This window comes from Miscanthus floridulus, chromosome 14 (assembly GCF_019320115.1).
Source record: "Miscanthus floridulus cultivar M001 chromosome 14, ASM1932011v1, whole genome shotgun sequence".
NCBI classification, from domain to species: domain Eukaryota; kingdom Viridiplantae; phylum Streptophyta; class Magnoliopsida; order Poales; family Poaceae; genus Miscanthus; species Miscanthus floridulus.
This window is the reverse complement of record NC_089593.1, coordinates 96588772-96658955: the sequence shown is the minus strand read 5'-3', so window position 1 is coordinate 96658955 and position 70184 is coordinate 96588772. Positions and strand designations below refer to the sequence as shown.

General features: G+C 49.7%; 4 protein-coding genes and 1 long non-coding RNA gene across 8 annotated transcripts; 2 read left to right on the top strand and 3 right to left on the bottom strand.

Annotated features, from left to right (window-relative positions):
* Positions 1–17852: 17852 nt before the first annotated feature.
* Positions 17853–22027, bottom strand: LOC136505461 (protein AMEIOTIC 1 homolog). 3 transcript variants are annotated; one of them, XM_066500613.1, is made up of 6 exons: positions 20510–22027; positions 20290–20353; positions 19465–19527; positions 19257–19340; positions 18555–19085; positions 17853–18397 (listed from the first exon to the last, which is right to left on the bottom strand). In XM_066500613.1, exons 1-6 carry the CDS (start codon positions 21910–21912, stop codon positions 18284–18286), a joined length of 2259 nt encoding a protein of 752 aa, XP_066356710.1. In that variant the 5' UTR covers positions 21913–22027; the 3' UTR covers positions 17853–18283. The 3 variants fall into 3 exon arrangements, with proteins under 3 accessions (XP_066356710.1, XP_066356711.1, XP_066356712.1); XM_066500614.1 differs by having other exon boundaries at positions 19465–19524; XM_066500615.1 differs by having other exon boundaries at positions 19465–19521.
* A 3867-nt stretch (positions 22028–25894) lies between these two features.
* LOC136504066 (uncharacterized) lies at positions 25895–26503 on the top strand. Its single transcript, XM_066498943.1, has 2 exons — positions 25895–26073; positions 26119–26503. The coding sequence occupies exons 1-2, from the start codon at positions 25895–25897 to the stop codon at positions 26501–26503; spliced, it is 564 nt and encodes a 187-aa protein (XP_066355040.1).
* Positions 26504–32314: 5811 nt separating this feature from the next.
* Positions 32315–34663, bottom strand: LOC136504065 (protein CROWDED NUCLEI 2-like). Its single transcript, XM_066498942.1, has 4 exons — positions 34556–34663; positions 34146–34405; positions 33711–33768; positions 32315–32734 (listed from the first exon to the last, which is right to left on the bottom strand). Exons 1-4 carry the CDS (start codon positions 34661–34663, stop codon positions 32315–32317), a joined length of 846 nt encoding a protein of 281 aa, XP_066355039.1.
* A 3078-nt stretch (positions 34664–37741) lies between these two features.
* Positions 37742–45267, bottom strand: LOC136505479 (uncharacterized). The gene is made up of 15 exons (XM_066500639.1): positions 45027–45267; positions 44446–44617; positions 43472–43545; positions 43275–43392; positions 43078–43160; positions 42838–42997; positions 42563–42762; positions 42140–42351; positions 41971–42066; positions 41459–41577; positions 39320–39421; positions 39120–39229; positions 38948–39035; positions 38402–38601; positions 37742–38311 (listed from the first exon to the last, which is right to left on the bottom strand). The coding sequence occupies exons 2-15, from the start codon at positions 44545–44547 to the stop codon at positions 38089–38091; spliced, it is 1887 nt and encodes a 628-aa protein (XP_066356736.1). The 5' UTR covers positions 44548–44617; positions 45027–45267; the 3' UTR covers positions 37742–38088.
* Positions 45268–53909: 8642 nt separating this feature from the next.
* On the top strand, positions 53910–64105 carry LOC136504203 (uncharacterized). Of its 2 annotated transcripts, none has more exons than XR_010770809.1 (3): positions 53910–53939; positions 54037–54417; positions 63981–64105. It is a non-coding gene; the product is annotated as an uncharacterized lncRNA (long non-coding RNA). The 2 variants fall into 2 exon arrangements; XR_010770810.1 differs by lacking the exon at positions 63981–64105 and adding an exon at positions 56846–57002.
* Positions 64106–70184: the final 6079 nt, after the last annotated feature.

Below are 70184 nucleotides of genomic sequence, written 5' to 3'. Positions count from 1 at the left end.
CCGGCCAGGTGCTGCTGACACAAGCTGAGTGGGAGGCTCGACAAAAGAAGTCCACTGGAGAGGGATCTGGTGGTGGAAGGAGTCATGGCAGTGGCCGTGGATGGGGTCATGGCCGTGGCGGTGGAAGCAGTGGGCACGGCAGTCATGGCGATGGTGGCAGAGATGGCGCGGGGAAGCGTGACAAAAGCCACATCAAGTGTTTTAAGTGCCACACCTATGGACACTATGCCAACAGGTGTCCAGGAGGTGGTGAGAAGAAGAAAGAAGAGGAGGCACATCATGTCAAGAAGGTGGAGTATGAGCCTACAGTTTTGCTTGCTGAAACGGAGGAACCAGGACAGCTCAAGCATCTGTTGTCGGAAAACAGTCAGCCTCAGGGAGTGTGTTGTCTGAATGACGGTGAACAGTGTATGCAGGAGGAACTGTGTCTGAATGAGATTCATCTCTATTTAGAGTTGCTGTTTGCAGGTGCTGACAAGTCATGTGGTGATCTCTGGTACCTTGATAATGGTGCTAGCAACCATATGACAGGGGATCGTCAGAAATTCGGGAACATTGACACCACCATCGGTGGCAAGGTACGTTTTGGTGATGGCTCAGCAGTTGAGATACATGGTAGAGGTTCCATTTTATTTCAAGGCAATGCTGGTGATCAATGGTTACTTAGTGATGTATACTTCATTCCTAAACTCAAAAGTAATCTCATTAGTTTGGGTCAGTTAACTGAAATTGGCTATAGAATAGAGATGGATGAGAATTTGATAGAAGTAACAGAGAAGAGTACCATGAGAACCATAATGAGAGGGCAGAGGTCTGGGAATAGGCTGTACAAAATTGAACTAAAGACTATGGAACCAGTGTCCTTTCTAGCTAAAGTAGATGATCAATCTTGGTTTTGGCATGGTAGATTGGGCCATGTAAACTTTGAGTCCATTAAGATGTTGGTTCAAAAAGAGATGGCAGGGGGTTTACCTTTGATCAAGCATCCAGATCAAGTTTGCCATTCTTGTTTAGCTGCAAAACAGACTAGAACATCATTTCCAAAATGCTCAAGATGGAGATCAGATGAACCATTAGAACTGATTCATGTTGATTTGTGTGGTCCTATTACTCCTGAAACTATTGGTGATAATAAGTATTTCATGCTGTTAGTAGATGATTGTAATAGATGGATGTTAGTCTCAATTCTGAAATCTAAGGATCAAGCCTGTTCTGCATTTGTCAAGTTTAAGGCAGAAGCAGAAAATTCTTTGGGTTACAAAATTAAAATGGTGAGATCTGATAGAGGTGGTGAGTTTTTAGCAACAGCTTTTAGGGATGTTTGTGAAGCTGCTGGAATCAAAAGGCAATTCATAGCACCCTACTTACCACAGCAGAATGGTGTGGTTGAGAGAAGAAACAGGACTGTCATGGAGATGGCTAGGTCTATACTGAAGGGCATGAGTGTACCAGGGTGTTTTTGGGGAGAAGTTGTAAGGCACTCTGTGCATTTACTTAACAGGTTGCCAACAAAGGTTATGGGGTATAGAACACCATTTGAGGGATGGTGTGGGAGGAAACCACAACTTGGGCATATGAGAGTGTTTGGGTGCAGAGCTAATGTGAGGCCAGCAGTGCCTCATCTGAAGAAATTGGATGACATGAGTGTTGGCATGGTTTATTTTGGTGTGGAGGAGGGCAGTAAAGCACATAGACTGTATAATCCCCAAACCAAGAAAATAGTAGTCAGCAGGGATGTCATCTTTGAAGAAGCAGTAGCTTGGAATTGGAATTCAGAGTTTGGTGAAAACTTAGAATTTATTGTTGAAGAAAATGATGAAAACATGTTTCAACCATGGACTAGAGGACAGTTTGGTGGTGGTCATGTTGATGGAGATAATCACAGTGATCATCATTCAGGGGGAGTTGATGATGGTCACCAGTTTGATGCACCTAGTGGAAACAACTTTGATGGTGCAACTAAAAATTCAAGTGGAGTGGGAGAGAACTCACATTTAGGTTCTGTTCACAGTCAGGCAACAGGAGCAACAGCATCAGAAAGTGCAGAGACAGGCGATGTACCTACTGAGATGGATGTTGATGGCATTGTGGATATTGATGATGGACCTATGAGATTTAGAAACTTGAATGAAGTATATCAGGATTCAGTGGAAGTAGAACTGAATTATGACAGTGAAGTAGAAGCACTGATGGCAGTCATGGAGGAACCAACTTGCTACTAGGAGGCAGCTGGTGATGGGAACTGGATAGAGGCCATGGAGAGTGAGATTCAGTCCATCAATAAGAACAAAACAAGGGAGTTGGTGAAATTACCAGCTGGTCACAAACCTATAGGCTTGAAATGGGTGTTTAAATTGAAAAGAACTGCAGAAGGAGAGGTGGTGAAGTACAAAGCCAGGCTTGTTGCTAAGGGCTATGTTCAGAACAAGGGAATAGACTATGAAGAAGTCTTTGCACCTGTTGCAAGGCTAGAAACAGTCAGACTGATATTGGCTATGGCAGCAAACAAAGGGTGGGAAGTACATCACCTTGATGTGAAAACTCCATTCTTGAATGGTGAGCTCATAGAAGATGTGTATGTAACACAACCTGAAGGTTTTGTGAAGGAGGGGCAAGAGCAGATGGTGTTTAAGCTGAGAAAAGCTTTATATGGTTTGAAACAAGCTCCTAGAGCTTGGAATGTAAAGTTGGATAGCAGCTTGAAGAAGCTTGGGTTCTAGAAGTGTGTGACAGAGCCAGCAGTGTATACTAGAGGCAAGGGACTGTCCAAAGTAATTCTTGGTGTGTATGTAGATGACCTTATTGTAACTGGTGGTGATCCAAGAGAGATTGGAGTCTTTAAACAGCAAATGACTTCTGAGTTTGAGATGAGTGACTTGGGGATGCTGTCATTCTATCTTGGAATAGAGGTTGAGCAGAGAAAAGACTACATCACCATAAAACAGATAGGTTATGCCAAGAAGGTGCTTGATCAGTTTAGAATGGCTTATTGTAATGCAGCAAAGTTCCCTATGGATCCTGGTGTAAAGCTAGATGCAGATAAGCAAGGGGAGAGGACAGATGCAACTAGATACAGGAGAATCATTGGATGGCTGAGATATCTGTTGCACTCTAGGCCTGACCTATCTTTCTCTGTTGGTGTGGCAAGTAGGTTTATGGAAAAACCTACTGTCAAGCATTTCAATGCAGTGAAGCAAATCCTGAGGTACTTGAAGGGGACACTAAACTTTGGTTTGGTGTACACTCAGGAGATGAAGCAGGAGGTGTTGGTGGGTTACACTAACAGTGATAGTGGAGGAGATGTTGTGGGGAGGAGAAGTACAGGTGGCATGGCTTTCTATCTCAATGATGCATTGATCACTTGGAATTCCCACAAGGAGAAGACAGTAGCACTGTCATCCTGTGAAGCTGAATTCATGGCAACAACTATAGCTGCCAAGCAAGCTTTGTGGCTTAGAAATCTGTTGGGAGAAATCATAGTAACAGAACCAAGGGCAGTGACTTTGTTTTTGGATAACAACTCAGCCATTGCATTGATGAAGAACCCTGTGTTTCATGGCCGCAGCAAACACATAGATGTTAAGTTTCACTTCATCAGAGAATGTGTAGAGCATGGTCAAATCAATGTGAAGAAGGTGAACACTCTTGATCAGAAAGCAGATGCATTGACAAAGTCTATGTCTGCAATCAAAATATCTGTGATGAGACACTTGCTTAGTGTCCGAGAAATTGAGGATCAGCAGACTTAAGGGGGAGATTGTTGGTGTAAGCCTGCTGATGGATGATGTGGAGCAGCGTGGACGCAACCATGATGCAGCAAGGTATTTAAATTTGATTTCAGCCTGGAGCGGGAACGGTTGACACAGCAAGGTGGTGACCGCACCCACGGAGTCAGTTTCAGCAGGAGCGTGTGTTTGTGGTGAGTTTGTATCCTGTGTTTAAAGTTTATAAGGGTGTTATCATCTTTATTAGCTTGTGGTATAAATAGCTGGTTGTAAGAGGAGCGGGTTAGCGCCTCTGTTGAGTTGTAACTCGTGTTGTACTCGAACTTGTGTTGAGTGAAAAGGGGCACTGTCATCCCTGTTGACAGTTGCCAGTTCAGGGGTGCGTTCATGTGTGTTCTTGCTTGTTTGCGTGCGCGATCTTGATCTAGGCATAGCCACCATGTAAATTTGTGTGTGATTGATTGATCCTGGCCATCAGTCCTGCACTACATTGGTTGCAGCGGGCGTGGACGAAATCCTGTGCCGTAGGAGAGGTAGGTAGGATCTCCACTAGTGGCTTTGCTGGTCCTACGTCGACAGCGGTAGGCGGCCGCCCATGCATGGAGATGCTGCAGTGGCAAAGATGGGGGCCACCTAATCTACTGCTACCTTGGGTAAACACAACAAGGGAAGCCGGCGCCGAACTGGCCCCCTGTTGTGATACTGTAGCCATTGCAGGTGCAGGCACCGCACGGCTCACCTACAGCACTGTAGAAAAATGCAGTGGCCAGCGTAGAGTCAGCCATGTTAGGGTTATCTAGTTACTGTTATAGCATATGCGCTGTACTAGGACTAGATGGATATAGTTGTATAAATAGACATACACGGCAACTCAGTAAAGGGAGTTCAGATTTGCCATCTCACACACAAGGCTTCAGCCAACGCTGGTGTCTTATATTGTGCGTACTTGCTCTGTTCTCCCTTCTTCTTCTAGCTCCAGCCATAGTGTGTGGGGATGGACAACGCCTATCCGTGGTCGGCACGGCTAGTGGGTGCTCGGCAACACTAGCGGGTGCTTGACAAGACTGGTGAGTGGTTCACTCACCTGAGCTGATGATCCTATGGACCAACAAGTGGTATCAGAGCTGTACAAGCATCGTCGCCAGACTAACCGCTGGTGATGACGGGCAGTTCTGAGATGGGCGACAGCAGTGGCACTATTGTGGCTGCCCAGCCACGACCGGAGGTCGTTGTTCGCACGGTGCAGGAGGTCTGCGGCACCAATTGGCCGACACTGACTCGCACCAACTATGGAGAGTGGTCGGTGACCATGCAGGTCAAGCTCAGAGCCCGACGGCTCTAGAATGCTGTTAACAAGGGCACCGACATTGAAGAAGACGACATGTCAATGTTGGAGGCTATTCTCGCTGCTATACCGGCAGAGTACAAGGAGCCATTGGGGGCGAAGATCTCGGCTAAGGAGGCGTGGGAGGCTATTGTGGCGATGCGCATCGGTTCCGACCGCGCAAAGAAGGCGATGGCCCAGCTTCTGAAGCAGGAGTACACCAACCTCAAGTTCAAGGATGGTGAAACGGTGGAGGACTTCTCCCTCCGCCTCCATATGCTCATCAGCAAGCTGAATAGCCACGGCGTCACCATCGACGAAGAGGAGGCAGTCTCCAAGTACCTCCACTCCGTGCCGGCAAAGTACATCCAGATCGTTCTCTCCATAGAGATGATGCTGGACTTGTCCACCCTCTCCCTTGAGGATGTGACAGGCCATCTGTGGGCGGTAGACGAGTGCCTGGAGCAGGCGACAGCAACAAAGGACGGCGAGAAACTCCTGCTGACGGAAGAGGAGTGGGCTGCTCAGAGGAACTCCGGGAAGGCAGCCTCCTCCAGCCGCGGTGGCGATGGCAAGCACCGTGGCAAGGCTTCTTCAGAGAAGAAGCAGGTCGACCCCAACGCCTACTGGCGTTGCGGGAAGATGGGCCATTGGGCACGGGAGTGCGCAAAACCGCAAGTAGGAAAAGAAGGCTCAGGCTCATCTAGTGCAAGCCGATGATGAGGATGAGGCCACTATCCTGATGGCGACGTTCTGTGCACTACACGATGTCGAGGTCGAGGAGAGGAAAGAGGCGACAACGGTGGAAGGACCTGCAAAGGCCCTGAAGACCGTCAACCTCAACGAACCACACGCCCAAGTCCACCTCGGGCGTGTGGGCGCCGACCAGGAGCAGCGGTGGTATCTGGACTCCAGTGCCAGCAACCACATGACGGGCTCCAAGGCATCATTCTCCGAGCTCGATGGCGATGTTACCGGTACGGTGAAGTTTGCTGATGGCTCAAGGGTGGCTATCCAAGGGCGGGGCACCATCATCTTCAGGTGCTAGAACGGGGAGCACCGCGCGCTAATGGATGTATATTACATCCTGCAGCTGCGTTCTAGCATCATCAACATTGGTCAGCTGGATGAGCACGGTAGCGAGGTACTGATCAAGGATGGAGTCCTTAGGATCAGGGACCGAGAGTAGCGACTTCTTGCCAAGGTGAAGAGGTCCCTGAACTGGTTGTACCTGCTCGACCTGAAGGTAGAGCAGTCAGTGTGTCTGGCGGCAAGGCACTCTGAGGAACCGTGGATGTGGCATGCCCGGTTCGGACATCTCAGCTTCGACGCGCTTGGTCGGTTGGAGAAGATGGTCTGAGGGCTACCCCACATCAAGCATGGAGGCGAGCTATGTGACAGCTGCCTGGTCGGGAAGCAGAGGAGGCTACCTTTCCCAAAGGCGGCCAAGTATCGCGTGGAGGAAGCTCTTGAGCTCGTCCACGGCGACCTCCGTGGGCCGATCATGCCTGCTACATGCGGTGGTCGGTGGTACTTCCTCCTACTCGTGGATGATTGCAGTCGCTACATGTGACTACAACTCCTAACAAGCAAGGACGAAGCGGCGGCGGTGATCAAGAAGTTCAAGACACGCATGGAGGCCGAGAGCGGCAAGAAGCCCCTCGTGCTGAGGATTGATCGCGGTGGTGAATTCACTTCGGTGCAGTTCGTTGCGTACTGCGCGGATCAGGGTGTGGAGCAACACCACACTGCGCCATACTCGCCACAATAGAATGGTGTGGTGGAGCGACGAAACCAGACGGTGGTCAACATGGCCCGATCCATGATCAAGGCCAAAGGCATGCCGGCAAGGTTCTAGGGGGAGGCGGTGACCACTGCGGTGTTCATCCTCAACCATGCTCTGACCAAGGCCCTAATGGGCAAGACGCCGTTCGAAGCTTGGTATGGGTGCAAGCCGAGCGTGTCCTTCCTCCGGACATTCGGTTGCATCGGCCACGTCAGGAAGACGAAGTTGAACCTCACCAAGCTGGAGGACAGGAGCACACCAATGGTGTTCCTGGGCTACGCGGAGGGTACCAAGGCATATCGGCTCTACGACCCACGCAGAGACAAGGTGCTTGTCTCGCACGACGTCATGTTCAACGAGAAGACGGCTTAGGACTAGAGCAGTCCAAGCACGGGGGAAGCTGGTGGCTTCACCAGCACCTTCGTCGTTGAGCACTTGGTCATCCACAATGCTGGAGACACTGAGGAACAGGTACCGAGCACTCTAGGAGGAGCGCCGAGCACTCCGGTGGTAGAGTCGAGCACTCCTAGGGCAGGTGTCGAGCACTTCTGGAGGGATGCCGAGCACTCCGGGAGGAGTGTCATGCACTCCTAGAGGGATGCCAAGCACGCCAGGAGTGGTGCCGGGAGGTTCTGCAATGGTGGCGACCACTCCAGGATGGGTGCCGAGCACTCCCATGGCGGAGCCAAGACGTCTTGCAGTGGTGCCAACCGCTCCAAGACTGAGGCTGGGCACTCCTACAGTGCGGCCGAACACTGTAGGAGTTATGACAAGCTGTCCAAAAGTAGTGCAGAGCACTCCAGGTGCTATGCCGAGCACTCTGGCGGAACAGGGAACTCCATCAACGCCGATCGAGTTCGCCTCACCTCCAAGTGACATCACTGAGTTCATGGACGCCTACCATGAAGGTGAGGAGGTGCGGTTCCACAGGCTAGACAACATCGTCGGTGGCATAGGTCCCTTAGGTCTGGCAGGCAGGCTGCTCAATGACGCAGAGCTGCTACTCATCAGTGTAGAGGAACCACCCACATTCGTGCTAGCCGAGTGCGATGGAAACTAGCGATAGGCGATGCTGGAGGAGATGAAGGCGATCGAGGAAAACGAGACTTGGCAGCTCATTGATCCACCTCTAGGATGCCGTCCGATCAGCCTGAAGTGGGTGTACAAGGTTAAAAGGGACGAGTTCGGTGCCATTGTCAAGCACAAGGCGCGCCTCATCGCCCGAGGCTTTGTTCAGCGCGAGGGCATCGACTTCGAGGAGGTCTTTGCACCAGTAGCGCGCATGGAGTCAGTTCATTTGCTACTAGCTTTGGCAGCAGCAAAGGACTGGTGCGTCCATCACTTGGATGTTAAATCGGCCTTCCTCAGCAGCGAACTAGTGGAAACGGTCTTCGTCAGGCAACCTCCGGGTTTCGCCTTTAAGAGAGAGGAGCACAGGGTTCTCCGACTATGCAAGGTGCTCTACAGTCTACGGCAGGCCCCTCGAGCATGGAACGCCAAGCTTGACGCCATGCTGAGCAAGCTTGGGTTTCAAAGGTGCGCAACCGAGCACGCGCTCTACACGCAACGACATGGGAAGGACGAGCTCGTGGTCGCCATGTATGTGGATGACTTAATCATCACCGACGCGCGCATGGAGGACATCAACAGCTCGTTTTCGAATGAGCGATCTCAGCGCACTCTCCTACTACCTCGGCATCGAGGTGAGACAGGGGAAGGAGGAACTCACGCTCGGTCAGAGCGCGTATGCCTCCAAGCTATTGGAGAGGAGCGGCATGGTGGAGTGCAAGCCATGCGTGACTCCGATGGAGGAGTGGCTGAAGCTAACGAAGGCCAGCACCGCGGTGAAGGTGGATGCAACACTCTACCGGAGCATCATCGGTGGTCTACGCTACCTAGTCCACACGAGGCTGGACATTGCGTTCATCGTGGGCTACGCCAGTCGCTTCATGGTGGATCCCAGAGAGGATCACTAGGCTACGGTGAAGTGGCTACTATGCTACGTCAAGAGGACGGTGAATCATGGGATCATCTTCCCAAAGATCGGTGGGAGTAGGCTGCAGCTCACTGTGTTCAGCGATGCATACATGGCGGGGGACATCGACGGACGACGGAGCACCTCTGGCGTGCTCGTCTTCCTCGGGTCGGCCCCAATTTCATGGCTGTTGCTAAAACAGAATGTGGTGGCGCTATCTACGTGCGAGGCAGAGTACGTAGCGACGGCCACAGCGGCGTGCCAAGTTGTGTGGCTACGCCGGCTGCTGGGTGAGCTAACCGGTGTGGAAGCTCACCCACCAGCACTGACGGTGGACAACCAGCCCGTCATCGCCCTCGCGAAGAATTCGGTTCTGCACGACCAGAGTAAACACATCGACGTGAAGTTCCACTTCCTTAGGGACTATGTCGATGGAGGGCAGATCATCATCGAGTTCGTCAAAACTAGTCGGCAACTCACGGACGTCCTCACCAAGCCGCTCGGACGACTTTGACTCATGGAGCTGAAGGAGATGATCGGCATGCAGGGAGTACAAGGGTTAGCAGTAGGATTAGTGGAAGATTGTTAGCTAATCTACTACTACCTTATGTGAACACAGCAAGGGAAGGCGGCGCCAAATTGGCCCCCTGCTGTGATACTGTAACTGCTGCAGGTGCAGGCACCGCACGGCTCACCTACAGCATTGTAGGAACATGCAGTGGCCGGCGCAGAGTCAGCCCTGTCAGTGTTATCAAGTTACTGTTACAGCATGTGCGCTGTACTAGGGCTAGATGGATAGAGTTATATAAATAGACATACACTGCAACTCAGTAAAGGGAGTTCAGATTTGTTATCTCACAAACAGGGCTTCGGCCAATGCTGGTGTCTTGTATTGTGCGTACTTGCTCTGTTCTCCCTTCTTCTTCTAGCTCTAGCCATAGTGTGTGGGGACGGACAACGCCTGTTCGTGGTCGGCATGGCTAGTGGTTGCTCGACAAGACTGGTGAGTGGTTCACTCACCTGAGCCGGTGATTTGTGGGCCAACAGCCACGATCGCCACTACAAGAATAGGTGGAACTGCAGGCATCTTTGGAATTGGAACTACACCCATATTCTAAGCTAGGTCACTTCTCTTGTGTCTCAGGTACGTCTAGTTTGGCCCCAACATCTATATATATGGACTAACCAGAGCTACTGCTATTACTATATATAGAACTGATAATGCACTATGGGAAACAGGGCCTTTACCAAGTGCAACTTTCTTTGCCGAGGGCTAAAAGTCGGGCACTCGGCAAAGAGCTATTTTGTCGAGTGCCGCACTCGGCAACGATATACACTCGGTAAAGAAGGCTTTGCCGAGTGTCAGGCACTCGGCAAAGGCCCGCACTCGGCAACGATATACACTCGGCAAAGAAGGCTTTGCCGAGTGTCAGGCACTCGGCAAAGCCAGACACTCGGCAAATGCCCTTTTTGCTGAGTGTCAGGCACTTGGCAAACCCTGGCTCTTGGCAAAAAGCGGCGTCAGGTAATGGCCGCCGCCTGCCGTCCAGGTTTGTCGAGTGCCAGCGGGTAGGCACTCGGCAAACCACTTCTTTGTCGAGTGGGCAAACTATTTTTTTCCCCACTTTTAAACTCCAAAATTTTTTTCGAGTCCTCCTACAGTACATGAGACTCCATGTTAAAATTTGGTACATTTTTATGGCTTTTTGCTATATTTAGTTAATTTATTTCATTTAATTGAATTTTTTTGGAAATGCAAATTTGGACTGCACGTGCATCGAATAATGGAATTTAATGATTCAAAAAATGATATCACATGTGGAGATGTCCTGGTTTGTAAGCATCGTATGTGATAACGTGCACCAAACCTTTTCAAATTTTTATCACATCCTCCACATACGATATCATGACATCTCGATAAGTTTTATAATTTTCGGACTTCATTTGCATTTTATAGAATTTAAAAACAATTCGTCAGCAAGTTCGTGGTCATGTTTCGTGAACAAGATGTTCGAAATTTTGGGTCTGTTCCTGGATATGACCTCACACTACACTCAATACCATGAATATCATTTTTTGAATCATTAAATTCCATTATTCGATACACGTGCAGTTCAAATTTGCATTTTTCAAAAAAAAATCAATTAAATGAAATAAATTAACTAAATATAGCAAACAGTTCGAGAAATGTACCAAATTTCGACATGGAGTACCAAGTACTGTAAGAGTACTACAGAAAAAGTTTGGAGGTCAAAATACAAAAAAAAATTGGTTTGCCGAGTGTCATCTTTTGACACTCGGCAAACATGCTCTTTGCCGAGTGCCAGCTGCCAGGCACTCGGCAAAGTGTTCCCTTTGGCAAAGAGCGTGCCAATTTTTTTTAAAATGTTTGATGAGTGCCTCTCCGCCCGGCACTCGGCAAAGTGGTATTTTTTTAAAAAAGATATGATGCAGTGCGGTTTAGGGTTTAGATTTCAAAAAAAAGGAAAACACGTTTGCCGAGTGCCTCGATCTGGCACTCAGCAAACCGGCAGCCCTAGTCCTTTGTCGAGTGCCAGATCGGGGCACTCGGCAAACGGCCCATCCACACTTAGACAAACCGGCCACCCAACCGTTACCTCCCTCCCTCCCACACAAGCACACACGCGCGCCGCCGTCCCGCCCCGGCCGCTCACCCGACGGCACGCCCCCGCCGCTCCGCCGCCCGCGCACGGCGGCGCGCCCCTACCGGCGTGCCTCCATCGCCTTTGCCCGCCCCGCACCACCAACACGCCCCCGCCCGCCCCACCCCGCCGCTCCGCCGCCCGCGCACGGCGGCACGCCCCCGCCGGCGTGCCCCCACCGCCTTCGCCCGCCGGCCCGCCCACACCGGCGCGCCTCCGCCGGCCGCCCCGGACACCGCGGCCCACCGACGCTCGCCGCCCCACGCCCGCCGCTCCAACCCCGCGGCCCGTGCCCCGGCCCACGGCAGCGCCGCCCCGGCCCTCTAGGCGTGACCCCGACCGTCCTCGACGCGCCCTCGACCGCCGCGGCCATCCTCTCCCCATCCCCGGCGCGCCTCGGCCGACCCCGACGCCCTGATGACTTCCCAACCCCCGACACCATAGGTGAGTAGTAGTGTAGCAGTGGTAGTATGTTTTAGTAGAAGTAGAGTTCGGAGGTGGTTGTGGTGGTGATAGTAGTAGTACAGTAGGTGGTTGTGGTGGTAGTAGTCGTAATAGGTGGTGGTGGTGGTGATGGTATTAGTAGTAGAAGAGTAGAGTGGCGGTGGTGGTGGTGGTTGTAGTAGTAGAAGAGTAGAGTGGCGGCGGCGGCGGTGGTGGTGGTGGATGAATGTGACTTGGCAATGATATGTTGAATTGAATGCATATGTATATGTGGTTGTCGGTCATCGTGCCGTATGTTTTTTTTGCAGGTTTTGGATACCTCACCGTGCAGGGGAGGTTCTGCCGAAATTTTGAACTGAGATAGTATTTTGTTCTTTTTTTGCAGAGAAGAGTCGTCGTAGCCGAGCCGGAGTATCTCGGCGACCCCGATCGTCTTCCTCGCCGCTGCGGGTCTGCCTGCACCGCGTCGCCTCGCCACTGCACCGACCCGCCATGGCCCCGCTAGACTGATCCAGCTTTTCCTTCACCAGGCACTCAGTTTCCACCTTGGTGATGAGTAGCATTAGTTGTATTTGCATTTGTTGTTCACTTGGTGATGGATTTCTGATATACTTGTCATGCACTAGTGGTATATTTGGATAACTGTGATATATGTGATAGATGTTTGGATTGATGTATGTGATATATGCGATGGATGTGATAAATATGTGATGTATGTTTGGATGGATGTGAGATATATGTGATAATTTGTGTTTGTCGTGATGGAATGTAAAAAATGAATAAAAAAACTGGTTTTGGTCAGTTTGCCGAGTGCAATGGTCACTGCACTCGGCAAAGCTGGAAAAAGGGGCGCCAACCCATTTCCCAGCTTTGCCGAGTGCCATGACCATGGCACTCGGCAAAGAATTGTTTTAAAAAAATAAAAAAAAAACTTTGCCAAGTGCCACCCATCCGGCACTCGGCACTCGGCAAAGATTTTTTTAAAAAAAAAACTTTGCCGAGAGCCACCCGTCCAGCGCTCGGCAAAGAAAATTTTTTTAAAAAAATAAAAACCTTTGCCGAGTGCCATCCCGGGCGACGCTCGGCAAAGAATTTAAAAAAAAAACTTTGCCGAGTGCCAGCCCGGGCGGCGCTCGGCAAAGAATTTTTAAAAAAAATGAAAAACTTTGCCGAGTGTCGTCCGGGTTGGCACTCGGCAAAACCACCGTCACCGTTTCCTGCACCGTGACGGCTCGTTTTCTTTGCCGAGTGCTGTCTCGGCACTCGGCAAAGCCCGACAAATGGCTCTCGGCAAAGGCTGCTTTGCCGGCCATTTTTTTCCCGAGTGGCCTTTGCCGAGTGCGGCACTCGGCAAAGCCTGAATCCAGTAGTGATGTCTATTTAATTTTAGCCCCCACATTAATAGGAAGGAGTAGCATGCATGCATTCACGGTCCCTGCTTGGGCGGCGAGTTTTTATACACCAGAAGAAGAAAGCGCTTCGCGGCTCTCCACCAATGCAGTGCACAGTAATTCAGATTGTAAAACAATTATATATATATGGTCATCTATGGATAGATAGTGTCGATAACATGCACTAAATGCGCACTCTGCGGCCCATGGAGTTCTGCCCATCCCTATATTATTACATGCCAAGACCAGAATTCATTACTACCAACTGTACGTACGTACGCATTTTCCAAAAGTTTAGAACAAGGGTAAAAATTTCTATCGAAAGAACTTCCAAAAATACTAATAAAAACGAGGTAGTATATATAGTTTGCAGGCATATCAGACGCACCTAGCATCATCAGGTTGACTAAATAGTTATTGGCGCAGAAGACAGCCACACATCAAAGTTCTAGAACGCACGGGTCACAGACTGACGAGCTATCTATCGGCACAAATAGGAGCGCCGGCAGACAGTCCGGCGCTACAGGCATGCACTGGACAATCCTCACTGAAGCACTGAAACTCGCCTGACTATGGATTGATGAAAAAAGCTTGCACCGGACGGTCTGTCTGCTGTGAAAACGTAAACGCAAACACCGATTATAGATGGGAAATTAAAAGCTTGCACCGGACCGTCTATCGGTCGTGAAAAACTTGCATCAAGGTTTACTTGTTAGTCATGGATTGACTATGTGACTCAAACCATAGGTCAAGGTTATGATGGGCCGGGGCTAGCAATATGAAAGGAGATATTAATTAAAGGGATAAAAACATTGGTCATGCAAGAATCACATGTATTATATTCATTGCTTTGCACATCAACTCCAACTAGTATAGTTCTCTTGTTGCTATTGTCAAGGGAAATATTGATTGTAAGAGCTTTTCTCATCAGGTATCTATCTTGTTTAATATTGTTGGAGTTTCTTGCAAGCGTCATTCTATGCTTCGAAATGCTAGGCTTGAGAATATCAATAAAGTACTTGAGTTGTGTGAGCTTGAATTGTGGACTAAAGATATGGGTTTGCCTAGGCCTGGTGAGACTCGGTGGGGCTCTCATTACAAAACTATATGCATCATCATCACTATGTATTCCTCAATATCCATGATGTGAACATTGATCTTGGTGATGATATTTCACATAGGATGATTGGACAAAGATACATTTTGTGCTTGGAGCATTTGAAACCTTTGAGTTTGTTTTCTTTGCGCACTTGATGTATGTTATGTTATTAATTCTTGGATACACAAATGAGTTATCCGAGTGTTTGCAGACAAGGGATCAAGATATTCTTAATGCAATCTCACTTGTTAATGTGGCAAAAAATCAGAATACAACAATTGAGGTTCGATGGTTGGGATCAATTTCTTGAGAGGAGGGTCACTTCTTTTTGCATTAATCATAATGTTCCTGCTCTGGATGGTGATTATGTTCCTTATGAAAAATCGGCAGGGTATGCCCGTGCCCTAAACCAAACAAATGATGATCATTTCAAAAGAGAAGTATATATCGGTGTCATTGATCAAATTAGTCAAGAGCATCATAATCGGTTTGATGAAATCAATATGGGGGTACTCTCTTGTATGTTAGCCTTTAGTCCTTCCAACTCATTTGATTCTTTTGATGCACTTAGATTGGCGGAATTCTACCCTAAGGAGTTCTCCAACCATGATTTTCTAAAACTTGAATTGCAACTTTGTATTGACGTCACGTGACGAGATGATAGCTTCAAAGGTCTACACAAAATTGTTGACCTCTCAGTTAAGCTTGTTGAAACACAAAGGCACAAAGTGTATGATATGGTTTACTGGCTCCTCAAATTGATATTGCTTTTACGATGGCAACGGCGAGTGTTGAAAGGGTATTTTCTACATTGATTATAGTGAAAACAAAGTAAAGGTATAATTAGCTAAGCTTCGGATGATTGTCTAGTCAAAATCATTGAGCCGGATATTTTCTTCTAAGTGGATGAGAATGATATAATCGAGACATTTATGTCATTCATAAAGCGGTAGATAAACAAGTCGGACAAGTAGTATTATAAGTCTCTTTTACCGCTATATTTTGAACTATTTATATCATAAGTTGTCCAAGTTTCTAGCTAGCTTAATTTTTGAATTTAAGGCTTATCATGTTATTTCATAATCCTACGTCCACCACTGCTTCCATCCCGGATCGTTTTGGAGGAAATTTTGATGCACACCCAATTGATTAATTTCCAGTTTAGTTTTCACATCAACTAGGAATAGGATTATCCATGTCCACCTTGTCGTCTCCAAAGGGCTACGGCATCCAAGCTGCTGAGCTTTGCCAATGGCTGCTTGGCCCCGCTAGCTGATCGCTTTGTTGACCACCTAGATGCACTCGCCTAGCTAGCTAGCTTGTACTCCGGATTACATGTACAATAGAAGATTAGTGGCCAATGTACAACAGAAGAACACCCATTTGCCGATGTGGGCGCCACGTGAGCGATCAACAGGGCGCCAGGTACGGTTTGACTGGACTGGAGCGCCTTGAACTCCTGTTTTCTATGGCAGCGCGGCAGTTGGGATCCCGCAACGTGGCTCATGCTGATGTTGGCACTAGAGAGAGGGGCGCTACGGCGAGGAGAGCTTGAGTGAATGGCAACCGCAAATAGATAGAGTAATGGAGAAACCAAATGGATCAAACTCGATAGAAACATTATTGTCGCGAGTCAGAGCACGGATAGAGATTAGGTTCTTAATCAGACCACGAGAAATTAAATGTCGAAATGAGAACATCCTGTAGATGAAGGGGACTGGTTTGGGTGGGAATGGCAACCGTGGAGAAGTAGGCCTGGTGAGGCGATGTGCCAGACCGACCCGCCAAGAACACCAGCGCCAGGGAGCCGACGGAAAGGCATGGGCCAAGACTGGGGCCCATGGCGTTGTAGGAGGATGTGGCGCAAACCCATGTCCGAATCGAAGCCTAGGGAAGGAGGGTTCTGTGGTGATGCCGTCGGTCGAAAAGGTTCCAAGGCCGCAGCTACGACGCTTCTTATTGAGGTAGTCAGTGCTGGACCAGGACCCGAGGGCTTTGACGCCGGAGCCACTGCCGGAGGACCGGAGCCACTGCTGTCGATGGTGGCAAGGGCCTGATGGGACTCCTTCACATGTTCCCTGTCGTAAAGATCCTCAAGAAGAATATAGGAGGAGCCCCGTTGAGAGGTGCTTGGCGGTGTATGACGGAGATGGCATGGCGATACTTGGAGTTGAGGCCCCACATGCAACATATTGAGCACCTGAGACTGAGTGGTGAGGGAAGGCACGCGCGCATGGAACAAAAAAGGTAATTCTTTTACGCGACACTTCACGCGACGCGTCGAGCGCACGACGCGCGCCCGCGCCGGAGAGGAAGAAGGCAGCTATAGTGTTCTAGCGAGGAGCTCACCGGTGTCAAAGACGAGAAGCTCGCTGGTGTTAGTTTCGATATCCTCATTGGCAGGCTTAGAAGTGGGGTTTTGGGGGAGGCGGGCGAGACGATGGCGGGGCGGGGCTGGCAGTGGGGGTGTCACGGCAGGAGCTTGCCATCGTCCTGCCCTGGGATTAGGGTCGAGTGATGGGCCAGGGCGAGGGCGTGATGGGGCAGGGCGAGGGTGTCGCGACGGAGCTTTAGGGGAGGGCAGGAGGTGGGTGGCGCGGTGAGGCGGCGGGAGCCGCCGGCCGCCAGTGGTGGAGGTTGGGGGAGGGGGCGACGGAGGAAGGGTGGCAGGGAGAGGCAACGCGAGGAGGAAGATGGGTCGTGCGCTACCGGAGCGTGCAACCAGTCACAAAATATGTGCCTCCAAAACAAAAAGCGCTGTCCGCTCCGCACGCAGAGATGGGCCTGTTTGAATGGTAGCAGAAGAATCTTGCCTGGCCCAGGCAGCCACACCAAGCTTCCGATTTTGTGTGCCTATGGCCAGGATCCTTTGCCTGGCAGGCAACTGCCTGGGAGGCTGCCATGCAAACAGGCCCTCTGGAATACATGACCAGCGGCATGTATGTGTGCAGTGACCTGCGTATCCAACATTGTGCTGTGTGCTACAGACAGGATTCACCTGTGTATCCCACACTAGGCACAGAATAAAACCCGACTTCAAACCTCTGCAAAACAAGAGGCCAGTGCCAAAACTATAGTCCAACCCACGAGCAGAGGCGTGGTTGCACTACCGCTGCTCTGCTCTGCTAATCTGCTTTCTCTTCCCAAACAAGCTTGTACAATTCCATCCCTCGCCGTCCGCCTCGTATTTGCGAGGAGACAGAAGCTCCTCCGTGCCGCGCTGTCCTGGAGGTTGCCTCAGGGCAAGGGCTCGCTCACCGTCATGCGTCATGCATGCTCGACGAGTACGGCAAGCCTCACCACGCCGAGCGCGTGCAGTACAAGAAAGCTGCTCGATTCGATGGACATGGACCGCTGGGTGATGTTATCGTGTCAAATGTAATTAAACAGTAACAAATAGCATTCGAAAAAAAAAACACTCCTGAATACGCTAATCTATAAGCAGTCTGTGCAATTCATCACGAGATCAAAACATCCTTGTCTCTGATGTATGCTCCTGGTGAGCATTTGACTTCAACAGAGCGGCAGACCATTTCTCCAACCATAAGTACAAACTACTGTGGGAATTAAGCAGCAGCAGCATGGTGCTCAGCTGTAAGTAAAACCCACCTGCAACTAAGTTCCAACTGAAACTAGTGACAACTACTGACTGACAATTAAAGGAGAAGAATCAGCATAATGCATGGCCTAGTTCAGCAAAGGAAAAGAAGGGGTAGGTAATCTATCTTCTCGTCTCGGGTGTTCTTCTGTCTTTCTGCAGCTATCCTGTCCTGTCCTGTGTGCTATGTTCTGAGATGTGAGATGGGTTAATATAATGGCGGCGAGGCAAAACTTCAGTGGTCATCTGTCCATTCATCAGAGCTCGTCAGCGTCGGATCAGTAGGTGGGAGTCGCCAGGACCAGATCGGTGCCAACCTCGCCACCTCCAGCTCCGGCGTCGAGCTTCAGCGCCTTGGCACCGCATGGTCCTGATGACGACGACGACGTGTCCTGTGGCAGCAACAATGGTCAGGCAGAGGTCAGTCATCTTCACCATCATGTGCGTGCACTGTTCATTGGTGGCACGAGCTAGCGATGTCAATTGTCAAGACATAATTTTCTTTGGAGAACAGGAAGCAGGGCACTAAGGAGGACTAGACTAGCTCACCGTGTGCCGGAGCTGCAGGTTGAGGTCGCCCATGACCATGGTTGTTGATGGCAGAGGCTGGACCTGGATTGGCGAGGCTGGTGAGGGGAGGAGCTGGAGATTGGGAGAGGCGTTGGTGGACGAGGCGGACGTCGGCGTGGGGAGACCATCGGCCAGCAGGTACTCCTCCATGGACGGTGGCGCGAGGCTATTGATCATGGTGTCGAAGTCGGCGATGACCAGATCCGCGCCGGGAGTCAGCGGCTCTGGCAGGTCCCCAGGGCTGCCGGCCGTGCCACCGGAAGCAGCAGACCTAGGCCACTGGCATGCTCCCTCCCGCATGCAGATACGCTTCCTCAGCGCCATCTTCTTGTCACCACAGGCACTGTGATTGCTGCTGAAGCTGCCATCGACGGCATCAGCATGGGTCAGCTGGTTGCCTGCACACACCAAAGCATTGTTCGCACCGGCTTCTTGCTTGTCACCTTCCCAAGGCTCTTGCGCTAGCATCAGAAGAGGTTGTTCTTCAATTCTCTGCAGGAGCAACTCTTCCTGCACATACAGTCCAATGCACAAGCAATGTTCTATCAGTACACTGATGGTTGCTACTGCTAAATACACAATGAGGCACGTCTCAAAGTGAGGCAAAACAAAGAAATTACAGAGCAGCAGTCCGCCAAATATCTGTGCAGTTCAATTGCATTAAATAAATAGTGAGTCTACCTTCATGGACTGGAAAGAAGTGGACAGAGCAACCATCTGGCTGTCCAGTTTCTCATTCTTCTCAAGCACAGTATCATACTTATCCTGCAAAACAGATCCAGAGTTTCAGATCAATACTTCATCATACAAAGTTACCACATGTTACCAGGAAGATACGTCACTTTGGTGAGGTGCAAATTGTGAAGATTGATTGAATGTAGTGATGTACCTTCAGTAACAGCAGCAGCTCTTTCAGCTCTCCATTCACCTGTGCCGCATTCTCATACTTCTCCTGAAAATGAGAACCCACAATAAGTCATGGCCATCACCGAATTAAGCTAGCAAATAATTAATGGATTCAACAACAACAAACCTCTTACTACCAAGCAAGTTTGGGTACACTGAATAAGTGGGATCAGAAATACAAATCTTGCATCAAATTAGATTAGCAACTTAGGATTTAGGAAGCGGTAAGGGTGAAGCATACCTCCAAGGACGTACAGCACCTATTTTTCCAACATATTTACACCAATGAGGGTAGCTACCTATCTAGATTAAAATGCTACAATGAACAAAAACTATGACTTTTGATTCTTCATCAAGTTCTTTAAGTACAAATGGAAACAGACATGCAGTTTAACATTATATTGGCATGAGTGTAGTTCTAGTGTGTACAGAATTGCATATTAAAAAATCGACTTTAAGCACGATGAAGCAATGTGACAAGTAAAGCACATAAATGACAGTTTCACAACTTCAGAGAGGTGACAGTAACAACTGGAGCAAAGCTAAGCAAAATATGCTGCTGTTCTTCCAATGTTTATGCACAGTACAAATGTAGCTAACAAAATGTGAAGTCAAACACCAACATTCAACCAGAACTAGACATGTGTACAACATTACAATTTACAAGTGCAGAGCACAGGCACAACTATGTGTGAGAGTGTCACACATGGATACCCTATTTTCAGTTCTGCACTAGAAGTTTACCGAAAATATGAACAGTGAATGACAGGAATGAGATTCATATCAACAAGGTATGATGTATCATCACCTTCCATGAGATGTAGGCTTCCTTGCTCACTTGCACCAGATTGGAGTCGAGCTGCTTCATTTGCCTTCAGTTCATGGAAATCACGAGTCAATTTCAGCAAAATAACAAGTATCAGTACTTCTGCGTTCAAGAATCTAATCAGAGTATCATCGACATTCATCATAGCTGCAAGAAGAAGCTGCAATCCATGAGACTACAAGTAGAAGACGAGAAAGGAGACCTCTTTAAGACGGCAAGCTCGCCGGTGAGCTCCTCCACCTGCTTCTGCACCTCGAGCGTGCGGGCCTCGGGCGACACGGGGTCTCCGGGCTTCCACCCGGGCGGCGGCACCCAGTATGGGTCATCGACGCCAGCCTCCCGCCGCACGGCCGCCAGTCCGGCGGGCTCGAGCCAGTACTCCAGGCCGCCGGCCGGGTTATACCGGCGGCGGACCCGGTCGGCGCTGCCGGCGGGGACCTTGTCGGCGACGTGGCGGAGGAGGTGGTCGAGGAGGCCGGTGTCGCCGATGTGGCGGCGCGCCCGCGCCCGCAGGTCGGCGCGCGGCACGGGCTTGCCGGCGGTGGCGCCGCGCTCGCGCAGGATGTCGACGAGCGTCGCCTCGCCCGCCGCGTACCGCCACGCCGACCACCGGTCCACCTTGCCGCGCGGCGAGGCGGGGTCGGGAGTGGCGATGGCGGGCTTGCTCTCCGCCGCCGCCGCTGCCACCTCCCCCTTCTTCTCCTCCTGCTTCGCAGGGGTCGTCCTCTTGGCGCGCTTGGCGGCGTCGGGGGCACGTGCACTCGTCGTGGCCGCCGCCCTCTTCCCCTCCCTCGGCTCCTCCTCCGCCTTCACGGCGACCGCGGGCTTGACGTCCTCGTCCGCCGCCTCGCCTGACGTCTCCTGCTCCTCCTTGACGACCCGGGGGGCCTTCTTGGCGCGCCTGGCGTCGCCGCGGCGCCGGAGCGGCAGGCCGCTCCACCTCGCCCTCTTCCAGCTCCTGGCCTTCCTCGCCTTGTCCACCACGGGCTTGTCCTCCTCCTCATCATCATCATCACGGCCGCTCTCTTGATCTTGACCAACCGCCGCCGGCGCCACCTCCTCCTCCTGCTTCTCGTTCTTGCCCACCACCACCCCGAGGCACTTGCTCCTCCTCTTGACGGCGCCGCTGGTGCTCTCCTCGTCCTCGTCCACGCACCGAGCCGCCGCCAGCTGGTGCACGCGCATCCCGAGTCCAGAAGCGGTGGGGGAACCCGGGCGGTGCTGCTGCCGACTGGGGTACTCGGCGCGCCTCGTGACGCCCCACCCCACGCAGGTGCGGTGAAGGGCGGAGAGCAGGCAGGTCGTCGTCGTCCCGCCCGACGCTGGCGAGCGCCGCGGGGCCGGAGGCGGCGACGGGGACCGCTCCACGTGCCGCTTCCGGGCGAGCAGGCACGGGCTGCTCGGCTCCGGCGAGGGAGATCGCCGCGCGGGCCGCTGCTGGGAGAAGTCGTAGAGGCGGGGCGCGGCGGTCCAGAAGGCGTCGGCGTCGGCGTCGCCGGCCGCGTCCCCGCCCAGGTCCCGCACGGCGGCGCGGCGGCGCAGGAAGCTCGACGAGGGGATGATGGCCCCGCCGCCGCCGCCGCCGGCGCTGCCGCAGGCGCTCATGGGCGGTCGTGCGCAACGCGAAAAGTGGTGGGGAGGGCCGGAGGAACGAACGGGAAGCGAGCGAGCGAGAGGAAAGGACGAAGCTTTTTGCGAGCAGCAGCAGCAGCCGAGCGTCGAGGAGTAGAAGAAGAAGAAAGGAAGCGGGCAGGGGCAGGGGCAGGTGGCAGCTGCTTTTGCCAATCTGCCGTTTCGCCCATTTGTCGCGTTGCGGGGGAGCTGAGCGAGCGGCAGCCGGGAGAGACCTTGCTGCCTCGGGCCCGCCCGCCCGTAGAAGAACTTGCTGCCTCGGGCCTCGCGCTAATCTCCAGTCTCGGGATCATGCGACAGGCACTCGCGTTGATGGTTAATTGGTGGACCACCTGGTCCTGGTTCTAGCCTCCTGGAATGGGACCGGGAGACTCTTCTTCATCCGGTTTCGTTTTATTTTCCCTGCCCTGCCCTGCCCTGTGATTTTGTATTATTATTACGAGTGTAATATAATAACATTTCCCATCCATTTTTGTGGCGATGAGAAACCGCGGGAAAACAAATTCGACCGGAAGTTTTGGGAGCACGAGCTTCGGCTGTCTCTGCCGTTCCGTTCGTCAACTGTGGTTGGACGGTTGGTCCTGGCTCAGGTTGCTGGACTGGACAGGTGGATTCTGTATGTCCACTACACTGTCCAGCAAGTAAAGTGGGCAGCAGCCGGCAAGTGCTTAGCCCTTGAAATTCAAACAGCGTAAAGAAGAAACCGTCCGCTGTCCATCGCAGAACGAACGTTGCCATGGAAACTCAAACAGCAGGCTTGCTTAGCCGGTCACCTCCCTGTTAGCAGTCAAGGGCTAAGCACTTGCCCGCTGCCAACAGGGAGGGCGCTAAGGAGGGCTAAGCACTTGCCCGTCATGATCATGGGTTATATCGTGCCTGAGGATTCACATCAGGAACAGCGGCGGGCGTATCGGTGCTGTTCTGTCTAACCCTCGTACGGGCACTGACAGACGCGTCAATTCACCACGACCGGGAGACGACGCCTGCGCATGGCGCCAGTGATGGACAGGGCCACGACGTGGGGGTGTCCCTGTTGACGTCTATAGGGTCGGCGGGACCCGCATGAAGGAAAAGAAGGACCCGACGATCCTGGTGGACTTCTTCTCCTTCTCATTCTCCTCTTTTTCTTCCACTGTAATCCGTGCTTTCCCTTTGCCTATAAAAGAGAAAGCAGGGCTTCCCAAGAGGGAGACTCGACTCGGTCGAATCGAAACACATCACATCGATTCGGATTCGAACCCCGAACCGATTAGAACACACAAGCATACAGCCGAGAAGCGACCGAGCCCTCGGCACCGGTTCACTCCTCTCACCAGAGATTTGGGACATGTCCCTCTCTCGACCGTTTGTAACCTCTACTACGACCACTACGAACTTTTAGTGCTAGTAACACGAGCAGCAGCAACGAACTAGACGTAGGGACATTCTACCCGAACCAGTATAAACCTCGTATTATCTTAGCACACCATCCGGCCCAGACGCACAATATTAGATATTTACTAGCCAGTGGCAACTCGAAACACCGACAGTTGGAGCGTCAGGTAGGGGCCTTTTGCGCGTCTCGATATCCACACCAGGCCTCGGATGGCTAGTCACAACCTCAGCTGGGTCCCGGGCGCGCACGTGCGCTTCAGGGGCCTAGACTTTATCGTCACAACGGAGGGAGAGTTGGCGATGGCTCCGGCCGCCATCTAACCCCTCCTCTCCGCTGGCCTTGACGCAATCGCCGAGGCGCTTGAGGAGCTGCAGCTGCACGCACCAGAGGCCCGCGCCCCCGGGAGCAACCAGCTCCTCGACTTCGACTACGGGAGGTTAAAGCGCCAGCTCGGCGCCTTCCTGGGACTCCGACCATCCCGGGAAGACCTGTGCCACCTCACCTTCTCGTTCGCCAATGTCATGGTGCAGCTTGTCGGAGGGGAGCCGCTCTCTCCAGAATACCTCATCCGGAGCATCCCGATAGCGCTCCCGTTCGGTCTCTGCAACGCCGCAGAGATCGATGGCCACCTTGTGGCACAACGCACGCCTCTGTCCCTAGCGAACGATGAGTTTTTGGGGATGACCTAATATGTCGCGGAGCCTTTCCACGACCTCCTCGTGGGAGAATCAGAGTTGCCCTCTAGCTCTGACTCTAGCAGGGGTAGCCATCACCCCTCTCGTGAGTGTTTCATGGCGGGTACCCCCGAGGGACACGTCGAAAACATCCATGAAGAGGAGGCTACCTCGATGAACGACCTCGACGACGAGGTCGAGGGGGAGACAGGAGCCCCACCCTGCCTACGGGTGGAGCAGCTGAAGGCCCAGCACCTAGAGCTTGAAGAAGCACGACTCCAGCTCGAGCAGAAACGCGCAGAGCTCGATCAGGAGATTGAGCGCCACCGAGACGGTGGGCGCGCGCCATGGCCTGTGACATGAACTGGAGGATCATCGCGGACGATGAAGCCCTCCCACACTTTGCCCGAGCAAGCCAGAACATCGCTGCTGCGGTGGCCTTGCTCCGTGGGCTTCCGGGGCCCGTGCTGCTCGAGGATCGTTAGGCCCACCGTGAGATTCGCACGCTGCTCAAGCCAGCGGCAGCGCAGCAGGCCGAGAGCTCACTATCTCGACGATGTGAGCTCGACGCTAGCCAGCGCACGCCCTCAGAGCGACCAGACAAGGACGCATCAGTCCACCAGGCGCCATAAGGCGGCAGGCAGCGCACCGTGGTCCCGGTGCATGAGCGTCTCGGCCGCAACCGTGACGCACGCGACACCCTCGATGCTCGCAGACGTACCCATGACGATCCAAGAGAGGGAGCTAGTCACAGCTATCACCCTCGTCGTGGCGGACGCTACGACAACAGCGAGGACCGAAGCCCGAGCCTTGGCCTATCGGGGCCTCAGGCCTTCGGACGACACATCCTCGACGTTGCCTTCCCACCAAGGTACCGACCGCCAACCAACATCCCAAAATACTATGGGGAAATGAACCCCGGACTATGGCTCGAGGATTATTGGCTTGCCTACTAAGCCGGTGGAGCGGATAATGACGATTTCATTCTCCGCAACCTTCCATTGTTCCTGGCCGATTCGGCGCGAACATGGTTGGAACACCTTCCACCCAACAAAATCCAAAGTTTAGTAGACCTGAAAGAAATCTTTGTGGGAAACTTTCAGGGCATGTACAAGTGCCCTGGGAACCCATGGGATCTCAAGAACTACTGACAGAAGGCCGGAGAAACCCTTCATGGGTACATCCTCTGTGCTTCTCCCGATAGTGCAACGAGCGACCTAACGTTGTCGACGCCGATGTTATAGGAGCTTTCCTGTTTGGGACCACCTACGAGTCCCTGGTTCACAAGTTAGGACATAAGGGCCTACAAACCACTAAGGAGCTCCTCGACATCACCACCAGCCACGCCTTAGGCGAGGAGGCAGTCAGAGCGATCTTCGACCACCTAAAAGGCAAGGCAAAGCGTAACGAGGATGTTGGCAAAGGCGCCTCCAACCATCCCATTAACAAGAAGAACAAGCAACGGTGCAAGGGCTCGCTCGTGACCGCCATCGACCGCAAGGGGGGCCAAAAGCCCGCGGAGGGTACTTTGGACCACTTTGAGAAGCTGCTTGAAGGGCCATGCCCGAACCATTCCTTCCCCATCAAGCATCTATACAAGGACTGCGGCCTCAAAAAGCGGTTCTTATCCGGAGGCTTCAATAGGGGGGAGCATGGGAAGGATCCCAAGCCGACCACAGACAACACCGAGGGGATGGACGGTGGCTTTTCGACATCGGATGGCTGCCTTATGATCTTCGGAGGGTCGGCGGCCTACGACTCCAAGTGTCACCAGAAGCTCGCACGCCACAAGGTCTATACTACCGAGCCGGCCGAGCCTACCTTCCTCGGGTGGTCAGAGTCCGCCATAACCTTTGATTAGACCGACCACCCGAAAAGCGTCCCGCGACCGGGGAGGTATCCGTTCATGGTCGACCCGATCATCGGCACAAAGCGGCTCTCCAAGGTACTGATGGATGGAGGCAGCGGCCTTAACATCATGTACGCCAAGATGCTCGACGCCAAGGGCATCAGCCGATCCCGCATCCGATCGACTAGAGCGCCTTTTCATGGCATCATGCCTGGAAAGCAGGCCGTGCCACTTGGGTAGATCGATCTGCCCATTACCTTAAGGGATCTATCCAATTATAGGACAGAGACCCTCACCTTCGAGGTGGTTGGGTTCCATGGAACCTACCACGCCATCCTACGACGTCCATGCTTCGTGAAGTTCATGGGCGTCCCCAACTACACCTACCTGAAGTTGAAGATGTTGGGCCCAGGTAGGGTCATCACCGCCGGCACCTCATTTCAGCGTGCCTACGAGTGTGAGGTCGAATGCTACGATCATGCTGCGGCAATCATTGCCTCCAAGGAGCTTGCAGCCATCAGGAAGGAGGTCATCGAAGAAACACCCGACCACCACTGGTCGGCTGGGTCTTTCAAGCCGATGGAGGGCGCTAAGGAGGTCCTCATAGACCCCAGCAGCTCCAAAAGCAAAGTGGTGCACATTGGCACCGTGCTTTCCTCTAAATAGGAAAGCGCACTCGTCAACTTTCTCCGCGCCAACAAAGACATCTTTGTGTGGAAACCCTCGGACATGCCAGGCATTTCGAGATAAGTTGTCGAGCATACCTTGAAGATCAAGCCAGGCTCCAAGCTGGTGAAGCAGCGCCTAGGTCACTTCAACACGAGGAAACGTAGAGCCATCGGCAAGGAGATCGTGAAACTTTTGGTGGCTGGGTTCATTAAGGAAGTGTGGCACCCCGAGTGGTTAGCCAATCCCATTCTTGTATGAAAGAAGAGTGGGAAATAGAGAATGTGTGTTGACTACATAGATCTCAAAAAAGCATGCCTGAAGGATCCGCTTCCTTTGCCATGCATAGACCAAGTAGTCGGCTCTACCTCAGGGTGTGAAACCCTTTGCTTCCTTGATGCATACTCCAGGTACCATCAAATCATGATGAAAGAGTTTGACCAGCTCACGACATCTTTCATCACCCCCTTCAGATCATTCTACTACGTCACAATGCCATTCAGTCTGAAGAACGCTGGGGCTACGTACCAGCATTGTATGCTCAAGTGTTTCGGAGACCTCATCGAGCGAACCATTGAGGCCTACATGGACAACATCATGGTCAAGTCCAAACGAACTGACCAAGTCATAGACAACCTTGAGCAGACCTTTACAAAACTCTGAGCAAACGACATTAAGCTCAACCCCGAGAAGTGTGTTTTCAGGGTCTCGAGGGGTATGCTGCTTGGTTTCATTATCTCCGAGCATGGCATCGAAGCCAACCCAGAGAAGATCTCGGCCATCACAAGGATGAGCCTGATTCAGAACATAAAGGGGGTACAGCGAGTTATAGGATGCCTCATCGCTCTCAACCGCTTCATCTCATGCCACGGCGAACAAGGTCTCCCCCTATATCGGCTTCTGAAGAAGTCCGACCATTTCGAATGGACGCCCGAGGCCCAGGAGGCGCTTAACATGGTCAAGCAGCTCCTGACGAAGGCTTCGATCCTAGTCCCTTCGACCAACGAAGAACTGCTTCTGCTCTACATTGCGGCCACCACACAAGTGGTCAGCGCTGCCCTGGTGGTGGAGCTAGAAGAAGAGGGACACGCCCTCAAAGTACAACGCCCTGTGTACTTCATTAATGATGTCATGTCCGATTCCAGGACTCGCTGCCCACAAATCTAGAAGCTCCTGTACGCCATCCTCATCGCCAAGAGAAAGCTACACCACTACTTCGAGTCACATCCGGTGACGGTCGTGACGTCCTTCCCCCTAGGTGAGGTCGTCCAAAACCTGGATGCCACGGGAAGAATCATGAAATGGGCACTTGAGCTGATGGGGCTTCAAGTCCCAAGTGCTGGATGATTTTGTTGCGGAGTGGACCGAGGTCCAAATGCCACCAGCAGTCATCGACTAGGAGTACTATACGATGTACTTTGATGGATAGCTGATGAAGAAAGGCGCCGGCGCAGTGCTATTCTTTGTTTCGCCCCTTAGGGTACGCATGAGGTACATGGTTCGCATCCATTTCACCTCCTCCAACAATGTGGCCGAATATGAGGCACTCATCAACGGCCTACGCATCGCCATCGAGTTGGGTATCCGATGCCTCGATGTCCGGGGCAACTTCCAGCTGGTCATCGACCAAGTCATGAAGGAGTCGAGCTGCCACGACACCAAGATGGCTGCATACTACCGAGAAGTCTGCCAGCTGGAGGACAAGTTCAACGGCCTCGAGCTCAATCACATCCCGAGGCGTCTCAATGAGGCGGCCGACGTGCTGGCGAAAGCGACGTCCGGGCGAGAGCCAGTGCCGATAGGCATCTTCGCCAGCGATCAGCACAAGCCCTCAGTTCGCAACAAGGAGCTAGAACAAGCCAATGATGAGCCACCTGCCCTAGGCTTAGGGGCTAACCAGTCGTCGGCTCCATCCGACCCCGAGGTCATGGAGCTTGATGAGGATCCAGCGATAGAGCCTGACCCTCTGGCTGACTGGAGGACGCCTTACCACGACTATCGTCTCCATGAGGCGCTGCCAACGAACAAAGATGGAGGCTCGGTGGCTCGCACATTGCGCCAAGTTTTTGTCCTTGTTGAGAGCAAACTCTACAAGTGAAGCCACACCGGGATCCTACAGCGCTGCATCCCCATCGAACAAGGGAAGCGGTTGTTGAGCGACATCCACGGTGGGATCTACGATCACAATGCCACACTGAGAACCCTCCTCAAAAATGCATTCCGACAAGGCTTCTACTGGACGACCATAGTAGCCAACGCCGAACAGATTGTGTGCACCTGCGAAGGGTGTCAGTACTATGCTCGGCAGACCCACCTGTCGACACAAGCCCTCCAGACGATCCCCATCACATGGCCATTCGTGATCTGGGGGCTCGATCTGGTCAGGGCTCTCAAAAGAGCACCCGAGGGCTATACCCACTTGCTTATCACCGTAAACAAGTTTACAAAGTGGATAAAGGCTCGACCGATCTTCGCGATCAAGTCTGAGCAAGCCATGTTGTTCTTCCTCGATATCATCCATCACTTTGGAGTACCAAACTCCATTATCACGAACAATGGCACGCAGTTCACCGAGAAGAAGTTCCTCCAATTCTGTGATGAATATCACATCCGCATCGACTGGGCCGCCGTAGCGCACCCCCGTTTGAATGGGCAGGTCGAGAACGCAAATGGCATGGTCCTACAAGGCCTCAAGCCTAGGATCTTCAACCGGTTGAACAAGTTTGGCGGACGATGGGTCGCAGAGCTTCCCACGGTGCTCTAGAGCATGAGGATGACCCCCAGCCGGGCCACCGGCTACACACCATTCTTCATGGTCTATGGTTTCAAGGCTATCCTCCCGACCGACCTCGACTATGGAGCGCCAAGGGTCAGGGCATACGATGAATGGGGAGCCGAGGCATCCCTTGAGGATGCCATGGACCAGCTAGATGAAGCGCGTGATGTTGTCCTCCTCCGCTCGGCCAAGTACCAGCAAGCATTGCGATGGTACCATAGTCGTCGAGTGCGGGGTTGGGCCTTCAACATCGGAGACCTAGTCCTCTGCCTTGTCCAGAGCAGCAAGGACCACCACAAGCTCTCTCCACCGTGGGAGGGATCGTACATCATCGCGGAGGTGCTCCAACCGGGCGCCTACAAGCTCAAGACCATCGATGGTGGAGTCTTCGCCAATGCCTAGAACATCGAGCAGCTATGTCGCTTTTACCCTTAACAAACGCACACTTTCTCTTATCAGTTTTGCTATCAAACTCCCCGACCTTTAGTGACACCCGACCCTAGCAATGGCTGGGGGTCGAGCCTCTCTCGGGGGCTAATAAGAGTGTACCTATCCGGTAGACACTCTCTATGCCCAACCCTCTCTCATGTTAAGGCCTAGAAGCAAGGTTTGTGGAAACGAACGCTGAGTAAAACTGGTCGGACTGCGAGAGACCTACGCCTCGGTGGCTATGGCGTCTTTGCTCACCAACGTGATCAGAGTTTTTTCCACACCCCGAGCTTTTTTGGCCTTAGTCACGAGAAGTGTTGGTGCCCGTCTAAGAGTTTGTCCACCTGGCCTACTTTCTCTGTGCCTGACCCCTTATCACATTAATACCTAGGAGCTAGGGTTGCGGGAACAAGCTCTGGGTATAGCTGGTTGAACTGCAAGAGACCTACGCCTCGGCGGCTATGGTGCCTTTGCTCACCAGTATGATCAGAATTTGCTCACCCGCCTCTCGAGCTTTACGACCTTAATGACAGGAAGGGTCAAAATGCACTAACCTTTTTATACAAAAAGGGGAGAAGGGCTAAAAAAGTTGTTTGGCTATAACGAAATTTAAGAGCTTGACCAAGGTTCGATGGCCGACCCGCGAAGGGCTCGAGGCCACCTCGCATCAAATAGAGCTAGGGGAGAAAAACTTAGATGAGCCCCAGTGGCCTTGCCTGACCCCGCTCAGAAGTGGACAGGGACATCTAGACCTTTCTCGTTCGATCCTACCCACGAGCCAAGCCCATGGAATCTCCATCGAGGAGAGACCAGTGGGCCACCTAAGTCGCTCTCTGAAGTGACATGGGCATCTGCTGGGAGGCAGGTTAAGGAGCAGTGGAATGCCACATGAGGGCAATGCCGACCCCATCAGTGGATGATGGACCTAGATTCCACTCGGACATGCCCATTAGCGAGCTCGCTGAGGGCGACACTCGAGCCATTGAGGAAAGTGTCATTAGCTCAGCACATCCGGTTGTGAAAACCATAGATGGGGTGATGCATGAAACATGGCCGACCCCCACCGAGCCCCACGGGGCTTGGGGGCTCGAGCCGCCCAACCCAAACTCGGGAATCCACCTGACCAAGGTTCGAAGGCTAACCCGCGAAGGGCCCGAGGCCACCTCGCGTCGAACAGAGCCAGGGGAGAAAACACAGATGAGCCCCAGCAGCCTTTGCCTAGCCCGCTCAGAAGCAGACAGGGTCATATCGACCTTTTCGTTCAATCCTAACCTAGAGCCAAGTCCATAGAATCTCCATCAAGGAGAGGTTAGCGGGCCACCTGAGTCGCTCTCTTGAGCGACACAGGCATCTACTGGGAGGCGAGTTAAGGAGTAGTGGAACGCCACATGAGGGCTATGCTGACCCCATCACAAACGACGGACCCGGATTCCACTTGAACATGCCCGATAGCGAGCTCACCGAGCGCGTCACTCGAGCCATCGAGGCAAGTGACATTAGCTAAACCCCTCTAGTTACAAAAACCATGGATGGGGTGACGATCACAAAGACGAGCTAACCCTCAAATGGACCCCCTGCTACGCGCGGGGGCTCGAGGAAAGTTGGACTCGCAAGGAGACCGAACGCGCGGTCATAGAACGATGGCTCAGATCCTAGGGAGGGGGTACACATGAAAACAACAGACGCTTTCTCATACTACTTTCGCTATCCTCTCCTCGATCTTTAGTGACACCTGACCCCAGCAACGGCAAGGGGTCAGGTCTCACTCGGGGGCTGATAAGGGTATACATACACCCTTTCTAAAATAGTCGTTGTGCCCGACACCCTTCCTCGTGTTAAACCTAGTAGAAAGGTCTGTGGAAATGAACGACTGAGCAAGGCTGGTCGGATTGTGAGAAACCTATGCCCCAGCATCTACAGCACTCTTGCTTACCAACATGATCAGAGTTTCCCTCCTACACCTCAAGCTCTATAGTCTTAACAAACAAAAGGGTCGGAACGCACCAAAACAAAAGAACAGACTCGGTCAAATGAAAAAAATGACAAGTTTGTTTAAGTGTTACAAAAAGGTCGGCACATGTCCTCTGATTACAAGAATGATCAACCTATTGAACTAACTAACCCCTCCGGGGGAGAACTATGCTTTCAATCCTGTCTGCCAGGTCCTCCGAAAGGGGAGCCACCGCCGCTTCCATCTCCTCTAGCTCGTGGACTTCATAGCCAGGTGCGAAGCCGTGGCTCATCACCTCTAGGTCGATGCTGTCCCCATAATGAGAATGAGCAATTGTGAAGGATTGGTTGACCCTAGCATGAAGTGCATTCCTCTTGAGCTGGCACACCTAAGCTATGATCTCAACAGCACGAGCCACGAGCGAGATGGCCCCCTCCGACCGCACCACCTCAAGGTTGTCGCAGACCACTCCGAGGGCCACGCCTAAGATATCGAGCTTGTTGCTCTCCGCCTGAAGATTCCTCCTTGCCTTAGCGAGGTCCATGGCCAGCTCGGCCAAGATGCTCTCGGCCTCTAGCTTCTATGTCGTCGTGTTTCTAAGCTCAGCCTAGAGGGAGCCGACCTTCTGCTGCATGTCGTCATGCTCCAGGTAGGCCTAGTCACACTCTCGGAGGCCCTGGTCACGCTCCTCATGAGCCACGCCATGCTCTGAGCGGAGCCTCTCCATAGTATGGAGTAGCTCATCCCGCTCCTTGTGCAGCTGGGCGACCACCTCGGCATCTAGGATTGCCCTCTTCTCTAGGGCCATGAGCTTCTCCTCAGCCCCCAGCTTCAGCTCCCTTTCCTTCTTAACCTTGGCCAGAAGGTCGAGGATCTGCTGGTGGGTCTCGACGTCCTTTTGGAGCAGCTCATCCCTCTCCTTCTTGACCTTGGCAGCCTCATCGTCGTCCCTCCGTGATCTCACCAACATGGCCTCGAATGCCCTCTCGTCCTCGTCAGCATGCCGACGGGCCTTGACCACCCACGACCAAAGACTGTCTGCCTCCTCGGCGAGAGGAGTCAGCTCAGCCACCCTCTGCTAGGTAGCAACAAGCTGAGCGGTCACCTCCCTACGCAGTCATGACTCCACAATGAGGTGGTCCTAGGTTTCCTTCTGCTCACGAAGGAACCAAGACTTCCCCTAGCTACGAGCGATAAGGGACTGAAAGGAGACGATGGTCAGAATACAAAAAATATATAGAGAAAGAAAAGGGCAAGAAGAAGGGTCAAGCGAATACCTGGTCGGAGGGAATGACAACGTCGCGCAAGGCACCTCGGGCATGGTCCAGGGCTTCGAGCACGGATGCAATCCTCATGTCGAGGCTCTCCCGCTCCATGCTCTCTGTGGCGTCGTTGAGAGTGAAGTGCGTCGATGTCGGATCCTTCGGACTCACCCACCGGAGCAGGGGCTCGCCTCGCGTAGGCGAGTCACTGCCCACTAACGTAAGGGCTAGGGATGGCTCCCCGCCGGCTCCGACCATCGCCGACCCTTCTCGCTGTGATGTCCCCGCTAGGACACTCCCTCCGGTGATGGAAGGGGTCAGCAGTACGGACGCTGACTCCTCTCCCAGCACCAAGATCTCTGGGGACCCCTCGACCACATCCCCCTCTGTTCAGCCCATGCTAGACGCCGTCACCTGGGCTGCCGATGGTGCGGGTCACGCTAGTTCCTCAGGCACCGCCACGATAGCGCCCGACTGTAACCCGGCTGTCACAGCCGCCGCCACCTCCACCTATGTCAGCCGGGTCCTGACCGACTGCGTTGCGCCCGCCACGGTCGACGCCACGAGGGCGGTCGGTAGCCCCGTCCACCCAGTCATTGGCAGTGGTATTGCCGCCATCGCTAGCTATTTCGTGACCTCCAAAGGCATCCCTTGAGCCCCCGCGTTCGCCCGTCCCGCCGAGGGCATGGGTGCCACCGTGGGCGGCGCCTGACCGGCCGGTGACATAGTGACACTGGCGCCGCTCCCGCCCAAAATAGGCACGACGCTAGCCAATGGCTACCACCTCACTTGAAGGATGATGCTCTTCTTTGGAGCTAGTGCCAAAGGATTACGCTGCCTCCCAACGCTGCAAGAGACGAAAAGCATAAGTCACAATGAAATCTGACCAAAATAGGGAAAATAGAGGAGCTGATGACTCACCTCAGCATCGTCGGGCGGTAGATACGTTTGGGGGGCAAACCCCTAACCTCTGCTCTGCCTCGTTAGAGTGAGGCGATTTCGAGCCCGCCCCCTGCTCCTGGGTAGAGGGGCTTGCTCCCCTTGGATCTTGGGGCACGACGGCAGAGCCACCCGCCTTTGTTGGCACCTCGGGCATGACGGCAAAGCCACTCGCCCCTGTTGGCTCCTGGGGTAGGCCAACGGTATGGCCCGTCTCCGCTAGCTCCTCGGACGTGCCCTCCCCTCCGTGGAATAGGAAGGTTCCCGACTCCTGCAAGGACAAACCTATAACCTGTCAGCACATCCTCGTTCTCCAGCTCACCGCACTCGATGTCGTCGACTACCTCCTCATCATCTCCATCATCATCATCGTTTTTGGTGTCCTCCCCTCGTGCCCAGGCCTGCAGCTTCCGCTGCTTCTTCTTCCTCTTGTCCTCCTTCGCCTTCCTTAGCGGCTCACCCTCAGCACGATTCGCCGCCCTCACAGACGAATCCCTCGGCAATGGCGCTAGGTGATCCTTGAAGATGAGGTCCCTCGACTGGTCCTATCCCTCTCAAAGTTAGTATCAAGAGGTTGGGAAATCGATTGAAGAGAAGGCAGGAGAAGTGGAAACTTACAAAGACGATGTGGCCTAGTTCTAGCCACATCGGAGGATGTCCCGGCACCGGGAAGACAAAATTGAGGGGGCACCCACATCATCCCACGAGGACTCCATGGCCTCCTTGATGTGTTGCACGATCTCGGAGTTGGGGAGCGCCCCCTCGATGAGCGCCGTTCCGTCGAACGTTGCCTCGGGCGCCATCGTGTATAGTGGGAGTGCACGCGTCACCAACGACGCCACCCTCCTTGCATGGTAGGCCTCAATGATGCCTGGCCCCTTTAGGCCGTTCTCCTTGAGGATGTGGATGGCGGCGATGTGGTCCTGGATCTTCTTATTGTCCTTCTCCAGGATGCCCCACTTCCTCCACGACTCCGAGGCCTCTTCGATCAGGCGTCCGGTGAACTCCGACAGAGGGGCGGTGGTGTCATTCTTGAGGTAGAACCACTACGAGTGCCACCCCTTGTTAGACGTCGAGAGCCACATGGGTGGGTACTCGTCGACCCAGTTGTTCCAGAGTTGGATGCCGGCACACCCCATCGGCATGTGCTGCACCTGCCTACCGCTCTTCTCCCTCTTCTTTCTGGAGGGTGATGGCAAAGAAGCACCTCCACAGATCGAAGTGGAGGCTGATCCCCAGGAATCCCTCACACAGGGCAACAAACGCCGCCATGTGCTAGATCCCATTGGGGTTGAGATGCTGCAGCTCGATCTTGTAGTAGTGCAGCAGTCCCCGGAGAAATCTATGGGCAGGGGTCGCGAACCCACGTTCATGGAAGTGGGCGAACAACACTATGTAGCCATCGGGCAGAGATGGCAGATCCTCCTCGTCGAGCAGCAGCCACTTCTTGCCCGAGGCCCTCCATACGCTGGAAGATGATGTCAGAATGGCACCACGGATCCATTGGAGGTGGGGACGGTTGGATGCGGGCTCGACGGCGGTGGGGATGCGGAGACGGGGAACCCTAGGTGATTGGTGGCGGCGGCCGTGGCTGCGGAGGCAAGGATGTAAGGTATGGAACCCAGGGGGGCAAACCCTTTGGTTTTATAGGGGCGACGGCTGCGAGGAAACCAACCATCCACCTAGATCTCCACACCTGCCACGATCTGCCCACAACGTCCCGCCACACGACATACGCACGCAATCTCTATCCGTTCCCTCGAAAAACTCGTCAGACGTTTCGTCTCTCCGGACGAGCCACGACTCGTCACGAGTAAGAGGAATAAGGATCTAAAAACATCTCTACAGCCCGACTGAGCCCAGGAGTTCGCAGGTCGGCCCATCAACGGGATCGACAAACCACTCCAGGCACCTTTTGGGTGAGAAGTGGAAAGGGATAGGCCCGCTAGCGGCCGGTACCCAGGCACACGGGCGCCGCAGGCATCCCGGCCCACGTTCGAGTCTCTGCGAGATACGATCCATTTTTTTCCTCGAAAAGAAAGGCAGAAGGCCCTCGGGACCGTTCGAACGGACCCGAGAACTATATGGATTGACCGCCAAGGGTCTGGAGTCGGTCACGAGTTGACCCAAGCTGGATCCCTGGGAACGGGATGCCGGGGCCCCTCTTGGACTAGCCAGCTAACAACTCACTGAGCACCGTGGCTCCTCCATAGAGGAAAATCACGGCATGTCTCAGTCCCACCGGTTGCGGAAACCATGGACGGGGTGACGATCACAAAGACGAGCCAACCCTTGACCGGACCCCAGCTACACGTGGGGACTCGAGGAAAATTGGGCTCGTAAGGAGATAGAACGCACGGTCGCAGAACAACAAACCCCCGAAGGGATCAAAATCAAGGAAGGACCTTTTCCTACCCACCAAACATCACGGCTATACCCCCAGGGGTCCGATCTCAATGGAAGGGAATCACCATCCCCAGATCACGCCGTGGGCGACAAAAGAAGGTCAAGGCCTTCAGAGTCCTCCCGCTCGGAAAAGCCTTCGAAGGAGTATCCTACTCCTCCACAGGCTCGGGGGCTACTGTCGGGGACCAATACTAGGGTACCCGAAGAGGAGGAGCTAATAACCATCAGCATTGATACATCCGAGCAGTCAAAAACACGACTACAGCTCCAACCGACCCCAGGTGCGCAAGCTCTGCCTCGCCCGGCCTCTGGGGTGGACTCCACCTCGCCCGACCCTGAGGCCGCGAGCTCCACCTCACCCGACCTATGAGAGCTAGTTCCGCCTTGCCCGGCCTCTGGGGGAGGACTCCGCCTTGCCCAACCCCGAGGCCGTGGGCTCCGCCTCGCCTAACCCTTGGGTCTACGCTCTGCCTCGCCCAACCCTTGGGTCTACGCTCCGCCTCGCCCGACCCTTGGGTCTGCGCTCCGCGTCGCCCGACCCCGAGGCCGCGGGCTCCGCCTCGTCCGACCTCTGAAGGCTGGCTCCGCCTCGCCCGACCCTTGGGTGTACGCTCTGCCTCGCTCGACCCTTTGGGTCTGCGCTTTGCCTCGCTAGACCCTGAGGCTGGGGGATCCGTCTCGCCCGACGGAGACCCATACCGCCGCCAACCACTCCAGCTCCAAGCGAATGGGATTGGGTTAAAGCTCTGACACCAGGGAGGTGACCGACACGCCCCGATATACCCCGTGGCCATGACGGGCCATGCCTGGGCATTCACATCAGGAACAGCGTCGGGCATACCGGTGCTGTTCTGCCTAACCCTCGTACGGACACTGGCAGGCGTGTCAGTTCACCACGACGTCCGTCAGGACGGAGTGAAGCGCCACGACCGGGAGACGACGCCTACGCATGGCGCCAGTGACGAACAGGGCCGCGATGTGGGGGTGTCCCTATTGATGTCTATAGGGTCGGTGGGACCCGCGTGGAGGAAAAGGATCCGACGATCCTGGTGGACTTCTTCTCATTCCCCTCTTTTCCTTCCACTGTAACCCGTGCTTTCCATTGGAAAGGGAAAGCAGGGTTTCCTATGAGGGAGACTCGACTCGACTCGGGGTCAGATCGAAACACATTGCACCAATTCGGATTCGAACCCCGAACCGATTAGAACACACAAGCATACAGTCGAGAAGTGACCGAGCCCTCGGCACCTGTTCGCTCCTCTCATCAGAGACTTAAGACATGTCTCTCTCGACCGTTTGTAACCCCTACTACGAACTATCAGTGCTAGTAACACAAGCAGCAACAACGAACTGGACATAAGGACGTTCTACCCGAACTAGTATAAACCTCGTGTTCTCTTAGCACACCATCCAATGAAAAGGAACAAACTTTAAACGACAGTACAACGGCCAAGCAAAAGAGATGAAAATAAAACACCAAGCACAGGTGAATATTGATGGATGCACAAGTAGAATTGTTCCCTTTTCCAGACCACCAGCAGGCTGGCCTCATAATTTAGTTACCATCCAACCAAGCGTGTAACGACACGTCCGTGTACGACAAAGCCGAGGGCAGGCTCCAAAATTACAAGAACAACCCGCACATGATACGCAGCCAGCGCTGGGAGATGCAGCAGGACTCCCTAGGCTTCTTTTTGTCGTCGTGGGGGCCCGACCGCACAGACACCAGAAGAACCCTCCGCCCACCAACCCGACTGCCAGACGAGCAGCAAAAGAGGCTGCTGCGCTCGGGGGCAGGAACCGAGGCCACCTCAAGCTGAGCTCACACGGTTGTGTGCGCAACGTACCCGCCGTCGGTGTAGCTGAGGCGCCGCACCGAGGCGGAGTGCAGGGAAGGGACATGGACAGCGTGAGGAATGCCACCCACCAAAGGCGCGGGCGCACAGCCGTTGGAAGGGGGCGCTCCTTCAGGCTGGGCATTCGTGGTGGTGCCGATGGAGTTGAGGGCCACGTTCAAGCCCATTGACGAAGGCTCCGTAGCGATCCTGTGAGAACCAACGAAGAAAGCTCAGCACAAAACTAGAGTTAAAAGCACGCGATGTACAGTGGGAGAGATACAGTATCCTTGTGCGTACGTTAGATCAAAGCTGGTCGCGTCCAGGCTCATCGCGGCGCAGAGTCCAGAGACGACCCATGGCAGGAGAACCGCGTCCTTTACTTCCATGCTGAAGCAGATGTTGCCTGTCGTTGAGGCAAATGCTGACCCCTGTTCTGTGTCGAACCCGCCGGATGAGAGCAGCCCCATGTCTGCTCTCCTCATCTCCCTGCACTTCACCTGAGAGATGCATAGATTCAGAGGATCAGATTTTTTTTCAAATCAAACTTTGCAAATACACAATTCAGTCTAAAGGCTGATACACAGTTCAATGTGCCCTTTCCACTGCACTAATACAGAATCAAAACATTTAAAGCATGATATGGCAGCTTCAAATTCAATTAGGCATTTGCAATAAGGGCAGAGCTCCCGCATGCATCAGTTTGCATTTGTAACAAAGGTCACATTAACATGGTTCTCTTTCTTCGTAAATAGAAGAGTTGAAGTCACAGTTTTCTAGTCTAATAACAAAAAGGAACTAAAGAGGCAGGCACAACAAAAAATATAAAGAGAATTGAAAATTGACCTCTGGAATATGTAGGCAGCCATTTTGAAATGGCTGGGGTGAATATAAGACTGGGACGTCCACAGCAGATAAAGAACTTAGCAAGGACCTGAAGAATCACAAGATCACCTTATACAACAGAATTTTCGAGGCAAACAAGAATGGGATGACAAAATAATGAGATGCACCGTACTTGTAATTCAACAGAACATCGTATAAGCCATGAACATTCTCATTGCCAGTAAATGAAAGCAGTGACTGCGTGGTGTTGTCCACATCAGATAAAGCATCCAAATGGAGTGCCTGCAGGTTCAATTATTTTTGTTTTTATATCAAGTTGGTACCTGCAGTGTGACTAGAGTAAAACAGGGAAAACTGGAAGGAAACCAAAACCTGTCCAAGATTGCGCCTTTGGATTTCTGAAAGTTCAATAAGGTCATCTTCAGTAGCCTGCTCCACTTCAGTGTTGCAAAGAGGCATAGAAAAGCAAACACCCTGCAACAGTGCAAACTGATGTGGTTACAATGATGATCCATGCAGATAAAATGATTTAAAGTGGTATAGAGCTAAAAAAAAGGTTAGATAATCTTGAATTGTATCAGTCCCATTATGATACCAGGCAATGGTAGACAAATGATTTCATCCAACAAATATAGTTGGCAATTGAAAAAATGGCCCACATGTATCTGTAAGACATACGCCCTGTTCGCTTGGCTTATAAGCCGTACTTTTTCAGTATTTTTCTCTCACAACAAATCAGCCAACAGTACTTTCAGCCATGGCTTATCAGCCAAGCAAACAGGGCAAAAATCTGCTGCTGATCTCTCTCTCTCTCTCTCTTGCTGCAGCAGAGTTGGCATTTGGTCAGCTCGGCTGTCCAGTCTCTAAGGATGTAGCAGTATGGCAATAAGTCACCTCTAGTACATTAGTTGCTAGCTATTACATCAGCCAGCGCGCCTATGCGAAGCTGCTGGAGCGCAACGGCATGGAGTGCAAGCCATGCACAACTCCAATGGAAGAGCGGCTGAAGCTGTCCAAGCACAGCATGGCGGTGACGGTGGACACGACACGCTACCGGAGCATCGTCGGCGGGCTGCGCTACCTCACGCATACTCGGTCGGACATCACGTTCGTGGTCAGGTATGTCAGTCGCTTCATGGAGGACCCGCGCGAGGATCATTGGACGGCGGTGAAGAGGCTGTTGCGCTACGTCAAGGGGACGCTCGATCAAGTGATCTTCCCGAAGAGTGGCGGCAAGGGTGGACTGCGGCTCTCGGTCTTCAGTGAGGCACCCCCAAGGCAAAGGAAGGTGAGCCGGAGCTCACTGTTTTCAGCGACGCAGACATGGCGGGCGACATCGACGGGCGACGGAGCACCTCCGGCGTGCTCGTCTTCCTTGGAGCGGCCCCCATTGCTTGGCAGTCGCTGAAGCAAAAGATCATGGCTATCGACGTGCGAGGCGGAGTACGTCGCAGCAGCCACGGCGACGTGCTAGGCTGTCTGGCTGCGCCGGCTGCTGGGCGAGCTGACCGGCGAGGAAGCTCACCCGCCAGCTCTGATGATGGACAACCAGCCCACCATCGCCCTCGCCAAGAACCCTGTCCTCCACGACCGGAGCAAGCACATTGACATCAAGTTTCACTTCCTCCGGAACAACATCGATGGAGGGCAGATCGTCATCGAGTTCGTCGAGACCGGCAGACAGCTCGCTGACATCCTCACCAAGTCACTCGGGCGCCTGCGGTTCATGAAGCTGAGGAAGATGATTGGCATGGATGAGGTCAAGGCATCGGGTTAGCAGTAGGATTAGAGGAAGAATTGTAAGACATAATTTGTTGCTGATCTCTCTCTTGCTGCAGCAGAGTTGGCATTTGGTCAGCTTGGCTATCCAGTCTCTACTGTTGTAGCAGTATGGCAATAGGCCACCTCTAGTACATTAGTTGATAGCTATTACATCAGCCATGTCTTGGTAGTGGGCTGATCTAAGCTTTGAACTGCTAGTAATAGGAGTAGTTGGTATACCTTAGGAGTAGGTAGTTGGTGTACTCACTAACAACTATGTACCTGGTAGAGGTACTAGCACTTGTATATATATCACACCTAAGGCAATGCAAAAGAGCAGTTCAGTTTGCCACATCCAGAAGCAGAGCTTTCGGCCAATGCTGGGCTTGTGTTGTGTGTGAGAGTTGTTCTCAATATCTTGTTCTACCTCTAGCCATAGTGAGTGAGTGTGCTAGTAAGCTTACTGCTTACCTGTGCGGCTGTGCAAGGCAGCTGAGGGACCAACAGTATCTACTCCACATCAATATCATTTGCTAGCATGGTTTTTGAGGCGTTGCCACGTCCTATGGCACTGGGGGTACGCCTAGGCAACAGCAAGGTGACGCCTCAAAAACCATGTTTGCTAGTAAAACATGCAGTGCCTTAATGGTTAATAAGAAACTATAGCGTCAAGGAATATGTAAAATGTGAAGCATCGAAAATTAATGCTGTAGAAATATTACTGACAGAAATAAATCAGAATAAACTCACATGTTTACGTAGTAATGAGCGTAGGCCACGTGTAGATTGTGATAAGTAGGCGTTACTGGACTGTTTTTTCTCCAAACAGCTTCCACCAATGAAGAGAGCAACAAATTGTGTTGTATAAACTGTAACAACAAAGTAATGTTCAGTCAGTGTTGCTGATGAGGTTAGACAGAATAATAATGTGATATAGAATAACAAAATATCAGAACTGACAAGGAACACAAAATGGAATTACATATGAAGATGACCTTGAGTAAAATGTATCACTATGTGCTCTCTTTTATGTTATGAATAAAGTGTAAGGCACAAGAAATAACATTTTTTATAGAAGTACAGGTACAAATGTTACTCTTCAGCATGTAGAAAAATGAAATGTAGTAACCTGCTTAGTGCTTACCATAGGTAAGTAAATGTCAGGTTATAGGTATTTTTATGATGAGCTACTTCTTTTTGTTACGAAAAGAACGTGACACTGTCCTTTGTGCAAATACTATGAGCTCTGTGAAGTAAGGTACCATAGAATATATTCAACATGTTCTTCCGGAGCATGTAGTAAAGATTCTGAAATGAATCTTCCCAGTCCTGATGTCTTTTGAGAAGAAAATCACTTTCTACAAGGGAAAGAGTATATCACTTTTATGGAATTACATTCACAGAAAGGAGCAATTAAGGTTTAGTGATTACCTCCTCGTGCAGTTGATGAGAGCATAGCAGATATGATAGAGGAAGGCAACTGCGATTGTGGATATACCCATGATTGTAGAGCCTTTGAGAACAAGAATTCCTTATTGCTCTCAGGCTTTGGGCACTCTGAATTTTGACAACCACGAGGACAGATCTGACCAATGGCTCCAGTGATGCTGCTTCTGCCAAAACTTGTATTGAGCTTGTGACACCTGTTACAAGCAGTGTGAGCTATGACTATCAGTACTTTGCAAATCAGTATAGCATTCAAAAAGGCTATAACTGGCATGTGGTCAAATATAGTTTTAAGAATGCCAACTGAGGAAATGTTATAGGTTCAAGCAACATAGACACCATGTTAATACAGTTTCTAACTGGCAAAATTTCAATACAGAAGAGCAATAGAAGCTAGTGCACACCCACCACTTCACAGATGATGATGAAACAAACTGCAAACTAGTCTTTAAGGTAAAATCCAGGGGAGCTTTTTTCCCTGGAATGGTGATCTTAGAAGGGCATATGTCTGAAGACTTCAACGCAGTACCACCAACTTGTCCATTAGGGGCATTGAGCCCAGAAGCCACAAAAGCATCACGAGCTCCAAACCCTTTCAGTACTTTTTCCTAAAATAAAAGCATTAGAAATGTTAGCTAGCATTATAACATATGATCAATTGCAAGAGGAAGAATGATTATTACCATATCAAATTTGTTAGAACCAGTCTGCTTCTCATCGCCAACATGAAGCTCAGATACACTCCGCAGAGCGTTTTCACTGCATTTTTCAACTTTCTTGAAGCCTGGCTTTGCAGCCTCCATGGATGGAAAAGAGTCCAACTTAGCAGAGTCGCCATGACCACTGAATTATGATAAACATGCCGAATAAGAGCTTAAACAAATGAAAAGCTTGAATCTAAAGTTCTGCAGTCAGATCATAACCATGGAAGTGAAGCTGATGCAAAATTTGAGGCCGTTGTAGCATCAACAGACTTAGAAACCTTCTCATTGTTCTGTAAGGCATCCTGCAGGGTATTTTACACTTAGCACCAAACCATTGAACCAAATATCCAACTTCATAAAAGACTGACTAAGCATCAATGAGATCAACAAAATGGATAAAAACCTCTAACTCTAACCTTGCAATTTTCCTTCCCAAGGTTTCTTGCTTTTCTCACAGGGAACACCTCTGTAACACGTGTGTTAATGTACTTGGATATCTTTTGTTGTTCTGTGTTCCTAAGTCCATTGTTTGACCTACAGTACAAGATAATAGTCACATAGAAAAGAAAAAAAAAAGAACACAAGAGGAACATGACAAGGTTAAGAAAGCTACCTATCTAATGCGGCAGAAGAAGGTAACAGATCATTAGCAAGCTTTTCAGACGTAAGCCGCTTCAGTTGTTCACCCTGCAACAAATAATTATTGACATTTTTAGTGTTTATCTGCATTTTGTGGAATGCTATGACTGGAAAACATTGTGAGCTCTTCCTAGTGTTATTGAGTTCATGTATACATGAAGCTTATAACAGGATGTGAATATGTTCAATGTTCATCTGCAACTATGTGATATGTGATGCTTACATCAGCATGTGTTCAAGCAGCAGTGTTTATTTCAGGCTTCTAAGAAAACTTCCCTAAAAATGAACAAATATGAATATCACTTAAATGGTGCGAGCTATGTGCTTGTACACTGTGGACATCTTTGAACTAATAGGCTAGGTCAATGTGAAATAACAAAGCTACTCCACTAACATTGGGGCAAAAACAGTGGAAAGCATTCTTTGAACCTAAAAAAATCAAGTGGTGAATTTTACTCTAAGTATACGACGTTAAGATATTTCAGCTTCAGTGTGCATCCATCCATATATGATGCTCACAACAGGATGTGAATGTTGCCACTGTTAATATGCAACTCTGTGACATGCAATACTCACATCAGAATGTGTTCAAATCAAAGTGGCCAGTGGTTAAGCAGGTTTTCGTACTAGGCAGGGGCAATGTGAAAACAAGGCTAACTGATTAACATTGGGGCAAAAATAAAACAGAGAGCATAGCATTGCAACATGGATAGGACTTAAGTTCAGACCAAGTAGAGCATTTTTATTTTTATCACGTTAAACTCAGACTGTCAACAGGTGTGGAATGCTATGAACAACTGAATAAGTTGTGATACAACCATCTGTCAGGGAATATATTGAGACAGCACCTACATTTGAACAAGCATTTCATCCTAGGACATGTTACCAGTGGCAAAACAGTAACCATTCTTTGAACCTAGAAAGCAAAGGGAAGAGAGGCGTTATTACTCTCAGTTCGGAGGGTGTCTTCCTCTTCATCCTCGGAACCACCGGCTGCCTCCCAATCAAAGAGTCACCATTCAGAGCGGACTCGACAGCAGCCTGCGCCATTGTAACGTCCAATCCTCTACCTCCGCATCCCACCCCCTGGTTCCTCGCCTTCCCCTACCTTCCACTCAGCCTACACCAACACAGAGAAAAAAAGTGGGGGGAACTCATAAACAAGGACATCATTTTATTTGTGTGCCATTGTATTAACTAATCTGGAGAGATGAGGCACACAGATGATAAACCCCCACACAGAAATTTAGCTTTCGGCAGCAATGGCATGCAATGCCGCGCGCATTGGATCTGAATCCTCTTACAGCACACAAACACCCTTATGCCAAATCAGGGCCGAAATCAAGTGGTGCGGCGTTGAGATGAATGCGCATTTGCCTCGTTCACCAATGGCAATCAGGGCGGCGCGGTGTGGGGTGGGGGCGAGGATGCGGGCGGCGGCGGCGATGCTGGTGTGGGGCCGACAGCGACGGGGGAGTAAGAGTAAGAGATGGGCGGGTGCGACGAGGCCCGGGACGGCGCTGACTGACCTGGCGGCGGCGCGGCGGGCGACTGAAGCTACCGGAAGCAGGACCCCGTGTAGCCCGTCCCTCCGACCGGCGACCTTCTGGAAGCTTCCGGAAGCGGGGGCGTCGGGGACGCGACGGGACGGGAGGGATTAGGTGGCGAGGAGGCTGAGGGAGGGAGGGGGAAACTGGGAAGGAAGTGGGACTGTGGAAGGCGGGATTTGAAAAGGCGGAGTCGCGCCGCTTGGGTGCGGGTGCGGGTTTGGTTTCCTCGGGGCGGGCCGGCCGGGCGGCGTGGAGGGAAGGAAGGGAAGGGAACGGAGCAGAGGCACGCAGGGACACGGCGGGTGGGTGGATTTGCGGGGACCCGACCCGACCCGAGTCGAAATTTTCGGGACGGGGGCGCTTCGATTTTCGAAAGCCCGGCGGAAATTTTGCTGCTGCCCGCGCTGAGGAGGTGAGCTTGTCCGGGGCAGGCCGTGGGTGCTTGTGGGCCGGGCTTCATTGGTAAAGTTTCGTGATATCAATCACACATCTAAATGTTTTGATTGTGTGCGCTTCACACATGAAGGTAGGGAGTTTAATAGGGAGGCTCATTATCTTGCAAAGTATGCATGTTCACTTGGAGCTGTCCGGCATGTTTGACTGGGTTCCCCTTGATGTAAACATTTTGAAATGAGAAATGAGAAAAACTCCGTATATGCCTAACTTCCTTAAAAAAAAAAGCTATGACGTGCGACATCCTATACCTCGCTGACACGTGTCCTCCGTGTTTGTTTGTTTTTTTCGTGCGAAAACCATCACGGCGTGGAGATCATCGGCCAGACTTGGGTGCCGCACATCCGATTCTACCATAAGTCCACAACGCATACTCTCTCCATCCAAAATAAACGCTCATTATGCTTTTTGAGAAGTCAAACTTATATAAAGATAGTATTAATACTTGTATCTTTAAATAAATTATGTTTATTATACATAGCCCAGGGACGCAAGCGCCGCAACTACATCCCCGCGTCTTCGGCACGGCTGCCAATGCAAGGACATCGTTAAATTTCCAGGCGCTGGGTGTTGTGGCCGTGGACCTCTCGGAGCTGGAAGCTGACATATCCGAGGAGGAGGTTTGGGATGCGATCAAGGCATTGCCAAGCGATAAAGCGCCGGGTCCGGACCGGTTCACGGGTGCGTTCTACAAATCGGCTTGGCCCACCATCAAGCCCGAAAATCATGGCGGCTATCCAGTCCTTTGCGCACGCCGACAACCGCTCTATGTCAAGGCTGAACAACGCGCTCATCGTCTTGCTGCCCAAGAAGTGCGGGGCTACTGCTCCAAGTGAGTTCAGACCGATCACCATGATACATAGCTTCGCCAAGCTTGTATCCAAGATCATGGCATTGCGCTTGGCGCCAAGAATGGACGACATCATCGCCAAGAACCAGAACGCTTTCATCAGAAACCAAAGCATCCAGGACAATTTCCAAGTATATTCAGCGTGCGGCTGTTCTGATAAGGAAAAGAAAAGTGCCAATGCTGCTGCTAAAACTAGATATCTCAAAGGCCTTCGACACCCTATCCTGGCCGTTCCTACTCAACATCCTGCAAGCGCGTGGATTTGGACCGACTTGGCGTAGATGGATTGCTACCCTGCTGAGCATGGCGTCGTCCAGGATAATTCTAAACGGCCACCAGGGGCCGCCGATCGCGCATTTGAGGGGAGTGCGCCAAGGGGATTCACTGTCGCCCCTGCTATTCATCATTGCTATGGACTTCTTGCCCAGGATGTTCCACAAAGCATGCACCGACGGGGTGATTGGGAGGATGCTGCCGCAACAGATCAAGTACCAGTGCAGTATCTATGCGGACGACGTCATGCTTTTCATCAGGCCGACAGTGCAGGAGGCAAGAGCCATCAAGGAGATCCTGACCATCTTCGGGGAAGCCTCCAGGCTCAAGACCAACATGGCCAAGTGCTCCATCACTCCAATTTATGGGGGGGGGGGGGGGGGGGGGGGGGGGGTGGAACCTGGATGAAATCATCAACATCCTAGGATGTCAGGTGTAGCCGTTCCCAATCAAATACCTTGGACTGCCTTTGAGCATCAAAAAAATCCCAAAAGCACAGGTGCAATCCGTTGTCGAAACAGTAGCAAGGAAGCTTCCTCCTTGCCACCGCTCACTCATGGCGCGGCGTGGACGACTTGTGTGGATTAAGTCTGTGTTGCGGGCTGTCCCTATCTACGCGATGATAGCTGACAACCTTCCACAGTGGGCTAGGAAGAAAATTGATGCAATATGCAGGAAATTCCTATGGGTGGGCAGCGACGCCTTTGTTCGTGGGAAGTGCATGGTGGCGTGGACGGCGGTCTGCAGGCCGACTCAGCTCGGCGGCCTGGGGGTCAGCGACCTCAAGTTGCAAGGCTACGCCCTCCAAACTCGGTGGCTTTGGTTGCAAAAGACAGACAGCGAGAGAGCCTGGTCTGAGTTGCCGCTCAAAACGGCTCCGGAGGTACAGGCATTCTTCAATGCTTCCACGTTCTACCAGATTGGAGATGGACGAACTGCTTTGTTCTGAGAAGACAAATGGATCAACGGGGAGGCCATCGGTGACATCGCACCGTGCCTCCTACAACTAGTCCCAGCACAGGCTCGGCATTGGCAAACTGTCAGGGAAGAGCTACACAACAGGCAGTGGGTGCGTTCCATCAGTGGCGGCATGTCACAGACCGCGGTGATTGAATACCTTGAGCTGTGGAACACCCTCCAACACTTCAGTCTCAACAATCAACAAGATAAGCTAATTTGGTGCTGGACACCAGATGGACTATACTCAGCCAAGTCGGCTTACAGAATGCTGCATTCAGGGGCAATCATGTTCAGAGGGACAACCTCATCTGGAAGACCTGGGCTCCTCTTCGCGTGAAGATCTTCTTGTGGTTGGCCATGAAACGCTAGCACTGGACTGCCGATCGACGGGCTAGGCACGGCCTGGAAGCACGGGATCGCTGCTACCTCTGCGACCAAGCACCGGAAACAATCGATCACATAATCACGTGCTGCCCATTCACAAGGAGGTTTGGCACTTCATGCTGCAGGCCATCGGCTTACAGCTGCCCCCAAGGAGCTCACACAACCATTACATGGTGGAGGAAGCTGTGCGTAAGCTAGCCAACGGCAACCGCCGTAAGGGGATCGATTCGATTTTTGCTTTGATGTCTTGGCAGGTGTGGAAGGAACGAAACGCAAGATGTTTTCGGGAAGCCACGGCAACGATCGCAGAGCTGCTGCAAATCATCAAGATGGAAGTGGATCGCTGGATCGAAGCCGGGGCGATGGGTTTGAGAGCTCTAGCTGAACAGCAATAGGCTAGCGGCATCCCCTTGCTGATTGTTTCGTGTATCAATGTAGCCTTTCAGTGCCACCGGCCTTGCCGGTTCTTCTTGTAAGGTAAACTCATTCCTTCTTAATATCAATGATACGCAGCTCTCGTGCGTATTCGAGAAAAAAATTAGTACTTTTATGTATTTATATATTTGGTCAAACTTAAAAAAATTGACTCCTCAATAAGTGAGATGTGTACTTATTTTAGGATGAAGTAAATTTCACTAGCTCTAGAAAGAGTAGCGGTCCTCAAACTTGTCTCGATTTCTTATCTAGATCTCGATATTTTCAAATTGTACATTCAGCTCACTAAACTTGTCTAGAGCCCTCGTCTCGATTCTGGTACTTGCAAATTGCAAGCTCAGGTTCCTAAACATTTACATACCATTATGGTTCATCCAACCACGCACCACCGTCATCGCCACCGCGCACACTTCACAGGCCAGTCTTACTCGCGTTGCCGCGTAGCCACGTAGCGATGCACCATACTTGCCATGCTAACCCTCGCCTACCTATGTTGTATCATCGGTACGGTGCCGCATCCACGTTGCCATGCTTCGCCGTGCCGCCATGCCGTGTGCTACACTCATCCTACCGACAATCCTACTATTGCCAAGGGCGATGAGAAAGAATAGGAGAGTGGGGAATTGAGTGCGAGGAGATGGCTAGAATGAGCATGACCTCACGCTCGATGGGCGAGAGGAAAGAGTGTGGTGACGGCGGTGCTAATGTTGAAATGTTCGGGACGGGGGCGCTTCGATTTTGGAAAGCCTGGCGAAATTTTTGCTGTTGCCCGAGCTAAGGAGGTGAGCGTGGTCGGGCCAGGCCGTGGGCCTAGCTTCATTGATAGGGTCATAGGGAGATGTGGAGTTTCGGCCCACGAAGAAATACTAGGTCCGTACGGTGTGCTCGAACAATTGGCCCCTTTGTTTTTTATATACTTTGTTGCAACATAAGAAACAAAAAGATATCAAATATTCGTAGATAATGAGACGAGAATGATACATAACTATTTATGTTTTACTCTTTCTATAAAATTAAAAAACTGTAATTTATTTTCTGATGACACTCTAATATAAGTTAGTATTGGTAATATATGAATGTCCTATCAAATCTGTATTGAAATAAAAAAAGGAACTACTTTGATAGAATGTTTTCTGTCATTATAACGCACAAAAGTATTTACTCGTAAACATGTTGTAACTTTATTTTTTCATAATATATGTTGGTAGATTTTGTTGAGAATCGGCCTATTTATTGATTGATAGATCCGTTTTCCTGTTCCCAATCCCACAAGAAAGAGACACGTAGAAGTTATAGATAGATCCCGTCTCCCTCTCTCGTCACCGAGAACAACACACAAGAATAGACAGGAGACAAATATATGAGGGGAGCCATCTCTTCTTTAGTCAATATAGACGTACATGTAGTCCATTTATATAGATGCCTTCAGGGCATATATGGTAGCCACCATGATATATATGGTAGAAGCCCATCAGGACGTATATAGCATGAGCCCATCAATTCTCTAATTGAGAAATTCTTAACACCCCCTTGGGCGAATACCATGACAAATACATGCCTCATTAAAACTCCACAAAAACCCAATGGGAAAAATATGGAGTAAGAGTACATTATTGTCGCTTAATGCATTTGCACATTGTTGCCTCATTAAAAACCTTAGAGTTAAATGCATCGTAGGTCCATTAACTTTTGGTGCTGTGTCATCTAGGTCCATCAACTTTTAAACTGCATTTTTAGTCCATTAACTTTTGGTGGTGTGTCATCCAGATTCATCAACTTTAAAACTACATTTTTAGGTCTATTAACTTTTGGTGGTGTGTCATCCAGGTCCATCAACTTTCAAATTATATTTTTGGGTCCCTAAACTTTTTAACTAGTTCACCGTAGGTCCATACCCCTTTATTTAGCGAATCGATCTGACATGGCACGCCAAATAAGCAGCCACCATGGAGTAGGTGATGAGTTCATAGCTCCTCAAGATGTTCATGGAGACTTGTCTAGCAATAATTCAAATGTAGCAGCTGGTAATTCGTTAATATCATCTGGTCTTAAATTTAGGATTATTATTTTTAAGGATAAATATATTGTGGACATGGAGAAATTTACAACTATTGGACTGTCATCAAAGATATTTTATAGAGGTGACTTATTATTGCGTGGAAAGAGGAGAAAATGAAGCCAACAAAATACATCAGTACTAATTCTAAAGAGGTGGAGATCATCAATAGAATTTTCCCAACATGATTAGCATCATTGTCGTAGTTTTTTATTATTTCTATGCATTAGTTTCCTATCCAGCTGTGATACACAATCTTTTATCTAGCATTTAGCTTTTAGTGATTGCGTGCACCTATGTACATGAATCAAATTGGTGGCTGCATTTGGACGTGCCATGCATGTTAGCCGAATCAGGGACTTAGGGTCAATCGGTCCTAGTTGGGCTGGTGGAGTCTGAGTTTTGTTTGAATTAGGTGGCCTGCGTGCCTATACATGTGGCCTTCGGCCTTGTACCGGGTAGATTAGACTTGGATTTTATTGTGAAGTTTATTCCCCATCGAGCCGCCGCTCAAGAAACCCTAGATGGTGATCCCATCAGGTTCTTCGTATTGAAGATTATTTCTGGATGGTGATCTCGTCCTATACTTCATGGTGGCTACTTTTTTAGCGTGCAATGTCAGATTTATTCGCTAAATACCTCCATAGTAATATCAAAGCGCCCCCATAGCATAAGTAGGGATTGCTTATGCCACTGCTTTTATCATGATCTCCTTGCCCGCATTGGACAATAACTTCTCCTTCCATCCTTGAATTCTTTCCCAGACCCTATCTTTTAGGTAGCTGAAGATCTGAGCTTTATTATTACCCACATGAAGGGCAGCCCCAAATACCTATCATTGAATGATTCCCTGCTAATACCAAGTTGTTGCATCATGGCAGACTTGCACCCGTCACTTCTGTTTTTGCTTAACTGCGAACACAAGGTTGATATGTGCCCTTGTGGTTCGTTTTGTGATGAGTGATTGTCAACGTGATTCGCGTCTTGGGTTGAGTTTGTGAACTAACCATGGCGTGAGTTGGGTTGTGCAACATGTCTCTTGGCTTGTGGTGCGCAGGTGTGGAGCTCGGAGGCGGTGGTCGACGACGAGGTGAAGGTCAAGTAGAGACGTGTCGTGCCGATGGACTAGGAGCGATCAAGGACGGATGTGAGGCTTGGATCGAGGGACTAGGAGGTCGGATGACCAGCCACGGTAGCTGACACTTCGGGACATCGACAAGTTAAAGAGTACGTGGGTGATGAAGACGGCGACCAAGTCAAGGAGGAGGACGATGGCGTTGTGGCACTTGGCGGAGGCCGACCACTCATCTATATGGGAGATGTAGATGGCGTCAGTCAAGTGAAGAAGGAACGCAAAGGCGTCAAGCTTGGCGAAGGTCGGACACGCGTCAACATTGGAGGGGTTTGGCGGTTTCGTACTCAAAACCATCGGAGGGGTTTGGTGGTTTTGGCCTCAAACCCATTGGAGGACGGTTTGCTGGTTTGGGCCTCCAAACCAGGTGTGGACGGTTTGGTGGTTTGGGCCTCAAAACCATCGGCGGCGGGTTGGACCGGTTTGGGCCTCAAAATCGGGGAGTGGCATATCGGCGAACACGTGGTGGCATCTCGAAGCTTGCGTCGAGGTGAAGCGATGTCGAGAAGGCGCTAGGTCCGTTGGATTGATGAAGAAAAACTTGGACGGATTTACCCCTAGTGGGTATTTTGGATGAGTACTTCATATGAGGGTGTTTTTATCTTTTGATGGACGCATATATATATATATGTGTGTGTGTGTGTGAAGCTCTCATTTGTGGTGTCGAGAGGAGGTAGGGTTAGAGAGGGAGGAGTGGCTCTTGTTGTTGAGCTTTTTGCCATCCTAAGTTTTGATCTACTAGGAGTGATTTGTAATCGGACCTCTTGAGTTAATACAAGGATCAATTTCGTGCTTCATTTGTCCCCTCTCCAAATCTGAAGTTATTCTTTTTCTGTAATTTCCGGAGCTATTTTTGGAATTTTTCGTTTGTCGGATTTGACTGCTTTTGGGGTGAAATTTCTTGGGGCAAATTGGTGCTAGGACATGTGTGAACAAGGGTAGGGTGATTTCTCAACAAATATCTCACTTGAGCACCACGGATTTTGATTTTCCCCCAATTTCCCCTTGTTCTTAGGGTTTCCTGATTTTCTGAAATTCATGTTAACATCTCAATCCTTTTATGGCTGTTTCGGATTGGATGGAGTGTGTGTGATGCTGTACGTCCTGGCTTGAAAACTCAGTTTGATTGGATTAAATTTCATCGGCTTTGATTTTTATTTGCAAGGTCGAGGCTGCAGCTCTCCTCTGTTTTGCTGCGTGCTGTTTCAGTTCACCAAGATGATTTCACTCTGGTCAGCAACAGCTTGTATGTTTCAGCAGCAGTAGGCGTTTGCTAATTCCATTTTCAATTGGCAACTTGGCTGGCTTCTTTCATTTGCCTCAGGTCTGCAGCAGTACAGCAGCTGCTCGTCCATCTCCTTTGTCTCAGGGTGCAGGTGATTGAATTTTCAGAACAGCAGTGCAGTTGACGTCCTGGCAAGCAGCAGGCCAACAACACGAATCCGATTTTCAGGTTTGATTGGCGCAGTTCGAGCAAGAGGAGCTGCAGTGCATGAATTCACTTTTATGCATTGTCAATTCTATGATACAGTGATTTATCATTGATTATTACTTGCATCAATCTTGTTCCTGAATGTTAGAAAATGAACCAAATTGCTCGTCTTTGAAGCACACGGCAGTAGTAGCAGCTTGGGATAAATTCCATCTCTTTTGTGTCGTGTCTTTTTCAAGCAATAGTGAATGAACTATTAAGTCATCATTAGCTATTCATTGTCTGATTAGTTTATTTCCTTTTGCTTGTTTCACGAGTGCAGCTTGTGTCCTGTTATTGCATCCTAGTAGTACATAAGTTGCAGCTTAGTCTTTTTAGCTTTCCAGGAGTAAGGTGATGCTGTAGTTTAGTTTTTGCCTCCTGCTAGCAACAGTGCTTTTCAAGGGTGAACTTTAATTTAATTGCTTTAGTGGGCCTGTCTTAATTGTAGCTCTTGGTTTAATATTTTGCTTGATGTTTAGAGCTTTTGTTAGCCGACTAATTAGCAAGTAATTTTATTGATGCCTTGTCGCATCGCTTTCACTTTGGGTTGAATTTTGGGACAGTGGCCGAAGTCGTGAAAAATTTTAATTGGCTCACATTCACCCCCCTCTGATCGCCATTTCGATCCTTCATTAACATAATAGCAGACTTATCTTTGTTGATCACTTGCCCCGAACACTCCGCATACAAATCCAGGATACCCTAAAGCTTTGCTACATCTTCCCCGTTTGCTCGAACTAGGATCAATGAATCATCGGCAAACAGCAGGTGAGAGATGCTTGGAGCACCGTGGCAGATTTTCACCCCTCCAATTTCACCTTCAGCTTCTGCTTTGTGTAATAGTGCAGAGAAACCTTCAGCACACATCAAAAAAGGTAAGGTGATAAAGGGTAACCTTGCCTTAACACTCGCTCTGGGATTATTTCCTCTGTTTGAGACCCATTCACTTTTACTTTATATCTAACTGTGCAGGCACTGTTAGATTGATCTCTAATACTAACCTGGGCCCAATGGCCCAATTGGGCCTTTGATCCGCGCCCTGATCGGGGGCGCCCAGCCCACTATGGCTGGAGGACCTCTGTCATAATACGCAATAAATAGAGGTGGGGGCCGGCGGCTAAGTCACGAGGTTCGCCTGAGCCGAGCTCTCCACCGACAAACCCTAATCCGATCTAGAGGGCGCACAGCCAGTGACGGGAAGCCACCAGCCGCGCTGCCACCGGACTCCACTGCCTTCACCGCCGGTCGCCACCGCGCATCACCGACGTCGTCTTCACCGACCCCGTCGCTGCCCTAGCGCAGACATCGACTCCATGGTGGACGCGAGCGGATCTTCCTCCACTGCGGTGTCAGGTTTGACACGTCCATCTTCTACCTCTCCCTTTCTTTCGTTCTACCTACTGTTACTGCTCTAGTAGACGTTCTAGGATTCATGATACTATTCAATAGCAAGTACCCGGCTAGATTTATGCTCCTAGTGATCCTATAAAAACAACATTGGTATCAGAGCCGTTTTGCTAGGTTTAGATCACGGCAGGGTCTAGAATTAGACTAGAAAAGAAAAGAATTGAATTAGATCCCTTCGGATCTGAGCAGACTAGGGTTTTCCCTAACCCTAACCCTAACTGGATAAAAGAAAGAAGAAAAGAAAGGGTCTCGGATCTCAAAGCCGAAACCAAACCCGCGAATCAGTCACGGGGAAGATAAATAGTGAAACCCTAACCCTGACCCTAATCCCATCCCCAACCCCAAATCGGATAGATCCAAAAAGAAAAGGTAGAAATCAGATAGATCCGAGAAGAAAAGAAGAAAAATCCAATCAAAGAAGAAACAGGGAAGGGGAAATGGCAAACTTCGCCACTGTACCGCGCTGTCGCCTCATCGGCTCGTGAAAAGGGTCGAGCCGCCGGGCACGTGATCACGGGGCTGAGAGAGAGAAGGTGGAGAAGAGGCCGGGAGATCTAGGGGTTCGGGGTTTCGGGAGCTCCTCACCGTGCGGATCAGGGCACCACTGCTAGTTCGCTCGACGCTGGTGCGCTCATCCGTGTGGGGAGCGCGCGCTCCGGCGAGGGGGCCGGCAACGGCGCCATGGTCTCACCATTTTCGCTCGGTCACCCATCGCTGCTGGTGCGCTAAGGAAGAAGGAACGAGGCGAAGAGAGAGAGAGAGGAAGGAAGAGAATGGGGTTAGGGTTTTCAGGGGGCCGCTGCCGTCACATTTTGTTCGATCGACGCGCGTGTGTAGCTGTCCAATGCAGACGAGCGACCGAGATTGATCGGGCCGACTCGTGGCCCAAGCGAGCGAGCGCACCGCGAGGCTTTGTCGGCCTAGGCCCAGGTTGCGGCCTGGGTGCGGGCAGCGCGCGTGCAGAGAAGTAGGCCGGGCCGCTTTTGCTGGCTGGGCTGAAGAATTGTATTCATTTTGAGTCATTTTTGTTTTTTCTTTTTCCAGTAAAAGTTTTATTTCCTAGAAAATAGATAAATGGCTTAAAGAAAATAGAAAAAAGAATTTTCCTATGGGTAAAATTCACAAAATTGAGATTATTTTTTCGCTGCGTATTTGAAGATGTTATTTTCATTATTAAATTCGAACCAACGGGAGAATTTAATTTTGAAAATGGATATGTTTTAATTGATTATAATATTGTTATTATTCTGACCAACGTTGATTAATGGCAATATTATGATATTTTGTCACGCATTAATTTTATTTCTGTCGAATGGTGATGTAGAATTAGTGTAGAGGACAATTGTATGTTTTAATTTTGACCATCGTTGGAACTAAGACATGTAATTGTTATTATTATATTTATGTTCTCACTCTATATGAATTGTGTTTTTAGATACAACTTGATAGGTTGTATCAAAGAGATCTCCACTCTCAATGGTGATAACTACATGGAGTGGAAGAAAAAGATTGACCTGGCCTTTATCTTGGCTGAGGTGGACTGTGTAGTCACCTCACCGTGTCCCATAGAGCCTGTGGAACCGGTGAGGGAGACAAACAAGACTGATGCCGCTTGGGCAACAAGAGAGAGGGATTTTGCATCCCAAAGGATGTCCTATGACCTTAAGCATAGGAAGTGGGTCACTGCCAACAAGAAGTGTTTGACTGTGATAAAGAACACGATTGAGCTTGCAATTGTGGGCTCAATCCCAGAGTGTGACACCATCACCGAGTACCTCGAAAGAATAAAGAGTCAGTTCACTGGCTCTTCAAAGACATATGCTACCCAGCTGATAAAGCAGCTGGTGATAGAGAGGTACTCTGGTAATGGTGGCATAAAAGAGCACATACTAAGGATAAGCAATTTGGCATCCAAGCTAAAACCAATGGATCTGGCTCTCAATGAAGAGTTCCTTATCCATCTGATTTTTGCTTCCTTACCCAAAGAGTTTGACACTTTTATTGTCAACTACAACATACAACCCGAGAAGTGGGACATGGAGAGGCTCATGGCTGTGTGTGCAAGATGAGGAGAGAATGAAAGCTGCCAATGGTGGTTCTATCAATTATTTAAAAGACAATAAGAAAAAGTATAATAATGCTAACTCCTCCACAAGGTCAAAGGGAAAGGGTCCTATGCTGCATCAGCCTCAGTAGAACAAGTTCATAGTAGAGAAAGACCAGTGTCTCTATTGTTAGAAGACGGGGCATTATAAGAAAGATTGTCCCGATTACTTAAAGATGATCTTGGCAAAGAAATGTGAGAACATTATTATGTTCATAAATGAATCCCTGTATGTACAGTATTCAAAATCTACTTGGTGGATTGACTCAGGTGCAACTGTTCATGTTGCTAATTCTTTACAAGGATTTCGTTCGACGAGGACTATGCAAAGAAGATAAAGACACGTTAAAGTTGAAAATGGAGTCCAAGCAGATGTCGAAGCCGTTGGCGATCTTTCTCTAGAGCTTGCTGATGGCTTCACACTTTTACTTAGAGATGTTCTTTATGTTCCCTCGTTACAGAGAAACTTGATTAGTGTTTCATGCTTGGACAATGATGGATATGATTGTCATTTTGAAAATGGCAAATGTAAGATAACATTTAATAATGCATGTATTGGTCTTGCTATCTTACAAAATGATCTTTATTGTTATCACTACATGATGATGTGAATGTTGTATGCGATGATGAGAACGTTGTGTGCAACAATGAGAATGTATCCTCGTTTGCGGATATAAACAGAAAACGAAAGAGAGCTCACGATGCGTTGTCGAAATTATGGCACTATCGTTTAGGCCATATTTCGAGGGAGAGAATAGAAAGACTAGTTAAGAATGACATCCTTCCTCCATTAGAGCTCTTAGATTTAGAACAATGCAGAGAATGCATAAAAGGAAAGTATGTAAAGAAAATTAAGAAAGATGTCAAACGAAGCGCATGAATTCTGCAGATTATTCACACAGACATCTGTGGTCCGTTTCCTATAAAGAGTGTGGATGGTTATGATTCATTCATAACATTCACAGATGATTACTCCCGTTATGGTTACATTTATCCAATCAAAGAAAAAACAGAAGCAGTGGATAAATTTAAGATATTTAAGGCAAAAGTTGAAAACCAACACAATTTAAAGATTAAGATAGTCAGGTCTCACCATGGGGGGAGTACTACGGTCGGCATACCACATATGGCCAAGTTCCTGGACCTTTTGCAAGGTTCTTATAGGAGAATGGCATAGTACCCCAGTATTCTACACCGAGCAAACCTCAGCAGAATGGAGTAGCTGAAAGACGACCCTAATGGATATGGTGCGCAGTATGATAAGTTACTCCACCTTACCGTTGAGCCTGTGGATGGAGGCATTAAAAACCGCCATTCATATTCTCAATAGAGTACCAAGTAAGTTGGTGCCTAAAATACCATATGAGTTGTGGATAGGAAGAGTACCCTCACTAAACCACTTATGTGTGTGGGGGAGTCCTATTGAGGCTAAAGTGTTTAACCTAAACATTGGGAAGCTAGATCCCAAAATAGTAAGTTGCCATTTCATTGGCTACCTAGAAAAGTCAAAAGGTTTTTGTTTCTACTATCCAGACAGACATACAAAGTTTGTAGAAACGAGACACGTTGTCTTCCTAGAGGATGAAATGATGAGGGGGAGCATGGTAGCTCGAGAAATTGACCTTGAAGAGAAGCGGGTGTATGCGTCCACTCCGATGATTCATGAGCTATTTTTCTCACTACCTGCTATCACTACACCGACATTGCAAGATACTATGGTGCCAGCACCTGTTGTTATTCCGCCTATGGCAACAATGAATGACGATGAGGAACCTGTTCTTTAGGATCCTATAGAACCAATTGCCACACATGAGGGGAAGCAACAACAGCCTCAAACAGAAGATGTGCCAAATGTGGAGGCCCCTAGAAGGTCTCAAAGAGTTAGAAAATCAACTATTCCTGCTGACTATGAAGTATACAACACTGAGGAATTTCAAATGGAGGATGATCCCACCTCATTTGAAGAAGCCATGAGAAGTGATCATTCATCAAAGTGGCTTGAGGCCATGGAAGATGAAATGAAATCTATGAATGCTAATAAAGTTTGGGATTTGGAGATAATTTCTAAAGGAGCGAAAATAGTAGGCTGTAAATGGGTCTACAAAACAAAACTTAACTCTCAAGGGAATATAGAGAGATATAAAGCGCGATTTGTGGCAAAAGGCTTTACGCAAAGAGAAGGGATTGATTACAATGAGACCTTTTCTCCAGTCTCATGTAAGGATTCCTTCAGAATCATAATGACATTAGTGACACATTACGATTTAGAATTACATCAGATGGATGTAAAGACGACATTTGTCAACGGAGACTTGGAGGAAAATGTTTACATGGCACAACCGAAAGGTTTTGTCATGGAAGGAAAAGAACGAATGGGATGCCGCCTAAAGAAATCCATTTATGGATTAAAACAAGCTTCAAGACAGTGGTACTTGAAGTTTGATCAGACAATAAGGAATTTGGGGTTTAAAGAGAATATAGTGGACAATTGTGTCTATGCAAAGTTTAAGAATGGGAAGTTTATCTTCCTTGTCCTATATGTGGATGATATCTTACTTGCTAGTAGTGATGTCAGTCTATTGCTAGAAATAAAGAAGTTTTTGTCCTCAAAATTTGATATGAAAGATCTTGGTGAAGCTTCGTTCATTCTAGGGATCGAGATTCACCGAGATAGAAGTAAAGGGGTATTAGGACTGTCACAAAAGACATACATAGAAAAGATCTTAAAGAAATTCAGTATGCACAAATGTAGTCCATCACCTGCTCCTATAGTCAAGGGCGATAGATATGGGGATTTTCAATGCCCCAGGATCCAATATAAGATCGATCAAATGAAAGCGGTTTCATATGCTTCAGCTGTCAGAAGATTGCAATATGCTTAAGTATGTACGCGCCCTGACTTGGCATTTGTTACCAGATTACTTGGTAGATTCCAGAGCAATTCTAGAACAGAACACTGGAAATTAGTAAAGAAAGTCTTGCGTTATTTGCAAGGAACGAAAGGCCTCATGATGACGTATAGAAGATCTGATTCACTCCATATAGTGGGATATTCAGATTCTGATTATACGGGAGATGATAGAAAATCCACGTCTGGATATGTATTCACTCTCGTAGGGGGAGCTATTTCATGGAAAATCTCAAAGCAAACCGTCACTACATTGTCCATAATGTATGCCGAGTTTGTAGCGTGTTATGAGGCAATAGGGCAGGTGAACTGGCTAAAGAAGTTCATACCCGGTTTGAAGGTGGTTGATGACATCTATAGACCACTTAAGTTATACTGCGATAATAATTCTTCAGTACAGTATGCTCACAACAATAAGTCAAGCGGTGCTGCCAAACACATTGACATAAAGTATTATGTTGTGAAAGATAAAGTTCGGGATCAAGTCATAAGTCTTGAGCATATAAGTACCGAAAAGATGCTCGCGGATCCGCTTATAAAAGACTTACCACCCAACATGTTCAGAGAACATGTAGCCGACATGGGTTTATGGGAAAGCCTATAATTCCTGGACAAAAGAAGGCCCAAAAGTTAAGTATCTATTTCAGAACAGAGTGGTGTGTTATAGCTGTTAAATCTATCGGCAATTGACCGTGACGCTGAAACATGCTCTATGCACTAATCTGTAATAGAATAAACAAAAGTAAATAATATGAAAATGAAAGATGGTAGGAGATCAAGGGGGAGATCATTAGATTGATCTCTAATCCCAACCTGGGCCCAATGGCCCAGTTGGGCCTTTGATCCGCGCCCTGATCGGGGGCGCCCAGCCCATATTGGCTGGAGGGCCCCTGTCACACTGCACAATAAATAGAGGTGAGGGCCGGCGGCTCAAGTCATAAGGTTCACCTGAGCCGAGCTCCCCACCGACAAACCCTAATCCGATCTAGAGGGCGCGCAGCCAGTGACATAAAGCCACCAGCCGCGCCACCACCGGACTCCACTGCCTTCACCGCCAGTCGCCACCGCGCATCACCGACGCCATCTTCACCGACCGTCACTGCCATAGCGCAGACATCGACTCCATGGTGGACACGAGTGGATCTTCCTCCACTGCGGTGTTAGGTTTGACACGACCATCTTCTACCTCTCCCTTTCTTTCATTCTACCTACTGTTACTACTCTAGTAGATGTTCTAGGATTCATGATACTATTCAATAGCAAGTACCCGACTAGATCTATGCTCCTAGTGATCCTATAAGCACAACAGGCACATTTCATAATCAATTCAATCAACACCTGAGAGAAACCCATTCTGGACATCATGTCTCGCAGAAAAACCCATAGGCTTTGCTCATATCAAGTTTGACAGCGGCATACCCAACATTAATCCTCTTTTTGTTCCACATATCACTACTAGGAATGGGAGCTTTGCCGTATGCCTAGGCACATGGCAAAGCCACGAATACACTCGGTAAAGGGTTTGCCAAGTGTAACACTCGATAAAGGACACTCGACAAAAAATTCATCTGCAAACTAACTTTGCCAAGTGTTTTTCGTCGGGCACTCAGCAAAGACGTTGCTGAGTGCCTAAAAACACTCAGCAAATATTTTTCGTAAGAAATAAAAAAACAAATTGTCACCGGCCACCGCCCACCATAGCCACCACGCCGCCACGCCCGCTGCCGCCCCACGCCGGACGACGCCCGCCACCACACCACCCACCCGCCACGCTGCATGCCACCCACCACGCTGCACGCCACCTACCGCCACGCTACCCGTCGAATCTGGGAGAGGGTGGGGTGGCCGCCGGATCTGGGAGGGGAGGGGCCACCACCGGATCTGGGGAAGGAGTGGAGGGGGCGGCGTCAGGGAGAAGGGGAGGGGTGGCGGCCAGGGGAAGGAGGGGTGGCCGGGCTACTGCCAAATCCGGCCAGGAGGGGAGGGGCCGCCGCCAGATCCGGTCGGTAGGGGAGGGGCCACCACCGGATCTAGAAAAGGAGTGGAGGGGGTGGCGCCAGGGAGAAGGGGAGGGGGCAGCGGTCGGGGGAAGGAGGGGTGGCCGGGCTATCGCTGGATCTGGCCGGGAGGGGAGGGGCCACCGGCGGAGAGAAGGGGAGGGGGCGTGCGGGCGCGGCGCGAGGAGAAGGGGAGGGGGTGCAGGTGCGGCCGGGTTATAGTAGGAGTTTTGCTTTGCCGAGTGACGGATGGGAGGCACTCGGCAAAGCTTATTTTTTTTTATTTTTTTCTGCCTCTTTTTTACACAGTAAGTAGTTTTTTTCCTTTGCCGAGTGTCCTAGATCTAGGCACTCGGGAAAGTTTTTTTTTCATTTTTTTCTTCTCCTTCTTTCACTACCGGAGACGGCTTCTTTGCCGAGTGTCCCACACTTTGCCGAGTGCTTTTTATCGGACACTCGGCAAAGTGGCTATTTACCGAGTGCCAGAGATAAAGCACTCAACAAACAACTGACACTCGACAAAGAGGTGGTTTGCCGAGTGCCGAGCACTCGACAAACAATAACACTTGGCAAAACTGGCTTTGCCGAGTGTTATTCTCCTGACACTTGGCAAAGGGCCACCGCCGTTAATGGTAGGCAGCCGCCATTTACCCTTTGCCGAGTGTCTTCTTCTGACACTCGGCTAAGTGGTGATTTGCCGAGTGTCATTTTTGACACTCGACAAACCATATTTTTTTCACTTTTGATCCCCAAACTTTTTCTGTAGTCCTCATACAATACCTAGTGCTCCATGTTCCAATGTGGCACATTTCTCGAACTTTTTCTATTTCTTTAATTTATTTCATTTAATTGAATTTTCTTGGATAATTCAAATTATAACTGCTGGTCATTCGAATAATGAAAAAATGAATGGAAAAATGGTATTCATGTTTTTAGTATAATGTGAGGCCGTATCCAGGACCAGACCACAAATTTCGAATGTCTTGTTCATGAAACATGACCACAAACTCGCGGTCGAGTTGTTTTTAAATTCTATAAAAAGCAAACAAAGTTCGAAAATCATGAAACTTGTCAAGATGTCATGATATCATATGTGGAGGCTGTGATTAAAATTTGAGAAGGTTTCGCGTAAGTTGTCACGTACGATGCTTACCACCTTGTCGGCCTCTTCACGAAATCATGAAACTTCTTCGGAGATTCTTCGGTTTGCAAGCATCGTACGTGACAACTTGCGCGAAACCTTCTCAAATTTTTATCACAGCCTCCACATATGATATCATGACATCTTGACAAGTTTCATGATTTTTTGACTTCGTTTGCTTTTTATAGAATTTAAAAACAACTCGACCGCAAGGTCGTGGTCATATTTCGTGAACAAGATGTTCGAAATTGGTGGTCTGGTCCTGGATACCCCTCACATTATACTAAATAACATGAATATCATTTTTCCATTCATTTTTTCATTATTCGAATGACTAGCAGTTATAATTTGAATTATCCAAGAAAATTCAATTAAATGAAATAAATTAAAGAAATATAGAAAAAGTCCGAGAAATGTGCCACATTGGAACATGGAGTACCAGGTATTGTATGAGAACTGCAGAAAAAGTATGGAGACCAAAAGTGAAAAAAATGGTTTGCCGAATGTCACAAAATGACACTCGACAAATCACCGCTTTGCCGAGTGCCTGGACGTATGACACTCGGCAAAGAATTTTTTAAAAAAATTTAAAAACCCCTCTTTGCCGAGCGCCAGTCTGGGGGCACTCGGCAAAGATTGTTTTTTAAAAAAACCTCTTTACCGAGTGCCAGGCCAGGTGGAACTCGGCAAAGAATTAAAAAAATAAAAAAAAACTTTGTCGAGTGTCAGATCGGGGGCACTCGGCAAAGGGGGGATTTAACTTCCTGGCCCAGCCGGCCCACACACACCGCACACACGCACACACGCACGCTCGCGCCTGCGGCAGCGCCGCCCCCGCCTGCGCCGTGCCGCCAGAGGAGGAGAAAGAGAAGAGGAGAGGAGGAAGAAGGAGGAAGAATGAGGAGGAGGAAGGAGGAAGGAGGAAGGAGGAGGAGGAGGAAGAGGAGGAGGAGGAAGAAGGAAGGAGGAAGAAGGAGGAGGAGGAGGAGGATGCCACGTCCTCGGCACTTCCCTAGCCATCGCCTTGTCCACCGGTCCCCTGGCCCCTTCACCACCACCGCCCTACGATGCCCACTAGGTATGCCCTATCGCCGTCGTTGTAGTATTACTAGTAGTTGCGGTAGTAGTAGTGGTAGAGTAGCAATGGTGGTAGTTGTAGGAGTCGTAGGAGTGGTTGTGACATTGTTATATATATGTGGTTGGATATAATCTTGTGCATGTCGGCCATCATGCCATTCATATATATGTGCATGTCGGCCATTGTGCCATTGGTTTTCTTGTAGGTTTTGAAAACCTCACCGTGCAGTTGAGGTGCTGGTGAAATTTTGTATTAATAGTTTTATGTTTCTTTTATTGTAGAGAAGAGCCCGTCGAAGCGGAGCTGGAGTACCTCGACGACCCCGATTGCCTTCCTCGCTACTGCGGGTCTGCCCGCACCACGTCGCCTTGCCACTGCACCGACCCACCATGGCCCCGCTAGCCTGACTCCACTGCCACCCTAGGTATAGCACCTCTTTCCGTATCATGGTCGTAGATCACGTAACCTAGTTAGGCGTCTCCCGTTCGAAAGAGATACGGTTGGAAATATGCAGATATTTCCATATCTAAAACCGTATCTATTTCGAATTGTCCACATTTTTTGGACAGCTCGCGGATGCATAGGTGGGGTTAGTTTCCATGGTCTGCTCCGATCCAAGACAGAGTTTCTGCATCATCTCCCTATTATTCTCTGGATACACACTCTCCCTGGTAGGACGTGTATTTGGAGAACAGCGGGGAGGTGCTACCAAAATTCTGTCTCAGATAGGAGTAGAGCATGGAACCTAACCTCATCTATGGATCCGCATGTGGGATTAGGACCTATCCTCACCTATTAGATAGTAGGAATGTCGTGTAGATGCAATTGATGTTTGTATTACTCGCTGCTATATATGTTAGAGGATGGAGGACCATAAGTGGATGTACACGGGCCACACAAGTCAGGGTTAGGTCACCAATAAATGGATCAACAAGACCAATGCTTTCTTGGAACGGGCATTTGGCGTGGTTGCTAAAGGAGCGAGTAAAATTTGCTATCCCTGCAGCAAATGTGCAAGCAGGAAAAGACAAACGAAGAAGGTCATGGGGGAACATCTTTGGAAGAATGGATTTACAGTATACTATATCTGGTGGGTCTACCATGGTGAAGCCGATCGTCTGAGAGAGGACATGGTGAGACCACGCGTCGAGGATTATGATGTTGATGCTGGGGTAGCAGACATGTTAAATGACTATCACGAGGCACAGTTCACTGAAGGACGTGCAGAGGAGGAGCCAGAGGCAACCGCAAAGGCGTTCTACACATGTTTGGCGCAGCACAGAAATCCCTTCACGGCCAGACAAAGGTTTCTCAACTGGATGCCATTGGACGCATAATGGTGTTAAAGTCCCAGTATAGCCTGAGTCAAGACGCTTTTGATGGTATGTTGACAGTTATTGGCAGCCTGCTTCTAGAGGGTCACCTTCTGCCAAAGAGCATGCATGAGTCACAGAAACTCCTTCATGCACTTAAGATGCCGTATGAGCAGATACATGCTTGCCCGAAGGGGTGCATCCTATTTAGGAAAGAATACGTGGAAGCAAAGTACTATCCAAAGTGTAAATCCTCTAGGTTCCTAGAGGTAGATTCTGGTGATGGCTAGAAGAGGCAGCTTGACATTCCCATGACAATCCTACGACACCTTCCATTCATACCGAGGATCCAATGGCTATACATGACCGACGAATCTACGAAACAGATGACATGGCACAAAAATGACAAACGATACAATCTTGACAGGATGGTACATGCATTCGATGGTGAAGCATGGACCCACTTTGATGGCATTCATCATGAGAAAGCTAAAGAGGCTCATAATGTATGTGTTGTGCTGGCAACAGATGGGTTCAATCCTTATGGAATGATAGCTGCCCCATACACATGTTGGCCCATGTTCGTTATCCCCCTCAATCTCCCCCCGGCGTATGCTTTCAACGACAGAACGTATTCTTGTCGTTGATAATTCCTGGACACTCAGGGAATAATATGGGTGTGTTCATGGAGCCTGTGATTGATGAATTGGTCCGTGCTTAGGAGGAAGGGGTATAGACATACGACCGAGCTACAAAGAAAAACTTCAAAATGCATGTTTGGTACCACTACTCCCCGCATCACTTCCTGGCGTATGGGATATTCTGCGCCTAGTGTGTTCACAGGAAGTTCCCATGTCGAGTATGCAAGGAAGGTCTAAGGTTCATTTGGTTGTAGAAGGGTGGCAAGTATTCATCATTAGACAAACATCGGCAATTCCTCCCTCTTGACCATGCATTCAGACGAGACATCAAGAACTTTATGAAAGGTGTCGTAGTGACAGACCCTGCACCACTGATAATGATTAGTGCCACGGTTCGTGAACAGATAGATGGTCTCGTGGTCAATCCAGAAGGTGGTTTTGTGGGATATGGAGAGAAACATATGTGGACTCATAAGTTGGGCTTGACTTGGCTCCCCTATTTTGATGACCTTCTCCTTCCACACAACATTGATGTAATGCACACTGAAAAGAATGTTGCCGAGGCACTTTGGGTAACAATCATGGACATTCCTGACAAGTCAAAGGACAACATTAAGGCTATAGTGGATCTGGCAATGTTATGCGATAGACCAAACCAACATATGAAGCCTCCTAGTCGTGACAAGACATGGAGAAGGCCTAAGGCCGATTTTGTCTGGAGCAAGCCCCAAAGGAGGAAAGTACTAGAATGGATCTAGACGTTAATGTTCCCTGATGGGTATGTAGCTAATCTGAGGAGGAGAGTGAACTTATCTACTATGTGAGTCTTAGGGATGAAGAGTCATGACTACCACATATGGATTAAGCAGCTTCTTCCGGCGATGGTTCGAGGCTATGTCCCTGAGCATGTCTAGCTAGTGCTGGCAGAGTTGAGCTATTTCTTTCGCCAGCTTTGTGCCAAGGAGTTATCTCGGACCGTGATTGCTGACTTGGAAAGAATGGCACTTATATTGCTCTATAAGTTGGAGAAGATCTTTCCACCCGACTTCTTCAATCTGATGCAACATTTGATTTTGCACCTCCCGTATGAGGCACGAATGGGGGGCCTGTGCAGGGCCATTGGTGCTATCCAATCGAGAGATGTCTAAAGGTTCTTCGAAAAAAATGTAGAAATAAATGCAAAATCGAGGCTTCTATTGCAGAGGCATACATTCTGGAGGAGATGGCGAACTTCACAACAACATACTATGGTGACAACCTCCCTAGCGTGCATAATCCACCCCCTCGTTACAATGCTGGCAAAAATGAATCGAACCTCAGCCTTTTTTGAGGGCAACTTGGAAGCGCAAGTGCATCGACCCCAAGACCTTGAATCATGAAGAGTGGCACCATATCATGCTATACGTGTTGACCAACCTTGATGAAGTGGTGCTGTACATGCAGTAAGTTCTCAACGAACTTGTTAAATACGTCGTCACTATTCTGCATCTAACCCCCTTGTTTCTCGTTGGTACCGGGAATTTCTTCATGAGTTCTGGAGTCAATCAAGGGATCCTACCCCATAGTAGGTAGATACCCTTCTTAGATAGGGTGCGGGAAATGAAATGCTCGATTTTATTTCTTGGTTCAAATGGAAGGTACCGTCCAATTTAGCTTGTACTTAGTTTGACATTCCAAGTTACTCGTACGTGCGAATAATATAACGATGTATCCTGCTTGAGCTTGCAGGGCCAGAGGGATGTGTCTATGCGTGCCGAGTTGAGACAGGTTGCCGATGGCTTTGCTTATAGGGTCAGGTCATTTTTTAGTTATGACGTGAATGGATATCACTTTCGCACAACAAGCTATGAGCAGAGTTGACCCAATCGAAGAACCACAAGTTTCAGAGTTTTTACGCCCGGCGTTGATGAGGTCAAGTATTATGGAAGAATTGAAGAAATATATGAACTCAAGTTTCATGGTTCCAAACCTTTTAATCCCATCATATTCAAATGCCATTGGTTTGTTCCTGAAGTAACGAGACAGACATATTCTAATCTTGGACTAGTTGAAATTCGATAGGATTCCGTCTTACCAGGAGACAATGTCTATATTGTGGCCCAACAGGCCATGCAAGTTTATTATCTCCCATATGTGTGTCAAACCAAAAGTCATCTTAAGGGTTGGGATATTGTGCACAGGGTATCGTCACACGATAAAGTGCCTGTCCCAAACGATGAAGATTACAACTTAGACCCAAACACATATGACGGAGAGTTCTTTCAAGAAGAGGGACCAGAAGGGAGGTTTGAGATAGACTTAACCGAAGCGATCGGAATGGAAGTAGACAATGAAATGGTTATTGAAGAGGATGCAGGAGATGAGGTGCAAAATGTGAAGGACTTACAAATGCTTGAGCTATTACATTTAGACAATGACAATGACAACATTGCTCATTCGGATAGTGTTGATTATTTTGACATGATTGATAGTGATGATGAGACTTATGATCCAGCTAATCCCGACCATGAAGATTATTTCTAATACATGTAATACTATGTTATTTTATAATTACGTTTTGTTTATTTTGCATCTCTTTCTAAGTACTTGTTTATCTGTGCATATTGGTTTACTCTTTTTAATTGTAGATGATTGAACAAAGATGGTGGGCGGTGGGATGAGGAAGCTAGGTGATGATACTTGTGGTTGTTAATGGTACTTCTATTTGCAATTGTGGTTGTGGATGATGGAGCACTTGGATTACTTGTGAACTTATTTGTGATATATTGTGAGACATGTGACGTTTGTGATATATATGTGGTGTTGGATATCTGTGCTGTTGATGATATATATGTGATGTTGGTGATGTTTGTTATATATATCTTCTATTTGTTTGGATGGAATGTAAAAAACAAATAAAAAAAACTGTTTTCAGTCACTTTGCCGAGTGCAATGGCCATGACACTCGGCAAAGTGATGACCTGGGAACATGCGTTGCCGAGTGCACAGGTCATTGCACTGAGAGCAAACATCACAGATTTGTCGAGTGCCACGGGCCAGGCAGTCGGCAAAGGTCGTCTGTTTGCCGAGTGTCTTACCGGTCGCACTCGGCACAGTGGCCACCTTTGCCGAGTGTTTGAGTCAACGGCACTCAACAAAGAGGTGACATTTGCCGAGTGCTTGACCTTGACACTCGGCAAAGCCGCCGTCACGGTGGCACTCGTCGTCACGGTGACTTTTCTTTGCTGAGTGTCAGATTAGCACTCGGTAAAGGCTTTGCCAAGTGCCCAATAAAGTGCACTCGACAAAGAGGTCTTTGTCGATCAATTGTTTACCGAGCACCCGTAACACTCGGCAAAGGCTTTGCCGAGTGTATATCGGCCTTTGCCAAGTGCCTGAGGCACTCAACAAAGAAGCCGCCTCTAGTAGTGTTTCCCAGAAAAAAGATTTTATTTCTTTGCCGAGTGTCCTAGATCTGGGCACTCGGTAAAGTTTTTTTTTCATTTTTTTCTTCTCCTTCTTTCCCAGAAAAAGATTTTATTTCTTTGTCGAGTGCAAAAAATAAAACACTCGGCAAACCCCCACTTTGCCGGGTGTTTTTTTGACACTCGGCAAACCTCCTCTTTGCCGAGTGTTTTTTTTGCCGAGTGTTTTTAGCGCAGCACTCGGCAAAGAACTTGTTTGCCGAGTGCCCGAGATAATACACTCAGCAAACATAAAAACACTCGCAAATTTGATGTTTCCGGTAGTGTAGTGCAAAATCTCATAAGCCACAAGAGTATTATCTGAGATCAGACGATTTTAACACACTTGAAATTTAAAAAATTCACGAAATTCATCTCACTACTGGATTCAGGTTCTTTGCCGAGTGCCTGAGGCACTCGGCAAAGGCTATATTGCACTCGGCAAAGCCTTTGCCGAGTGCGGCACTCGGCAAAGCACACACGGCAAAAAATGGATCGGCAAAGCACTCTTTACCGAGTGTATTTTATCGGGCACTCAGCAAAGGCTTTGCCGAGTGCCCCGGATGCACTCGGCAAAGAAAAGCGACCATCACGGCATCAGTCCCATTGACGGTCACTTTGCCAAGTGTCAACCCTGCAGGCACTCGGCAAAGATTTTTTTAATTTTTTTTTAAAAATTTCTTTGCCGAGTGCCAACCCTCCAGGCACTCGGCAAAGATTTTTTTTAAATTCTTTGTCGAGCGCCAACCCGGAAGGCACTCGGCAAAGAGCTTTTATTTTTTTTGAAAATTTTCTTTGCCGAGTGCCACCCCTCTAGGCACTCGGCAAAGATTTTTTTATTTTTTTTTAAAATTCTTTGCCGAGCGCCAACCCAGAAGGCACTCGGCAAAGAGCTTTTATTTTTTTTTGAAAATTTTCTTTGCCGAGTGCCACCCCTCTAGGCACTCGGCAAAGATTTTTTATTTTTTTTAAAAATTCTTTGCCGAGCGCCAACCCGGAAGGCACTCGGCAAAGAGCTTTTATTTTTTTTTTGAAAATTTTCTTTGCCGAGTGCCACCTCTCTAGGCACTCGGCAAAGATTTTTTATT

Bases quoted from the DNA above. Each gene is read 5' to 3' on its own strand.
- LOC136505461 (XM_066500613.1), bottom strand. From the start codon at position 21,912: ATGAGCGCCTGCGGCAGCGCCGGCGGCGGCGGCGGCGGGGCCATCATC. The intron at 20,354-20,509 runs GTCTCCTTTCTC...CATGAACTGAAG, and splicing joins GAGCTTGCCGTCTTAAAGAG to GCAAATGAAGCAGCTCGACT. The intron at 19,528-20,289 runs GTGATGATACAT...TCTCATTTTCAG, and splicing joins AAGCCTACATCTCATGGAAG to GAGAAGTATGAGAATGCGGC.
- LOC136504066 (XM_066498943.1), top strand. From the start codon at position 25,895: ATGGTCGACCCGATCATCGGCACAAAGCGGCTCTCCAAGGTACTGATG. The intron at 26,074-26,118 runs GTAGATCGATCT...ATCCAATTATAG, and splicing joins AAGCAGGCCGTGCCACTTGG to GACAGAGACCCTCACCTTCG.
- LOC136504065 (XM_066498942.1), bottom strand. From the start codon at position 34,663: ATGGCGCCCGAGGCAACGTTCGACGGAACGGCGCTCATCGAGGGGGCG. The intron at 34,406-34,555 runs GTGGGTGCCCCC...TGAGAGGGATAG, and splicing joins TGGAGTCCTCGTGGGATGAT to GACCAGTCGAGGGACCTCAT. The intron at 33,769-34,145 runs GTTTGTCCTTGC...CGTCTCTTGCAG, and splicing joins GATGTGCTGACAGGTTATAG to CGTTGGGAGGCAGCGTAATC.
- LOC136505479 (XM_066500639.1), bottom strand. From the start codon at position 44,547: ATGGCGCAGGCTGCTGTCGAGTCCGCTCTGAATGGTGACTCTTTGATT. The intron at 43,161-43,274 runs GTTAGAGTTAGA...AATACCCTGCAG, and splicing joins TTGGGAAGGAAAATTGCAAG to GATGCCTTACAGAACAATGA. The intron at 41,578-41,970 runs GTACCTTACTTC...TTGTTGTTACAG, and splicing joins CATGTTGAATATATTCTATG to TTTATACAACACAATTTGTT.